At 42.5% G+C, this 71,206-nt stretch overlaps 4 protein-coding genes and 3 long non-coding RNA genes across 18 annotated transcripts in view; 4 read left to right on the top strand and 3 right to left on the bottom strand.

The window, feature by feature from the left end:
* The window catches only part of LOC146375344 (uncharacterized), a 3,843-nt gene extending 2,387 nt beyond the window's left edge, over positions 1-1,456 (top strand). For all 4 annotated transcript variants that reach the window (XM_084948358.1, XM_084948357.1, XM_084948356.1 and 1 more), the window contains exon 2: positions 1-1,456. This exon is cut by the window's left edge. In XM_084948358.1, coding sequence (XP_084804484.1) covers positions 1-893 — 893 coding nt within the window. In that variant the 3' untranslated portion in view covers positions 894-1,456.
* Positions 1,457-10,094: 8,638 nt separating this feature from the next.
* LOC146375343 (uncharacterized) lies at positions 10,095-13,591 on the bottom strand. The gene is made up of 2 exons (XR_014801956.1): positions 12,023-13,591; positions 10,095-11,589 (listed from the first exon to the last, which is right to left on the bottom strand). It is a non-coding gene; the product is annotated as an uncharacterized LOC146375343 (long non-coding RNA).
* A 5,843-nt stretch (positions 13,592-19,434) lies between these two features.
* On the top strand, positions 19,435-24,570 carry LOC146375342 (uncharacterized). 4 transcript variants are annotated; one of them, XR_014801937.1, is made up of 2 exons: positions 19,435-22,165; positions 24,197-24,570. XR_014801937.1 is itself a non-coding variant. In XM_084948376.1 (2 exons), the coding sequence occupies exon 2, from the start codon at positions 22,517-22,519 to the stop codon at positions 24,005-24,007; it is 1,491 nt and encodes a 496-aa protein (XP_084804502.1). In that variant the 5' UTR covers positions 20,740-21,545; positions 22,040-22,516; the 3' UTR covers positions 24,008-24,570. The 4 variants fall into 4 exon arrangements, 3 of the variants coding, with proteins under 3 accessions (XP_084804502.1, XP_084804501.1, XP_084804503.1); XM_084948376.1 differs by having other exon boundaries at positions 20,740-21,545; positions 22,040-24,570; XM_084948375.1 differs by having other exon boundaries at positions 20,740-21,545; positions 22,035-24,570.
* Positions 24,571-33,207: 8,637 nt separating this feature from the next.
* On the bottom strand, positions 33,208-36,659 carry LOC146375341 (uncharacterized). Of its 2 annotated transcripts, XR_014801943.1 has the most exons (3): positions 36,020-36,659; positions 35,136-35,293; positions 33,208-34,702 (listed from the first exon to the last, which is right to left on the bottom strand). It is a non-coding gene; the product is annotated as an uncharacterized LOC146375341 (long non-coding RNA). The 2 variants fall into 2 exon arrangements; XR_014801942.1 differs by lacking the exon at positions 36,020-36,659 and having other exon boundaries at positions 35,136-36,013.
* Positions 36,660-42,928: 6,269 nt separating this feature from the next.
* LOC146375340 (uncharacterized) lies at positions 42,929-47,693 on the top strand. 4 transcript variants are annotated; one of them, XM_084948344.1, is made up of 2 exons: positions 42,929-44,066; positions 44,165-47,693. In XM_084948344.1, exon 2 carries the CDS (start codon positions 45,626-45,628, stop codon positions 47,258-47,260), a length of 1,635 nt encoding a protein of 544 aa, XP_084804470.1. In that variant the 5' UTR covers positions 42,929-44,066; positions 44,165-45,625; the 3' UTR covers positions 47,261-47,693. The 4 variants fall into 4 exon arrangements, with proteins under 4 accessions (XP_084804470.1, XP_084804471.1, XP_084804469.1 ...); XM_084948345.1 differs by lacking the exon at positions 42,929-44,066 and having other exon boundaries at positions 44,073-44,657; positions 45,149-47,693; XM_084948343.1 differs by lacking the exon at positions 42,929-44,066 and having other exon boundaries at positions 44,073-44,657; positions 45,144-47,693.
* Positions 47,694-56,335: 8,642 nt separating this feature from the next.
* Positions 56,336-59,791, bottom strand: LOC146375339 (uncharacterized). Of its 2 annotated transcripts, XR_014801941.1 has the most exons (3): positions 59,148-59,791; positions 58,264-58,421; positions 56,336-57,830 (listed from the first exon to the last, which is right to left on the bottom strand). It is a non-coding gene; the product is annotated as an uncharacterized LOC146375339 (long non-coding RNA). The 2 variants fall into 2 exon arrangements; XR_014801940.1 differs by lacking the exon at positions 59,148-59,791 and having other exon boundaries at positions 58,264-59,141.
* Positions 59,792-66,874: 7,083 nt separating this feature from the next.
* Positions 66,875-70,142, top strand: LOC146375338 (uncharacterized). Its single transcript, XM_084949285.1, has 3 exons — positions 66,875-67,089; positions 67,188-67,680; positions 68,170-70,142. Exon 3 carries the CDS (start codon positions 68,652-68,654, stop codon positions 70,140-70,142), a length of 1,491 nt encoding a protein of 496 aa, XP_084805411.1. The 5' UTR covers positions 66,875-67,089; positions 67,188-67,680; positions 68,170-68,651.
* Positions 70,143-71,206: the final 1,064 nt, after the last annotated feature.

Below are 71,206 nucleotides of genomic sequence, written 5' to 3'. Positions count from 1 at the left end.
AGGCGGCAGACTACAAAGGACGGAAACAAATGATACAGGTAACTGCAGAAGAGGAAGTATCCACTAACATGACGGAGGAAGTCAAACAGGCTCAGGAGGAGGCATCCCCAGAGGAAAAGGGGGTGTGGAAAAACAAAGGAGCCTGGCAGGATGGACACTTGTGGAGGGGGCCAGACGGGCGCCCCGTGTTGACAGCCAAAATGGCAAAACAGAAGGTGGAGGAGGCCCACGGACTTGCCCACGTGGGGGTAGCACAGATGGAGAGAAACTTGTGTCATTGGTGGCATCCTGAGTTGAAAGAAATGATAAGGGAAAAGGCCAGGATGTGTTTAATCTGTGGCGCACACAATCCCAAGCCAGCGGTCAAACCGGAAGTGGGCTTCACACCGTACGAGCTGCAAACTGGGAGACAGTTTCCGGCCCCTTGGACGGTGGGCTCGGTGGGACAGGACACCAGAGGGAACAGGTCTCACGCAGACTATTGGAACGAGTTAAAGGCGCTGGTGTCCAGTTTCACCAAACAGGTGGCTTGTGAAAAGCCCACAGGAGGAGGAGAGGTCCCGGACGCAAAGGCAGTGTGGCTGAAGGTCATCAAACGCAAGTGGAAGGAACCCCGTTGGACTGGTCCATACGAGGTGTCGGCTCGGACAGCTACAGCGGTTCAACTGAGAGGGAAAGGCGACGCCTGGTATCACTGGACGCAGTGCGCAGCGGCGCACGAGGACTTGGTGGGGAGAAATCAATCTCCACCCAACACAGGTGAAACTCAGAGGCAGAATAAACCCTCACACCTGTGCAACGGGCCAACCGGTGGTCTACCCGGGAGGTCGAAGAAAGAAGAGCAGCCTAGGAGGAAGTCGCCGCGCCAGCGAAAGGGAGCGGCACCAAACTGAGCATCTAAAAAGGGCTTTGAACTTTTTGCTACAACATAACTTACACACAACACCATGCCATCACAACAATCAGATACTCGTGACGAGAAAAGAGTTCAAAAGGCTATCACAATGTTCAATAATACCATAGGTTTAATGTCGATGATGTTTTTAATCACAGCTATATGTTTTTTGGTTTATTTTTTGCAGGCCGACAAGGGAAAACTGTCTGAGCACGGAGGTCAGGCCGGCCCGGCGCTGTTTGATACGCCACTTACACCACTCGTGATCCTTAGTGACTTCAGGCCGTGGGCGAGAACGAAGCGCGAGGTCTCTGGTAAAAAGGATGAGTGTCTCAGCACATACGGTAGAGTAGAATTAGATTATGTTAATTCAGTGAATATACTGCGCTGCTTCCTTTTATTGCGTCACACATTGCTTTAAGTTTTTCAGTGTCCAGTTATTTTTTACTGCTGTTTGAATTCTCTGTATGTTTGACCCTGTAGACTGTTTGATGGACTGCTTGTCTTCCTGTTTGTTACCGCCGCCTGTTTTTTAATAAAGATTTGGATTTCTGACTTCAACACAGCCTCTGCGTGTCCTCCCTTTGTGTCCTCTTCCTCTGTGAATGTGTTGCATGTGTCACAGATTCATTTTATTAACAGCTTTCCCACAGTGAGTTGCATCAGCATTCATTCACAGCACATTTCAGAAGGATTCAGATTAATACAGTGATCTTACAGTCAGAATGATCCTGACAGAGTGCCACTGTAAATGATCTTTCATCAGGTAAATTTTAAAGTTCAGTATTTCAAAGCAGGAGTTATGAAGAATCATATTGGCATTAGGACTAATAATATGTACTTACAAAGTCAAAGTTTTTTAGTTATGCTAGAATATTGGAAGACAATCAACTTTTAGTGTTTTCCGCATATTAATTATTCTGAAATAGAGACGGTGACCCTAACTGTACAGAAGCACTAAACAACTGACAATCTAACAGACATCATTGGCCTGAGCCGTCATGCACAGTGAGTCTGATCCTTTGCTGTGAGAGTCTGACAAGCATGTTTCTGGTCAGTTTGGAAGAAATAATATCACAATGTTGATCTTTCTTTCCAATATTCCTTCTCTTTTACAACATAAACTGATTGTTATGAAGGAAAGGAAGGCTCAGGGTTGAGTAATCAGCATCATGGGCTCATCCGATTAGGATAAGAATAAGCAGTCATCTAATCATTCACAGGGTTCTCCTTTTATTCTCAAATCAATAAAGCAAAGAAGGAAGGAAAGAAAGACACACATGGACTGCCAATGCTGAAAGAAAACAGAGAAGTTACTCATTACCTTAAACAATACATAAAATAAGAAAAACCAGAACAGAACAGAACCTCTGCTGCCGCCCCGTGTGGGAGTGAAGAAAGAGTGAGCCTAAAGTGAATGCAGTCCTTATATAATGTGTGACAGGTGAGTGCAATTAAGGACAAGCACCACACCCAATCAAAGGTGAGAGAACTAAACAAGGTGCATCTGGTGAAGTGAGTGGGTGTGCTGGGATGTGCTAAAAGGTGGGTCTCTACAACAGCCGCCCCCATATTTCTAGTGAGAAATATGTTGATATGATCAGGATCAGTCTTCGTCAGGAAGCGGGGGCAGGGGGATAAGACAGGAGACAGGGCGGATATAGGTTTTATCCTGTGCTAAGACTTCCACGGTTCTGATGCGTTCATCTGGGCTTTTCAGGAGGCGTGTTACTCTGCCTATGGGCCAGAGGGCACGTGGAAGGCGTGAATCCATGATCATTACGACAGAGTTCAGTGTGAGATCTGGGTTCTCCTTCTGCCATTTGTGTCTTCTTTGGAGGGATGGTAGATAGTCCTTTATGAAGTGCCGCCAGAAGTGATCTGCCAATATTTGTGCATGTCGCCATCGTCGTCGACCTAGGAGGTCAGAATCAGAATAGGATACTAAGGGAAGTGACGAATCATGTCGGCCCATAATGAGAAGGTTTGGGGTTATGGGATCAATATCCGCAATGTCTGAGGATACATAGCCTAGGGGTTTTGAGTTAAGAATGCCTTCAATCTCAATTAGGACCGTTCTTAAGACCTCTTCAGTGACCATTTGTGCACCAATGGTTCTCTTCAGAGCATTCTTCACAGAACGTATCTCCCTCTCCCAGGCTCCACCGAAATGGGGTGCATGCGGGGGATTGAATTTGAAATGGATTCTTTTAGTCATCAGGACCGGCTGTAGAGTCGGAGCAAGGTTGTCAAAAGCAGCCCGTAGTTCCTTATCTCCTCCTTTGAAGTTAGTTCCTTGATCACATATAATTTCCAGGGGTGTTCCTCGTCGAGAAATGAATCGTTGGAGGGCCATGAGGAAGGAGTCGGTATCCATGCTGTTTAGGAGGTCAAGATGTATACACTGAGTCGTGAGACATTTGAATATTATTCCCCACCTTTTCTCCGATCTGCGGCCGGTCTTGACCATGTATGGTCCAAAGCAGTCTATTCCTGTGGAGTAGAAAGGTGGTTTGAATAACCTAAGACGAGCAGCAGGCAAGTCTGACATTTTTGGAATGATGGGCTGTGCTCTCCATTTCTGACATGCAACGCAGCTATACTGATGCCTGCGTACGGCTTCCCTTCCTCTGAGAATCCAAAATTTCCGACGTAGTTCAGCAAAAAGTCTTTCTGAACCAGCATGATGCAGTTTGTCATCATAATCTTGTATGATCAGTTTGGTCACTGGATGAGCAGGATCAAGTACTATTGGGTGAATGACATTCAATTCCAAGTCTGGGCTTTGCCGTAGTCGGCCTCCTACATGGATAAGTCCAGAATTCCTGCACAACACTGGTGACAAACACAATAGACGGCTGTCGGATGAGAGGGGTTTGTCTGACTGTAAACGGGCTAAATCTTCACCGAAACTGTCCAGTTGTGCCTGACGAAGGATTTCTTGTTCTGCTGTTAGATAATCAGCTGCAGAAGGAATGTTACCCTTTTGGTTGGAGAGTGAACGAGCCGTGAAATCCAATAGCTCTTGATAGATTCTGAAGCTGGGTGTGTATGTATGGGAGGGTATACTGACAATACCAAAAAAGTAGGATTTCTTTAACTCAGTCTGATCATCATCAGGATGGAGATCTGTAACTGTGGGCCAGTTATTCGGAGGTTCATGCAGAAACGAGGGACCCTCGGTCCACCTGTTTGGGCTAAGGAACTCTTTCAGGGATTTACCTCTCGTAACATCATCAGCAGGATTTGTGGCTGAATTGATGTATCTCCAGTCTTGACTGTTTGTGAGGTTTTGAATTTCTGAGACTCTGGCTCCTACGAATACCTTGAAATGGCAGGAATCTGACTGAAGCCAGTGAAGTACAGTTGTTGAGTCAGTCCAAAGGGTGGTAGTTCTGACTGGTAAGGTGAGTTCTGTTTGTATGAGCTCACAGAGGCGTGCGCCTAGTAGGGCTGCGCATAGCTCCAGTCTGGGTATTGTTAAATTCCGTTTAGGAGCAACACGTGAGCGAGCTAACAAGAAACTCAGTTCCACATGACCTTCAAGATCATCTGATCTCAAATATGCGACAGCACCATATGCTCGCTCCGAAGCGTCACAGAAGATATGAATGTCTCGAACCGTGGTAGAAACATTCATTTCCTTAGAAGTATAGCAACGTGGGATGGCAATTTGTGGAAGATAACAAAGTTCTTCTTCCCAGGACTTCCATGCCTCTAAGAGGTTGTATGGAAGGGAAGGGTCATCCCAATCTCTCTCCTTTCTCCATAGCTCTTGCACCAAGGTTTTGGCGCGTTGTGAATGGGAGTAAGTAGCCTAATGGGTCATACAGACGAGCAAGTACTGCATAGATACGACGCATTGTGGTGGGGTGTGAGGCTAGAGTTCTGTATTTATAGGCAAACAAGTCAGTCTCACAATTCCACAATAATCCTAATGTGCGTTCATGTGGGACAGATGGCTTGTCTTCAGTCAGGCAAAGTTCATTACTTGCCATTCTTACCTCAGATGGTAGATGGCTAATCACAACAGGATTATTGCTGGCCCACTGGCGAAGATCGAAGCCTCCTTCTGATAGATGGTTTCTTAATTTGTCTAGGAGTGTTCGAGCTAACTCTGCTGATGGAATACTCTGCAAGCAGTTATCAACATAGAAACACTGCATTACTGAAGACTGCACATCTTTGTCAGATTGATATTCCTTCACATGTTTCTGCAGTGCATAGATTGCACAACAAGGGCTGCAGGTCGTACCGAAGGGGAGTACCTGCCACTCATACACTGAAGGGGGAGCTGCTTTGCTCATGTCACGCCACAGGAATCGGAGGAGTGGTTTATCAGGAGGCAGAAGACGGACTTGGTGAAACATGCCTTTGATGTCGCCACTTATTGCCACTGAATGTTGCCTAAAACGCAACAAAACACCGAGAAGTGTTGGCCCAAGGATTGGTCCTGGCAATAGGTACTTATTGAGACACTGACCTTGAAATGTGAAAGAGCAGTCAAAGACTATGCGATCTTTATTGTTGTGACTTGTCATATGATGAGGAATATACCAGGCTTCTTTGCTATTGTGCATCTCCTCCGGGCTAAGTTTAACTACATAGCCTGCTTGCTCCAATTTCAAAATCTGATCCTTGTAAGACATGGCTTTGTCAGGATCTTTAGCTAACCGAGCCTCAGTGTTGCGGAGTCTAGACATGACTACAGTTGGAGGGACATTCAAAGGAGGAAAGTTTGCCATCCAAAGAAGAGGAGTGGCGTAGCGATTAACACCATTGATCTCAACCCTTTTTGTGGCCTGTTCAAGGAGTTCCAGTGCCAGTTGATCTTGCTTTGATCGCATCACAGATTTCTCACTGTATTCAGGTAAAGTGTCTAGTTGCCATAGCTTCTCAACATGATAACGCAGTACGTCTGCAGATGAACTGAGAGATGTGAACAAACACTGCACATGCTCTGTACTGCTCTGGGGCTGAAAATCTGTGATCGGACCTTGAAGTGTCCATCCTAATTGGGTTTTAACTCCTGCAGGAGACCCATATGGTCCCTGTCTCAATGGAGCAGTAGGCGTGATGAGGTGAGTATGATCTGAGCCTATGAGCAGGAGTGGCGCTGCTTTATTAATAATGGGTAATGGGATACCTTGAAGATGCTTGTATCTCCGTTGGAGAGATGATACAGGGTAGGTGTGGTCTGAAAGTGCTAGGTGACTTGCAGTGAAGGCATTATTAATTGTGTAGGTTTTCTCTGGGTGTGCGATGGGTGAGATTTTGAAACTTACGGAAGAACCTTGAATAGTTTCAACTTCTTGACGGACAGTTCTAAGTGATAATCTCTCTGCTTCCCCAGTTAGGTTGAGATGCTGCGCCGCTGATGGTAGAAGAATGGTACGCTGGGAGCCATCATCAAGTACTGCATATGTTTCAAGAGTTCTTTTGCCATTTCGCAGGAGCACTTTCACAACCTTTAAAAGGACACTAGGACAATCACTAGGTCTATCAAAGTACAGTGTCCTCACTACAGGATTAGATTCAGTTGTAGATCTCTTATTTACATCACATAGGATCTGTAGATGTCGTCCCATACAGGTGGCACATGCTTTCCTCAGGTCACACTTTGCGGCCTGATGAGTCCTAGCACAACGCCAACACCGTTTGTTTGCTTTTATCCAGTTTATTTTCTCATCCTTTGTCTTCTGAATGAACTCGGGACACTTACTAATGTGGTGTTCAGGTGAGCGGCAATATGCACATGTTGCCTTAGTTGTTATGATCGGTTGTGCTGCCTGTACAGGATCATCAGATGTATTTGCCCCATGTAATATTGTTGTAAGTGGAGAGGTGTACTTACGGGCAGGTTGTGGCTGGTTGAAGGATGAAACAGGACTGGCCTTTCTGGGTTGACACTTGCATTCCATTTGCAACCAGGATGAGAACAAAGGCAAGGTATACGTTATTTCTCCCTGTTCCCTGTAAACGTGCCGTTTGAAGCGACTGAAATGCTCTGCAGGCAACTTCGCTAACAAGCGATCAACATGGGAGCCACAATCTAGTTCTGCACGTCCTTGTTCTCCCATAGTGCTAAGCAACCCAACTAAAGCCTGTACACGAAGAGCAAAATTATCAAGACTCTGACCATCACCTGCTCTGATAGGAGGCAGTTCCAGTATATTCTTTAGCTCTTTCAATGCCAGCTGTCTTGGTTGCCCATAACGCTCATCAAGGGCTTTGATGGCTTGAGTGTATGGGTCAGGAGCGTAGGAAAAGGCAAGAGCTAATCGTTTAGCTTGGTCTACTTTGAGGTGATCAAGAAGGACATGATATTTGAAGTGCTCTGTCTCATGAGGATCAAGAAGGTTTGTAAGGGCCATCCATAACATCCTGTATTGCATTTCGTCTTCTCTACTAAGGTCTGGAAACGAAGGACCTTCAAGCTTATATACATGTGTTCTCGTGCTAGAGGAGTGACCCGAGCTAGCAGTAACAGGTATCAAAGGTTTCTGTTCATGTGAGGCATTGGATGTAGCTGGTTGCTGCTCTAGAGGAGGGCAATACTTGTGGTCAGATATGCAAATGAGAGGTTGAACAGGGTCTTCAGCTAAAGGAACAGCAGGTTGAACACATGAAACCTGGTGGGGATCCTGCTGTGATAAGGCCAGGAAATCAAAGGGAGTCTCATCTTCTGTAGCAAGGACTGGTCTAGTTAAACCAGTTGAAGGGACTGCAGCATCTAATATTGTTGAATTAGGTAAAGGAGGGCTGGCAGCTGTAACTAAGCCAGACTGACGGCTAATCTGTGGGGGCTGGAAGGGTGATTGACAGGTTGCTGTATCAATCACTGGGAGCTGCTCATGTTGTTGATGTGTTTGAGGACTGGCTCGTAAACTGCATACAGAAGATCTGATTCCATCAGATGAGACAGTGCGAATTGAAGATCTGGAGCTACGAGAATGGGAAGGACATGATTGAATCATAAATTGCCTAATCTCCCTCATCGTCGTCAGGAGTTCCCTCATGACCTCATCTTGGTTGGTAGGTAAAGGAGCAGGGCGGGTCTCTGGTTGACTTTCTGACTCTCCGACAGGATCCTGCAGCCCATGTGTGTCTTTGTCACTATGCTGGCATTCGATTTGACTCTCTGTCTCACATGTAGCTCTTCTACTTCCATGATACTGAACGTCATACTGCTGCAGGTGGGCAGGAGGTCGACTATCACGACTGGATCTTCTCAAACCTTCAGTCAATGGCTGCTTTGAATCCATGACGCTAACACTGCTCCGGCTCGGAGGACCATGTTATGAAGGAAAGGAAGGCTCAGGGTTGAGTAATCAGCATCATGGGCTCATCCGATTAGGATAAGAATAAGCAGTCATCTAATCATTCACAGGGTTCTCCTTTTATTCTCAAATCAATAAAGCAAAGAAGGAAGGAAAGAAAGACACAGATGGACTGCCAATGCTGAAAGAAAACAGAGAAGTTACTCATTACCTTAAACAATACATAAAATAAGAAAAACCAGAACAGAACCTCACCTCTGCTGCCGCCCCGTGTGGGAGTGAAGAAAGAGTGAGCCTAAAGTGAATGCAGTCCTTATATAATGTGTGACAGGTGAGTGCAATTAAGGACAAGCACCACACCCAATCAAAGGTGAGAGAACTAAACAAGGTGCATCTGGTGAAGTGAGTGGGTGTGCTGGGATGTGCTAAAAGGTGGGTCTCTACAACAGTGATCAAAGGTACTTATGTTCACAGCGTGTAATAATACTGACAGTCCAGGGCATTGTGGTCTGTTGAGCTAGGGTTAGGGTTAGGGTTAGCAATTCAGACATATGTAATCAATATTAAACGTCTCTGACGTGGGCCACTGTCCGCAGTGTTGGGAAATCCATACCAGGCTGGGACGAGTCAAGGTAGGTGAGCATCCACGAGAAGACACAGCAGATGCATCCTACTAATACTGACAGGACCAGGAGACTCCAGAAACCGAGCATCTTCTCTTCAGTGCCATCCTCTCCTGTCACCCTCTCTGCCCGCAGCTCTTTGAGTATGGGGTAGATAAGGGCGCAGAGAAACCCTTATTACTAATTTGTATTATAATTCAATTTTCATGAAATATTCATATTCAGTATTGGTCCTTATATTAATAACCACGTATCCACCCAGGCTCATGGTGGGGCAGGGCTCTGTCCTGGGATGCTTCAGTACAAGGTAATGTACACCCTGACCAGGTATCCAGTCTGTCAGAATTGTTTTCAATATTTGGTTCAAAAACATGAGTGACAACAAAAATCCAACTAGGATTCTTGCATATGATGAATGAAGTCTGTCTTTGACTGTATTGTCCAGCTGATCCATCAAACCCCCAGCAGGTGAACCTTATTTATGACATAACACGGCAACAATGTAAAAAATGAAACAGCAACAGTCTAAATGTAAAGTGCATTCTAAACTCCTCTTCAATAAATCATATGCAAAGAGTCATTCAGGACTGTAAAACGTGAACTACAGAACCCAGAGTCTTCATCATTAAATCTCTGGTTGCTTCATTTTTCTATCCTATATCAGATACTTTAAGGTTAGGTTAGGTAAACTTGCATTCTCATGGTGAGGCAAAGTGCTTTATGTGTGTGTGTGCGTGTCATGAACGGCTATAAAAGGCCTATAATTAAAGAACAAAGCGGGGTTTGAGTTCGAGTTGCGGCAGACTGTCACTACTTGTAAATGGAACGCAGCCTTCCTACGGCGGACAGCTAATAACAGGAATCGGACGCGGTCCACCCAAGTCCACAGCAACCACCATAGCAACCGCCTAGCATGACCTTAAAAACATATTCTGTCTTCATAACTATCAAACACGTGAAATGATTTGCAAAGTGTTTAAGTGTTACAGCTGCAGAGAGCTATGGCGGTATCTTTGGAAGCTGTTTACATAGCTAATAATATACGATGTAACCATGGAGACAGTCAGTCACGTGAGCTAGCGGTGCATGTTTACTACAGTGAATAAGGTGACTGCGTGCACAGCGTCCACACGCTGCAGAGGGTAAAGACATTACTTCAATATTGTTTTATATTGATATATATTTGCCTTCTGTTGACCATCACCTCAGGTTCACCATTACAGTTTCAGCATACAGATGCACACTGTCTAAATATGAACACATTCAAAACTCATGTCTCAGAAATAAGCACAGCTGTTCATGTTTGTCATTAGAGTTTTATTTGTAAGAAAATTATGAACTTCATATTGTGCATCAAATAAAAGAACATTTCACAACTCTGAGTCAACAGAAACAGGTAACAGAAATGTCTCTAATGTAGACATGTACAGTGTAGTGTAAGCATTAAAAGATCATAAAGGAAACACTAACATTTATGTGAAACTAATTGTAATAAAAAAATGAACAGGTGGTTTATAGATGTAAAAGAAAGAATCTGAAAACAACACTTTTTTGGTCTAAGTGATCAAAGTAGAAAACAGAACTGATGTTCAAAAACAAACCGTAGCTGCACTAATATTACACATCTCCATTGTTGTGGTGAACAGACATGTTGCTTTTAAAACCACATGCAGTGTGTGACCGTGACTGTTCACTGAGACCATGAACGCCACTTCGCTGAAGCCTTCGCCTTCTTCTTCTTCTTCTAAATTGGAAGCAGAAGGAGCACGAGCTGCTTTGATCTACTGAAAGGAAAAAGCAGAACATCTGAGCTGAAACCAGTCAGCTGAAATCATTAAGACAGGAACAATCATTCAATGCAGTGTCTCAGGTGGCTTAGCCTGTTACAACTGTTGATACAAGCTAAATACGGTTAACACACAGTGTCAGGGAGCTCCAGTGTGGGAACTAGTGGCTTTAGGTTTGTAGTCATTTAACTTTCATCCATTCATTCATTTAATTCAGGAGGAAGAAATGTCAGGTTGATGCAGGCTGGCTACATGCATTTGGTCCCATGCTGTCTTTAACTAAATGACTTGGTTCATTTTATGGCTGGGCTGTATGTGGGGTTATATCATGTTATTTGGGCAGGAGTACCTGTCCTCTGTTAGACTTAGAAAGTTTCTCCATAAGTAGAGTTTCTAACTCTTATAGCACATCTGTGGCTGACAGCTTTTTGGTGGCTCTTTTTACCCCACACTGGTTGTGAGTGTGTAAATAGCCCCACTAGTTCTTTTGGGTTGCAGTTAACTTGGGAGGAAGAGGTAGGTCTGCCATGACTAGATGAATAACAATGATCTGGGATACATAAATTTCATAATGCATGCATATATCTCTATAAACCTGGCCTGAGGGCTGCCATTTTTTACATTCAGTTATTTCTTTGTTGAATCTAAATAATGAATGTGTTACAGTTAAACTGACACTGATCAGTGTAAATGGCTCATTGGGACACAGAAACCTTTAAATTAAACCCTATCACCTGATATCGAGTGTCAAACAATATCAAAGCTGTAAAAGCTGTTTACAGTCAGAATTTATAAAACTATGATTGTAAATGAATTCAAACAAGTGAGCTTTTCTCTTTGTGCTGAATATCAACACTGTGATTTCTTAGACTGTAAGCTTTACTTTAGCACAACCAGTTGTAGAAGCTGCCACTCCAAATGTCTTTTGATAACAAGAAAAAAATACCTTTTCAGTCCACGGCCTGAAGTTCTTCTCTGACATCTTCTGCCATCAGCTTTGTCTGCTGGTTTGAAGACAATAAACCACAAAAAGATGATTTAGTCACTTTGTCTGCGTCATGCAGCTCGAATGTGTCGTGTAACGATGTTGAATAGCCGTCGTTATCCCTCTGCTGTGTCAGTAGGATTGTACTGTGCAGCATCTCATTGATATGTGAGGAATGCTAATGTAACACGATAACAGACGTCTGGTCTTACATCATTAAAACATAAAGGACAGGAGATATTTAGATATTTTTATATTTATATTACATTTTATAGCTGACGGATATTACTAAATAGATAGAATTTACTAAATAGCTGGATGAACATGAAAAATATGTCTATAATAACAAATGACCATGAGAGCCAGTAGAATTAATTCAACTGGACACTCAAAAGACGTCCTTAAATGCTCTTTAAGTGGCAGAACAAACGAACAAACAGTTAATTGCTTACTTGAGATGAAATCTGCTCAGCTACTTTGAAAACAGCTTCTAAGTGGTTCCTCCTTTAACAGGATGACTGCTCAGGGGTAAGGCCATCATGCAATCCAGCAACCTTTATGGTTCTGCTTTGATTCACCAGGAACTATTAGGGAAACCTTCCAGCGCCTCCTGTGAAAGACACAGGCATAAACACACAAACATTTATTAACATGTTCCACAGTCTTCCAGTTTGATTTTCTCATCCTGTGGACAACAACGTACATGGATGCAGGTTTATTGTTAACTTTTGTAAGGTTTATTTAGTGAACATATCCAGCTGCAGCTCCACTGTGATCCTGAACTGGATAAGCACTTAAGAAAATGTGTCAATAAATGGACATACATCAACTTACTATATTTATCCAAACAGACGGGACCAATAATGCTTCACTGAGTTAGAGACTTTAACAGTCTCTTCTATGTAAGAATGTCTCGTGCTGATATACCTGCAAACTTGACAACAAAGGTTTTTCTGACTGCATGTAGCTGTCCTCTATGTCAGCTCACACATTTACATTCATGTCACACTTATTTCTGCTTTCCCATTTTATAATTATTACTTACATTTTGATTAGATACCTTGAGTTTGTAAATGATCAGATTACATAATTGGAATACAATGTATCCAATTCAGGGTTGCGGGAGGATGAAGCCTATCCCAGCTGATACAGGACAAAGACAGGCTGCCAGTTTATTGCAGGGCTAACACAATATGTGTAACAGAAAATCCACTTAAATGTTTGATATTTCTTATAATAATCATAATTATGACTATTATTTAAAGGTTTCTTTATAAATACATTTAGATTTTTTATAACCTCTAAAATATAAACCTGAGCTGTTTCAGATTCTGACCTCTGACCTCAGTGACCTGGCTGTGTCCTCACTGCAGCTCCCTCTTGGAAGTACGTCTGCTTCTTGTCTACCCCCAGTGTTGACCGCCTGCCCTTGATATCACGTACTGTACCTGAGGAACAAAAAAGGACAAACACTTGCCTTCATTTAAGAAGTACATTCATACAGAGGTAATCTATGGAAACACACTAGTTCAACCTTTGGGAGAAATCAGTTCCTGTGAAACATTTCTGTAAATGAACATCATGTGGAGAATGAATGAAATGAGTTCTTCAGGTGACTCAGCAGTCCCACACTGACAAATGAAATCTAGTTAAACTATTAAGCATATTTGCTCTTCTGAAATCTGTGTTAAACAACAACAAACATAAATTAGTAACAAAAATACAGCTGAGTAGAGGCTTTACAAACCACCAGCAGCCACAATGCTAAATTTTAATCTTCAAATGTTTCTGAGCCGTCTTCAACCTGCTTTTAACACATTAAAGTCCCACAGTCAATGCAGCCTGACTCAATCCTAGATGTTCAGCACACAGAGACACAGAGGTACCGTTTAAACTTTAGTGTTAACCTGAGTCACTGATCATTTGCAGTATTACAGAGTCTGGCAGTCTTTGCATGATGTCCACGTCACTGTACGTTTCTAGCTGACTCTCAGGTGTGACAGGTGTGCCAGCAGGAAAGAGTAATAATAACCTGCATCCTGAGGTTTGTCATGCAGGATTAAAGGAGCCAGGCTTTGTTCACACAGCTAGGATTGTATTTTACACTGACCCTGGGTCAGTATAAGTATCATACAGTTTAAACGAAGCACTGAAACTTGCACATATTTATTACAGATGCACTGAAGCTAATCGACATATTTGCTGTCAGTCTGTGGCTGCGATTAAACACTTTACTAGAAACTTTATTAACTAGTACCTTCATCAGTCATGACAGAAGCTAATATTTCTGTGCTAACATCGTTTAACCAGTAACAGCTTTCCTCCAATATAAGCTAACGTTTACACCGTAACTTTAAGCTAGCACCACAAAGACGGTAAAACACGTAATAATATCTACAAATGCATCTTAAAGCTGTTATATTAGCACTCGGTGTATTACTAAGATAACCACATTAACATTACTGACACTCGCTGACTTTTAATAGTCATTCTATAAATGCTGTCCGTTTAAATGGTCTTACCTGTACACACTGCATATCCACCGGATTCCAGCCAGAGTGGATTCTGGAGTCTTCCCACGCTCCTGTTAGTGATCCTCCATCTGGATGGATGAGAACAACCTTCTGAACAATCTAGCAGGAGATGGCCCATATCTATGGGACTGATTTGTGCTAATAACGCCCATTGTATGGACTGATAACAGCCGAAGCGGGTGAATAAAGTCACCCAGTAGCTAGCTGTGCCATTACCCAGCATACATCACTCCCTCCATAAATGCAATAAACGATAGAAAAGTATCGTTCTACCTGTTTTTCAGGTAGTTGTTTACATTATATAATTTATTGTGTTCCGTATACGTCACTACAATGTGATTTGGAAAATGTCTAAATATACCGACAACAGGCACTTCCGCAGCAATCTCTTCAATCGGAGGAGCCTTCACGTCAATTCCCGACGCGAGGGGGGTACCCTGCGCGTCCATAAGCGAAGCAGAGGGAGCCTGACCATGCGTCACACGTTTGACGAGTTGGGAGTGAGAACGTGTTGAATTAATAGTGAATTTAGACAAAATTAAACATCTGCTACTCTAACAGCCATCTTTCTATACACACACATCCCTCTTTACAATTTAGTCACAACAAAAAGTTACTTTGACGAGGTTTAAGCATTAAAAGCTCGCTGGTCAGTCATCTCCATGTGTTCTGTCCTTGGTCTTTCTCCCATTGCTCATCTTCTTAGCTTGGCCTGGATTTACTGAAGGGCTCCTAAATGTGGATTCCATTTATGTAAAATCATACTAACTCTTCACCACAATTACATATTTTAACTGTAGGCAACACTAACTAACTGTCAGAGAGCCTGACAGATGCTTACGGCACATCAGTTGACCAATCTAGTATTTGCCAAAGCTTCACAATGACATGTTTTTGTTTTTTTTGGTTTGTTTGCATAAAAGTCAACCCGACACACTGTTATGTTGATCACTCTGGACGAGTGTTTGTTTAAGCACCACACATATGGCTTTCATGGTTTGCCAACCTGTTCGCCAACTCTCCGGTTTGTCTTCTGCACATGCTCCTGCTCACTCTGGTCTCCGGCTTGACTATATAAAAAGGAAAACCTCGTTAGGAAGATCATCACCACCTGTCCCTGCAGCCTCCCTGGCACCGCCCCCTTGAGCTCACTGCATCACTCCTCCCCTGCGGCTGAGCCAGGGACCACACCTCCACCACAGTTTGGATTTCTAAATAATATTTATTGGGTGTTTATAATTCATGTAACCATTATCAGTTACAATTACCATCAATCTGCATTTTGTTATTATTCAATTCAGAACTGCCCAGACCAGACACAGTGACATTCCACCAGAATCCCTTTGATCTCTGATCTTCTTTATGACATCAGCACACTAAAACCCTTAAAGAGGGGAAAGGTTCTCATTCTTGTCAGTCTTTCAAAGATAGTGGAAGAATTCACTAGGCAGTTAAACTACTCGAAACTTCAGTTTCTGACACAGTTGACCGTATTTTTAAAAAAATCTTTTAGTTAGTACAGAGATTTAACATCAACTTCAATTTGAAATATGAGTCTGTCAAATCCTGTTGTGTGCAACCTGAGAGCCGAGAACGAAAAACTTAACCAGCAAATCAAAGAGCTGAAAAATGAGAATAAAACTCTCAAACAACAAAGCTCTACCATACGTGACCTTAAAGTCGAGAACGCCGACCTTAAGGAGCAAAAAAGAGAGCTCATAAATGAGAACAAAATTCTCCAAAAAAACATTGAAGTTCTCTTCAAACGAAGTGGGTTCTCTAAAAACAAGAGGAAAAGAGACCTGCAACTAGAGAATGAAAAAATTCACTTCAAAATTCAAGACCTGGAATATTGGAACCAAATTCTAACGGATTTAAACAGCTCCAAAACCAAAGAGATCCAGCAACAGAAAGAGGTGATGCAGGAAATGGAGGCAGAAATCAGAGAGTTGCAAAGCAGCAAGACAGGCTTGGTTATAAAAGTGGGAGACATGGAAAAGGACAACCAGTCTTTAAGAAAGGAAAATGATGTGACGATAAAACGCATGTGTGAGCTGAAAAGGGACTTTGAAAAGGAAAAAGATGACATGCAACAGGAAATACAGGCTGTTAAAGATAAACTCCATCAGGCAAACACAGCCTTTAAAGAGTTACAAGAGAGTGAAGAAAGAAAAAGGATCATGAATGAGGAAAACAAAACAACGGACAGTGAACAGCTCAGACAGACCCTGGAACTCCAATGCGTTTCACGTGAAATTGACATATCGAGGCATAACGAACTTCTTGAACAGGACCTCCAGGAGCTTTCCAAAAGGAGTGGTGATTCTCAAAAAGAACTGAAACCACACGATGAGGGTGTGAAAGGAGAATCACGGATCTTCAAAGCCACTGAGAAAGACTCCGAACATGATTTTAATGTGACCAACAGAGAAAAGGAGTTGTTGTGCCATGAATTTGAGGCACTGAAAAGAGAGCTTGAAGAGGTCAAGAAAAATCTGTGTGATGTACAGGAAGCCTTGAAAACAGAAGACATGGCGTTGCAAACCCAAGCTCAGACTCTCAAAGTTTCACAGGAAGAACATAACAATCTGATAAACAACTACGATGTCCAAGTTGACATACTCAAACAAGAAAATAAGGCCTTAGAAAATAAGGTTAGTGACCTTACCAAAAAGATGTGGAATGGACGGGAAGCGATGAGACAAATGGAAAAGAACTTTCAAGAACAAAGGAAGCTACTCGAAAATCTCCGAGGAGAATTCGAGGAAATTTAGCACAACTACGACTTTGGCCCTCCCTATTAAACCTGGTTAACGCAGGTTCAATTCATTTGATTTAATTGGCCCAAAATGAGTGACTGCACCCAGACACTCAGTAGCAAAAAAATTACAGAGATTCAAGAGAGAAAACTGTTTCTGCATAGACTCCTATAGTACTGAAAGTCGTGTCATCACTTGGTGTCCTGCATAGAGTGCAGGTTTAAGGTATTTACCTATCTTTCAGAATTAGAAGCTATGCTGCGTCAGGGGTTATAACAGCTGTGCCCCCCCCCAACCGGTCGAGGCAGATGGCCGCCCCTCACTGAGCCTGGTTCTGCCGAAAGTTTCTTCCTGTTAAAAGGGAGTTTTTCTTTCCCACCGTCACCAAGTCTAAGGAGCTTGGAGAAAAGCGCCTGGACTTCTTTAACTTAAAGAAGTCCAGGCGCTTTTCTTTCCAAGCTCCTTAGACTACTATGGCCTTGATGACTGATAACCTTCACAGACACTGTCATCAAGGGTTTGCTCACAGGGGATCATCTGATTGTTGGGGGGTTTTCTCTCTTATATTGTATGGTCTTTACCTTACAATATAAACAGCCGAGAAGCGGCTATTTTTGCGATCCGGTGCTTTAGAAATACATCTTAGCTGAACTGAACTCCATAACATCTGGACTGAAATGCCTACACACAACGGTAGGCATTTCAATCAAGAGCTCTGTCCAAAACGTTCAATGACAAGCATCAGCACCAGGATTGTTTTTTAGCTCACCAACAGTTCATGTTCCATACCCAGTTTTTATTGTAACTGCAACTTTGTAAGACTGGGTTGGGAGATGTTCTTGTGGTGAGCTTTTATTCACATAATTGGTTTCTTTAATAGTGAAATAAAATAAATTTGTATAACTGGAAACAGCGTTCTCATGTCTGATTATCACATTGTATTCTTTAAACCATGTAACAGAATATATAATATATATAATTTACTCATAGTAATATTAATATCTAATGTGATTGAGTTTCCTCATCTCTACTTATGTGCTGATGTGTTCACTGAGGCCATTGTATGGTCCATTTTGGCTGCATTTCCATGTTTTAAACATGAAATTTGCTTATTTAAAGGGTGTCTCATGTATCTCTTATGCAGAAATATGTGTTGCCTAGCTGGACAAATGTAGCACAGGTCTACTATTATTGGCCTAATGTATTTTAACAATCATTTCAGCATCCAGATAATCTCTTTCATCATCTCTTTCGATGAATTTAGCCTGGTTGTCATGAAATAGGCATTTGAAACAATAACTACCAGTATCTTTGAATGTGTGTGATTTCACTAATCCTACACATTCTTTGCAAGACAACTGGGTGCTTTTATGTAAAGAATGATCTGAGAACACTGAGGCTAATGAAGTAACAAGAGAAACATAGTAAGTAGTCTTTCAGTTTGCATGATCAATTTTGATTATTGTTCATTTTCATTTACCATGTCAACATGTTTTAGAGCAACGTTTTCTGATTTTGAGCTCTTTTAGGTGTACGTCATCGTCCAACACGTTCTCACTCCCAACTCGTCAAACGTGTGACGCATGGTCAGGCTCCCTCTGCTTCGCTTATGGACGCGCAGGGTACCCCCCTCGCGTCGGGAATTGACGTGAAGGCTCCTCCGATTGAAGAGATTGCTGCGGAAGTGCCTGTTGTCGGTATATTTAGACATTTTCCAAATCACATTGTAGTGACGTATACGGAACACAATAAATTATATAATGTAAACAACTACCTGAAAAACAGGTAGAACGATACTTTTCTATCGTTTATTGCATTTATGGAGGGAGTGATGTATGCTGGGTAATGGCACAGCTAGCTACTGGGTGACTTTATTCACCCGCTTCGGCTGTTATCAGTCCATACAATGGGCGTTATTAGCACAAATCAGTCCCATAGATATGGGCCATCTCCTGCTAGATTGTGCAGAAGGTTGTTCTCATCCATCCAGATGGAGGATCACTAACAGGAGCGTGGGAAGACTCCAGAATCCACTCTGGCTGGAATCCGGTGGATATGCAGTGTGTACAGGTAAGACCATTTAAACGGACAGCATTTATAGAATGACTATTAAAAGTCAGCGAGTGTCAGTAATGTTAATGTGGTTATCTTAGTAATACACCGAGTGCTAATATAACAGCTTTAAGATGCATTTGTAGATATTATTACGTGTTTTACCGTCTTTGTGGTGCTAGCTTAAAGTTACGGTGTAAACGTTAGCTTATATTGGAGGAAAGCTGTTACTGGTTAAACGATGTTAGCACAGAAATATTAGCTTCTGTCATGACTGATGAAGGTACTAGTTAATAAAGTTTCCAGTAAAGTGTTTAATCGCAGCCACAGACTGACAGCAAATATCTCGATTAGCTTCAGTGCATCTGTAATAAATATGTGCAAGTTTCAGTGCTTCGTTTAAACTGTATGATACTTATACTGACCCAGGGTCAGTGTAAAATACAATCCTAGCTGTGTGAACAAAGCCTGGCTCCTTTAATCCTGCATGACAAACCTCAGGATGCAGGTTATTATTACTCTTTCCTGCTGGCACACCTGTCACACCTGAGAGTCAGCTAGAAACGTACAGTGACGTGGACATCATGCAAAGACTGCCAGACTCTGTAATACTGCAAATGATCAGTGACTCAGGTTAACACTAAACTTTAAACGGCACCTCTGTGTCTCTGTGTGCTGAACATCTAGGATTGAGTCAGGCTGCATCAGCTGAAGCTGTTATTTGTATATATCAGTATTTTTTATTCAGGTGTGGGGAAAATACGTAAGACTGCAGTGAAGCGATGCACCAGATTAATCCCTGGCCAAAGCTATCGTACTTAAATCAGACTACTGATCCAGCCACATCAGCCTTTTGTGAGGTCTGTTTAAAGTAGACTAAAAGTGAACTGCAGGTTCCTGAGAGGTGGACTGTGAGCACAGAAACACATGTTCATACATACAGCTGCAGCAAACTTACATTAATTTTAAATAGATTTGTTACTCTGATGTCTGTCTCTGTGTTAGTCCTCTGACAGACTGGTGACCTGTCCAGGTGTGCTCTACCTATGACTACTGGGACAGGCTCTAGCCTTTTTAATAGAAATTTTCTGTTATTCTCATTTAAAGTATTTAAGTGCTTATGCATATGCTTAGTTGTGACACTGTTATAGACTGTTCAGTGAAAGTTTCTAAAACTAGATGAACTTACTTCAGCGTCAGCAGTTTGAGAAAACAACTCCCTTTACAGGTGCTGATAAGGCCAAGGGCACAAAACAGCTTAACCATTGATCGGTTAGGTTTCATAGCGAGGCACGTGAAGTGTGGTAGGATCAGTTTGTAACTTCCTCCCTCTTCCTTGGAATGCATAAAGGAGTAGGAGCACCACTTCTGCGGCAGCGCTGACATGACTGAACTGTGATGTTTGATGTGTGTTGGCGCAGTAATAAATAGCTTGATCACAGCTCTTTCTGTGTTGCAGACTTTATTTAAAAAATTCCACGACACCTCCCACCCTCCCACTGTGAACCTGAATTGAATATTCAGAAGACATTTGTTTAAATAGTTCTACAAATCTGAGCTGTTGGTGTGTCCTTGGATTGTGTGGTAATACTATTAGAGCCTGCAATCTTTCTTACTGAATCTCTACTATGAGTCATGTTACCTGAGATTAATTCTATGTTTACCTGTCAGCCTGGACGAATGTGCTGTGTGAAGGAAATTAAATTAAATCAGATCTGAACTGCTTACATTTGAGGAACCTGTTCATATTTAATTGAAATATGAACCAGTGATTTTTTTGATTGCTGATTCCAAGAGAGTCTTTGTGGAAATCCTGTTTGGCTTTTTGTTATTTTAATTCTCTTCTCTGTTTTCCAGAACAGTTCTCCACAGTCGCTGTCCACATGGGTCAGTGGGACCAAGAAGCACTCTGCTAATGTGTGGACTCTGACCAGCAACATCCAGCAAGACCCAGACAGCGTTTTCTATCTCCCAGCTGGAGGTTTTTGTTTGTCTGTGACTGGAGAGTCAGATTTTTGTTGAGCTTCACACTTGCAGAGGTAAGTCAGTTTGCAGAGATCCCTCCCACCCGGGCTTTTATGTGCTAGATTTCTTATCTGAAAGAGTAATATTTCAGTGACTGCTGCTTATACCACAGGTTAATACACGCTACTGATCCCTGATAGGAGAATCATCAATTTTGCCAACAAAGAAGCCTGGTGGATGTTTGTTTACAGTCTGATGATGGGACATCATGCTCTGCATCTTCAAAGTTTGCCTCCTCATTATTATTCATACCCAGTAATGTGAAGTATGCTTATATCTACTATAACTGAACCAACCTGGTGCTCTTCATTTATGGAGGCTGTTGAGTCTGAATGTTGGATGTTGTGTATCTCGTGTTCTCTGGGCTTTGTTGTCCTCAGTCTTTTCGCAGGATCAGAAAACAAAACCAGGAGGCGCGTAAATGTTTCTTCTCCATGATGTTTCTTCAAATGTTTCTTCTGGATGATGATAAGACTGTGACACGGGATGCCACCTTTGGTCTTGTGATGAAGCAAAGCTCAGGAAGAAGTGTGATTAAATGGTACCCACATGTGTGCTGCTGAGAAGGATGTACAGGGGCACCTGCAGCCAAATCCAAGCTTCAGGTTAGTTGTAGTTGCAGAACGCTATAGGACTGAGACAGCTGAGGCATCAAATGTTTGATTAAACGGATGAAAAAGAGAAGTTTCTTCCCTATAATTATCACTTCTTAAAATCTGTAGCAACTTCAAGTCTGTCAGCGTGCTGAGCATGCTCAGAATGTGACAATATATTTTTGTTCAATATTTAATTTCTTTCAGTTGCAATTGTTAAATGAAAAAAAAATAAAAATATATATTCTTATAATTTAGCAAACTAATTTATCAAAAAAAAATATACATATATCTGTATTAGTTTTAATAAATTAATTTGACACCTGTATTGAAAATACCATATTGTATTCATACAGAATCAGTATGGTATCATTGTTTGTCTGCTCACTGATTGCTGAAACTAAGAGCTACTTTGATCTGTTAAGATCTAAAGTATCCAAAGTTGAGCTCTGATGTTTCTTCACCCCTGTGTGTGATATGTGATTTCCTACATGCTGGCAGAGCAGAGCGGCAGTTTGTGCTCACAGATGGTGACGGTGTGGAGAGACGGTGGTGTTTCCTCAGAAGAACCAGCAGAGTCACTTGCTGACTGATGTTCGTCTGCACTGCACAGAGGAAATCAACTGACCAAGGTTTGTCCAGTGACGTGTTATGAAATGTATATTTGTTTTATGCTTACAGTTATGTTTTTCTTGACAGAGGCTCTGCAGAGGTTAGACAAAGCAGAGAAAATATGTGCTTTACATTTTACTGTGATTTATTGAGATATTTGTTGCCTGATGTTCAGCAGGAATGGAGAAATAGAATCAAAGGGAGATGTTTTTGCTGTTTTTGTAATGATGTAAGTAAATCTTCAATATTATTTATTTGCTTGGTTATATTAGGAGTGTTTCTGAGTGAGGGGGAGAGGAGTCATCATCCAGGTAAAGTGACGTAGAGCTACACACAGCATAGTGGCATACGTGAACTCACAAGCATTTAGTATGTCACCACGGGCACAACAGAGATTGAGCAAAGTCTTAGAGGCCCCAAATCTAACATTCACACATGAAGGAGCAAACATGGCAGATTTATTGGGAGCAGGGGAACCCCATGACTGCGTCAGAAGAGCACAGGTTGAAGAAAAAATTAGAGAGGACCTGAAGGCAGAACCTATACCTGGAGCTGAGGACTGGTTCACTGATGGATGTTGCCACAGAGACGAAGAAGGACTGAAAGCAGGATATGCGGTAGTCTGCAGAGTAGGAGAGGAGTATCAGGTCAAAGAAGCAGGAAGAATTGGGGGACAGCAGTCGGCACAGAGAGCTGAAGTGATAGCCCTAGCTCGAGCCTTGAGATTAGCTAAGAATAGGAGAGTGAACATCTACACTGACTCAGCGTATGCATTCGGAGCAGCTCATGTGGAGCTGGCTCAATGGAAAAGAGCAGGATTCAGAACAGCAACCAATGCACCTATCTGCCACAAAAGTGAAATGGAGGAACTGGAAAAGGCCTTGGCTGACCCAGATGAAGTGAGTATCATAAAATGCAAAGCGCACTCACAAGGAACCAGCATGGTGGCAAAAGGAAACCAGAAAGCAGATGAAGCCGCAAAAGAGGCGGCAGACTACAAAGGACGGAAACAAATGATACAGGTAACTGCAGAAGAGGAAGTATCCACTAACATGACGGAGGAAGTCAAACAGGCTCAGGAGGAGGCATCCCCAGAGGAAAAGGGGGTGTGGAAAAACAAAGGAGCCTGGCAGGATGGACACTTGTGGAGGGGGCCAGACGGGCGCCCCGTGTTGACAGCCAAAATGGCAAAACAGAAGGTGGAGGAGGCCCACGGACTTGCCCACGTGGGGGTAGCACAGATGGAGAGAAACTTGTGTCATTGGTGGCATCCTGAGTTGAAAGAAATGATAAGGGAAAAGGCCAGGATGTGTTTAATCTGTGGCGCACACAATCCCAAGCCAGCGGTCAAACCGGAAGTGGGCTTCACACCGTACGAGCTGCAAACTGGGAGACAGTTTCCGGCCCCTTGGACGGTGGGCTCGGTGGGACAGGACACCAGAGGGAACAGGTCTCACGCAGACTATTGGAACGAGTTAAAGGCGCTGGTGTCCAGTTTCACCAAACAGGTGGCTTGTGAAAAGCCCACAGGAGGAGGAGAGGTCCCGGACGCAAAGGCAGTGTGGCTGAAGGTCATCAAACGCAAGTGGAAGGAACCCCGTTGGACTGGTCCATACGAGGTGTCGGCTCGGACAGCTACAGCGGTTCAACTGAGAGGGAAAGGCGACGCCTGGTATCACTGGACGCACGAGGACTTGGTGGGGAGAAATCAATCTCCACCCAACACAGGTGAAACTCAGAGGCAGAATAAACCCTCACACCTGTGCAACGGGCCAACCGGTGGTCTACCCGGGAGGTCGAAGAAAGAAGAGCAGCCTAGGAGGAAGTCGCCGCGCCAGCGAAAGGGAGCGGCACCAAACTGAGCATCTAAAAAGGGCTTTGAACTTTTTGCTACAACATAACTTACACACAACACCATGCCATCACAACAATCAGATACTCGTGACGAGAAAAGAGTTCAAAAGGCTATCACAATGTTCAATAATACCATAGGTTTAATGTCGATGATGTTTTTAATCACAGCTATATGTTTTTTGGTTTATTTTTTGCAGGCCGACAAGGGAAAACTGTCTGAGCACGGAGGTCAGGCCGGCCCGGCGCTGTTTGATACGCCACTTACACCACTCGTGATCCTTAGTGACTTCAGGCCGTGGGCGAGAACGAAGCGCGAGGTCTCTGGTAAAAAGGATGAGTGTCTCAGCACATACGGTAGAGTAGAATTAGATTATGTTAATTCAGTGAATATACTGCGCTGCTTCCTTTTATTGCGTCACACATTGCTTTAAGTTTTTCAGTGTCCAGTTATTTTTTACTGCTGTTTGAATTCTCTGTATGTTTGACCCTGTAGACTGTTTGATGGACTTCTTGTCTTCCTGTTTGTTACCGCCGCCTGTTTTTTAATAAAGATTTGGATTTCTGACTTCAACACAGCCTCTGCGTGTCCTCCCTTTGTGTCCTCTTCCTCTGTGAATGTGTTGCATGTGTCACAGATTCATTTTATTAACAGCTTTCCCACAGTGAGTTGCATCAGCATTCATTCACAGCACATTTCAGAAGGATTCAGATTAATACAGTGATCTTACAGTCAGAATGATCCTGACAGAGTGCCACTGTAAATCATCTTTCATCAGGTAAATTTTAAAGTTCAGTATTTCAAAGCAGGAGTTATGAAGAATCATATTGGCATTAGGACTAATAATATGTACTTACAAAGTCAAAGTTTTTTAGTTATGCTAGAATATTGGAAGACAATCAACTTTTAGTGTTTTCCGCATATTAATTATTCTGAAATAGAGACGGTGACCCTAACTGTACAGAAGCACTAAACAACTGACAATCTAACAGACATCATTGGCCTGAGCCGTCATGCACAGTGAGTCTGATCCTTTGCTGTGAGAGTCTGACAAGCATGTTTCTGGTCAGTTTGGAAGAAATAATATCACAATGTTGATCTTTCTTTCCAATATTCCTTCTCTTTTACAACATAAACTGTGATTGTTATGAAGGAAAGGAAGGCTCAGGGTTGAGTAATCAGCATCATGGGCTCATCCGATTAGGATAAGAATAAGCAGTCATCTAATCATTCACAGGGTTCTTTTATTCTCAAATCAATAAAGCAAAGAAGGAAGGAAAGAAAGACACATGGACTGCCAATGCTGAAAGAAAACAGAGAAGTTACTCATTACCTTAAACAATACATAAAATAAGAAAAACCAGAACAGAACAGAACCTCTGCTGCCGCCCCGTGTGGGAGTGAAGAAAGAGTGAGCCTAAAGTGAATGCAGTCCTTATATAATGTGTGACAGGTGAGTGCAATTAAGGACAAGCACCACACCCAATCAAAGGTGAGAGAACTAAACAAGGTGCATCTGGTGAAGTGAGTGGGTGTGCTGGGATGTGCTAAAAGGTGGGTCTCTACAACAGCCGCCCCCATATTTCTAGTGAGAAATATGTTGATATGATCAGGATCAGTCTTCGTCAGGAAGCAGGGGCAGGGGGATAAGACAGGAGACAGGGCGGATATAGGTTTTATCCTGTGCTAAGACTTCCACGGTTCTGATGCGTTCATCTGGGCTTTTCAGGAGGCGTGTCACTCTGCCTATGGGCCAGAGGGCACGTGGAAGGCGTGAATCCATGATCATTACGACAGAGTTCAGTGTGAGATCTGGGTTCTCCTTCTGCCATTTGTGTCTTCTTTGGAGGGATGGTAGATAGTCCTTTATGAAGTGCCGCCAGAAGTGATCTGCCAATATTTGTGCATGTCGCCATCGTCGTCGACCTAGGAGGTCAGAATCAGAATAGGATACTAAGGGAAGTGACGAATCATGTCGGCCCATAATGAGAAGGTTTGGGGTTATGGGATCAATATCCGCAATGTCTGAGGATACATAGCCTAGGGGTTTTGAGTTAAGAATGCCTTCAATCTCAATTAGGACCGTTCTTAAGACCTCTTCAGTGACCATTTGTGCACCAATGGTTCTCTTCAGAGCATTCTTCACAGAACGTATCTCCCTCTCCCAGGCTCCACCGAAATGGGGTGCATGCGGGGGATTGAATTTGAAATGGATTCTTTTAGTCATCAGGACCGGCTGTAGAGTCGGAGCAAGGTTGTCAAAAGCAGCCCGTAGTTCCTTATCTCCTCCTTTGAAGTTAGTTCCTTGATCACATATAATTTCCAGGGGTGTTCCTCGTCGAGAAATGAATCGTTGGAGGGCCATGAGGAAGGAGTCGGTATCCATGCTGTTTAGGAGGTCAAGATGTATACACTGAGTCGTGAGACATTTGAATATTATTCCCCACCTTTTCTCCGATCTGCAGCCGGTCTTGACCATGTATGGTCCAAAGCAGTCTATTCCTGTGGAGTAGAAAGGTGGTTTGAATAACCTAAGACGAGCAGCAGGCAAGTCTGACATTTTTGGAATGATGGGCTGTGCTCTCCATTTCTGACATGCAACGCAGCTATACTGATGCCTGCGTACGGCTTCCCTTCCTCTGAGAATCCAAAATTTCCGACGTAGTTCAGCAAACAGTCTTTCTGAACCAGCATGATGCAGTTTGTCATCATAATCTTGTATGATCAGTTTGGTCACTGGATGAGCAGGATCAAGTACTATTGGGTGAATGACATTCAATTCCAAGTCTGGGCTTTGCCGTAGTCGGCCTCCTACATGGATAAGTCCAGAATTCCTGCACAACACTGGTGACAAACACAATAGACGGCTGTCGGATGAGAGGGGTTTGTCTGACTGTAAACGGGCTAAATCTTCACCGAAACTGTCCAGTTGTGCCTGACGAAGGATTTCTTGTTCTGCTGTTAGATAATCAGCTGCAGAAGGAAATTTACCCTTTTGGTTGGAGAGTGAACGAGCCGTGAAATCCAATAGCTCTTGATAGATTCTGAAGCTGGGTGTGTATGTATGGGAGGGTATACTGACAATACCAAAAAAGTAGGATTTCTTTAACTCAGTCTGATCATCATCAGGATGGAGATCTGTAACTGTGGGCCAGTTATTCGGAGGTTCATGCAGAAACGAGGGACCCTCGGTCCACCTGTTTGGGCTAAGGAACTCTTTCAGGGATTTACCTCTCGTAACATCATCAGCAGGATTTGTGGCTGAATTGATGTATCTCCAGTCTTGACTCTTTGTGAGGTTTTGAATTTCTGAGACTCTGGCTCCTACGAATACCTTGAAATGGCAGGAATCTGACTGAAGCCAGTGAAGTACAGTTGTTGAGTCAGTCCAAAGGGTGGTAGTTCTGACTGGTAAGGTGAGTTCTGTTTGTATGAGCTCACAGAGGCGTGCGCCTAGTAGGGCTGCGCATAGCTCCAGTCTGGGTATTGTTAAATTCCGTTTAGGAGCAACACGTGAGCGAGCTAACAAGAAACTCAGTTCCACATGACCTTCAAGATCATCTGATCTCAAATATGCGACAGCACCATATGCTCGCTCCGAAGCGTCACAGAAGATATGAATGTCTCGAACTGTGGTAGAAACATTCATTTCCTTAGAAGTATAGCAACGTGGGATGGCAATTTGTGGAAGATAACAAAGTTCTTCTTCCCAGGACTTCCATGCCTCTAAGAGGTTGTATGGAAGGGAAGGGTCATCCCAATCTCTCTCCTTTCTCCATAGCTCTTGCACCAAGGTTTTGGCGCGTGTTGTGAATGGGAGTAAGTAGCCTAATGGGTCATACAGACGAGCAAGTACTGCATAGATACGACGCATTGTGGTGGGGTGTGAGGCTAGAGTTCTGTATTTATAGGCAAACAAGTCAGTCTCACAATTCCACAATAATCCTAATGTGCGTTCATGTGGGCCAGATGGCTTGTCTTCAGTCAGGCAAAGTTCATTACTTGCCATTCTTACCTCAGATGGTAGATGGCTAATCACAACAGGATTATTGCTGGCCCACTGGCGAAGATCGAAGCCTCCTTCTGATAGATGGTTTCTTAATTTGTCTAGGAGTGTTCGAGCTAACTCTGCTGATGGAATACTCTGCAAGCAGTTATCAACATAGAAACACTGCATTACTGAAGACTGCACATCTTTGTCAGATTGATATTCCTTCACATGTTTCTGCAGTGCATAGATTGCACAACAAGGGCTGCAGGTCGTACCGAAGGGGAGTACCTGCCACTCATACACTGAAGGGGGAGCTGCTTTGCTCATGTCACGCCACAGGAATCGGAGGAGTGGTTTATCAGGAGGCAGAAGACGGACTTGGTGAAACATGCCTTTGATGTCGCCACTTATTGCCACTGAATGTTGCCTAAAACGCAACAAAACACCGAGAAGTGTTGGCCCAAGGATTGGTCCTGGCAATAGGTACTTATTGAGACACTGACCTTGAAATGTGAAAGAGCAGTCAAAGACTATGCGATCTTTATTGTTGTGACTTGTCATATGATGAGGAATATACCAGGCTTCTTTGCTATTGTGCATCTCCTCCGGGCTAAGTTTAACTACATAGCCTGCTTGCTCCAATTTCAAAATCTGATCCTTGTAAGACATGGCTTTGTCAGGATCTTTAGCTAACCGAGCCTCAGTGTTGCGGAGTCTAGACATGACTACAGTTGGAGGGACATTCAAAGGAGGAAAGTTTGCCATCCAAAGAAGAGGAGTGGCGTAGCGATTAACACCATTGATCTCAACCCTTTTTGTGGCCTGTTCAAGGAGTTCCAGTGCCAGTTGATCTTGCTTTGATCGCATCACAGATTTCTCACTGTATTCAGGTAAAGTGTCTAGTTGCCATAGCTTCTCAACATGATAACGCAGTACGTCTGCAGATGAACTGAGAGATGTGAACAAACACTGCACATGCTCTGTACTGCTCTGGGGCTGAAAATCTGTGATCGGACCTTGAAGTGTCCATCCTAATTGGGTTTTAACTCCTGCAGGAGACCCATATGGTCCCTGTCTCAATGGAGCAGTAGACGTGATGAGGTGAGTATGATCTGAGCCTATGAGCAGGAGTGGCGCTGCTTTATTAATAATGGGTAATGGGATACCTTGAAGATGCTTGTATCTCCGTTGGAGAGATGATACAGGGTAGGTGTGGTCTGAAAGTGCTAGGTGACTTGCAGTGAAGGCATTATTAATTGTGTAGGTTTTCTCTGGGTGTGCGATGGGTGAGATTTTGAAACTTACGGAAGAACCTTGAATAGTTTCAACTTCTTGACGGACAGTTCTAAGTGATAATCTCTCTGCTTCCCCAGTTAGGTTGAGATGCTGCGCCGCTGATGGTAGAAGAATGGTACGCTGGGAGCCATCATCAAGTACTGCATATGTTTCAAGAGTTCTTTTGCCATTTCGCAGGAGCACTTTCACAACCTTTAAAAGGACACTAGGACAATCACTAGGTCTATCAAAGTACAGTGTCCTCACTACAGGATTAGATTCAGTTGTAGATCTCTTATTTACATCACATAGGATCTGTAGATGTCGTCCCATACAAGTGGCACATGCTTTCCTCAGGTCACACTTTGCGGCCTGATGAGTCCTAGCACAACGCCAACACCGTTTGTTTGCTTTTATCCAGTTTATTTTCTCATCCTTTGTCTTCTGAATGAACTCGGGACACTTACTAATGTGGTGTTCAGGTGAGCGGCAATATGCACATGTTGCCTTAGTTGTTATGATCGGTTGTGCTGCCTGTACAGGATCATCAGATGTATTTGCCCCATGTAATATTGTTGTAAGTGGAGAGGTGTACTTACGGGCAGGTTGTGGCTGGTTGAAGGATGAAACAGGACTGGCCTTTCTGGGTTGACACTTGCATTCCATTTGCAACCAGGATGAGAACAAAGGCAAGGTATACGTTATTTCTCCCTGTTCCCTGTAAACGTGCCGTTTGAAGCGACTGAAATGCTCTGCAGGCAACTTCGCTAACAAGCGATCAACATGGGAGCCACAATCTAGTTCTGCACGTCCTTGTTCTCCCATAGTGCTAAGCAACCCAACTAAAGCCTGTACACGAAGAGCAAAATTATCAAGACTCTGACCATCACCTGCTCTGATAGGAGGCAGTTCCAGTATATTCTTTAGCTCTTTCAATGCCAGCTGTCTTGGTTGCCCATAACGCTCATCAAGGGCTTTGATGGCTTGAGTGTATGGGTCAGGAGCGTAGGAAAAGGCAAGAGCTAATCGTTTAGCTTGGTCTACTTTGAGGTGATCAAGAAGGACATGATATTTGAAGTGCTCTGTCTCATGAGGATCAAGAAGGTTTGTAAGGGCCATCCATAACATCCTGTATTGCATTTCGTCTTCTCTACTAAGGTCTGGAAACGAAGGACCTTCAAGCTTATATACATGTGTTCTCGTGCTAGAGGAGTGACCCGAGCTAGCAGTAACAGGTATCAAAGGTTTCTGTTCATGTGAGGCATTGGATGTAGCTGGTTGCTGCTCTAGAGGAGGGCAATACTTGTGGTCAGATATGCAAATGAGAGGTTGAACAGGGTCTTCAGCTAAAGGAACAGCAGGTTGAACACATGAAACCTGGTGGGGATCCTGCTGTGATAAGGCCAGGAAATCAAAGGGAGTCTCATCTTCTGTAGCAAGGACTGGTCTAGTTAAACCAGTTGAAGGGACTGCAGCATCTAATATTGTTGAATTAGGTAAAGGAGGGCTGGCAGCTGTAACTAAGCCAGACTGACGGCTAATCTGTGGGGGCTGGAAGGGTGATTGACAGGTTGCTGTATCAATCACTGGGAGCTGCTCATGTTGTTGATGTGTTTGAGGACTGGCTCGTAAACTGCATACAGAAGATCTGATTCCATCAGATGAGACAGTGCGAATTGAAGATCTGGAGCTACGAGAATGGGAAGGACATGATTGAATCATAAATTGCCTAATCTCCCTCATCGTCGTCAGGAGTTCCCTCATGACCTCATCTTGGTTGGTAGGTAAAGGAGCAGGGCGGGTCTCTGGTTGACTTTCTGACTCTCCGACAGGATCCTGCAGCCCATGTGTGTCTTTGTCACTATGCTGGCATTCGATTTGACTCTCTGTCTCACATGTAGCTCTTCTACTTCCATGATACTGAACGTCATACTGCTGCAGGTGGGCAGGAGGTCGACTATCACGACTGGATCTTCTCAAACCTTCAGTCAATGGCTGCTTTGAATCCATGACGCTAACACTGCTCCGGCTCGGAGGACCATGTTATGAAGGAAAGGAAGGCTCAGGGTTGAGTAATCAGCATCATGGGCTCATCCGATTAGGATAAGAATAAGCAGTCATCTAATCATTCACAGGGTTCTCCTTTTATTCTCAAATCAATAAAGCAAAGAAGGAAGGAAAGAAAGACACAGATGGACTGCCAATGCTGAAAGAAAACAGAGAAGTTACTCATTACCTTAAACAATACATAAAATAAGAAAAACCAGAACAGAACCTCACCTCTGCTGCCGCCCCGTGTGGGAGTGAAGAAAGAGTGAGCCTAAAGTGAATGCAGTCCTTATATAATGTGTGACAGGTGAGTGCAATTAAGGACAAGCACCACACCCAATCAAAGGTGAGAGAACTAAACAAGGTGCATCTGGTGAAGTGAGTGGGTGTGCTGGGATGTGCTAAAAGGTGGGTCTCTACAACAGTGATCAAAGGTACTTATGTTCACAGCGTGTAATAATACTGACAGTCCAGGGCATTGTGGTCTGTTGAGCTAGGGTTAGGGTTAGGGTTAGCAATTCAGACATATGTAATCAATATTAAACGTCTCTGACGTGGGCCACTGTCCGCAGTGTTGGGAAATCCATACCAGGCTGGGACGAGTCAAGGTAGGTGAGCATCCACGAGAAGACACAGCAGATGCATCCTACTAATACTGACAGGACCAGGAGACTCCAGAAACCGAGCATCTTCTCTTCAGTGCCATCCTCTCCTGTCACCCTCTCTGCCCGCAGCTCTTTGAGTATGGGGTAGATAAGGGCGCAGAGAAACCCTTATTACTAATTTGTATTATAATTCAATTTTCATGAAATATTCATATTCAGTATTGGTCCTTATATTAATAACCACGTATCCACCCAGGCTCATGGTGGGGCAGGGCTCTGTCCTGGGATGCTTCAGTACAAGGTAATGTACACCCTGACCAGGTATCCAGTCTGTCAGAATTGTTTTCAATATTTGGTTCAAAAACATGAGTGACAACAAAAATCCAACTAGGATTCTTGCATATGATGAATGAAGTCTGTCTTTGACTGTATTGTCCAGCTGATCCATCAAACCCCCAGCAGGTGAACCTTATTTATGACATAACACGGCAACAATGTAAAAAATGAAACAGCAACAGTCTAAATGCAAAGTGCATTCTAAACTCCTCTTCAATAAATCATATGCAAAGAGTCATTCAGGACTGTAAAACGTGAACTACAGAACCCAGAGTCTTCATCATTAAATCTCTGGTTGCTTCATTTTTCTATCCTATATCAGATACTTTAAGGTTAGGTTAGGTAAACTTGCATTCTCATGGTGAGGCAAAGTGCTTTATGTGTGTGTGTGCGTGTCATGAACGGCTATAAAAGGCCTATAATTAAAGAACAAAGCGGGGTTTGAGTTCGAGTTGCGGCAGACTGTCACTACTTGTAAATGGAACGCAGACTTCCTACGGCGGACAGCTAATAACAGGAATCGGACGCGGTCCACCCAAGTCCACAGCAACCACCATAGCAACCGCCTAGCATGACCTTAAAAACATATTCTGTCTTCATAACTATCAAACACGTGAAATGATTTGCAAAGTGTTTAAGTGTTACAGCTGCAGAGAGCTATGGCGGTATCTTTGGAAGCTGTTTACATAGCTAATAATATACGATGTAACCATGGAGACAGTCAGTCACGTGAGCTAGCGGTGCATGTTTACTACAGTGAATAAGGTGACTGCGTGCACAGCGTCCACACGCTGCAGAGGGTAAAGACATTACTTCAATATTGTTTTATATTGATATATATTTGCCTTCTGTTGACCATCACCTCAGGTTCACCATAACAGTTTCAGCATACAGATGCACACTGTCTAAATATGAACACATTCAAAACTCATGTCTCAGAAATAAGCACAGCTGTTCATGTTTGTCATTAGAGTTTTATTTGTAAGAAAATTATGAACTTCATATTGTGCATCAAATAAAAGAACATTTCACAACTCTGAGTCAACAGAAACAGGTAACAGAAATGTCTCTAATGTAGACATGTACAGTGTAGTGTAAGCATTAAAAGATCATAAAGGAAACACTAACATTTATGTGAAACTAATTGTAATAAAAAAATGAACAGGTGGTTTATAGATGTAAAAGAAAGAATCTGAAAACAACACTTTTTTGGTCTAAGTGATCAAAGTAGAAAACAGAACTGATGTTCAAAAACAAACCGTAGCTGCACTAATATTACACATCTCCATTGTTGTGGTGAACAGACATGTTGCTTTTAAAACCACATGCAGTGTGTGACCGTGACTGTTCACTGAGACCATGAACGCCACTTCGCTGAAGCCTTCGCCTTCTTCTTCTTCTTCTAAATTGGAAGCAGAAGGAGCACGAGCTGCTTTGATCTACTGAAAGGAAAAAGCAGAACATCTGAGCTGAAACCAGTCAGCTGAAATCATTAAGACAGGAACAATCATTCAATGCAGTGTCTCAGGTGGCTTAGCCTGTTACAACTGTTGATACAAGCTAAATACGGTTAACACACAGTGTCAGGGAGCTCCAGTGTGGGAACTAGTGGCTTTAGGTTTGTAGTCATTTAACTTTCATCCATTCATTCATTTAATTCAGGAGGAAGAAATGTCAGGTTGATGCAGGCTGGCTACATGCATTTGGTCCCATGCTGTCTTTAACTAAATGACTTGGTTCATTTTATGGCTGGGCTGTATGTGGGGTTATATCATGTTATTTGGGCAGGAGTACCTGTCCTCTGTTAGACTTAGAAAGTTTCTCCATAAGTAGAGTTTCTAACTCTTATAGCACATCTGTGGCTGACAGCTTTTTGGTGGCTCTTTTTACCCCACACTGGTTGTGAGTGTGTAAATAGCCCCACTAGTTCTTTTGGGTTGCAGTTAACTTGGGAGGAAGAGGTAGGTCTGCCATGACTAGATGAATAACAATGATCTGGGATACATAAATTTCATAATGCATGCATATATCTCTATAAACCTGGCCTGAGGGCTGCCATTTTTTACATTCAGTTATTTCTTTGTTGAATCTAAATAATGAATGTGTTACAGTTAAACTGACACTGATCAGTGTAAATGGCTCATTGGGACACAGAAACCTTTAAATTAAACCCTATCACCTGATATCGAGTGTCAAACAATATCAAAGCTGTAAAAGCTGTTTACAGTCAGAATTTATAAAACTATGATTGTAAATGAATTCAAACAAGTGAGCTTTTCTCTTTGTGCTGAATATCAACACTGTGATTTCTTAGACTGTAAGCTTTACTTTAGCACAACCAGTTGTAGAAGCTGCCACTCCAAATGTCTTTTGATAACAAGAAAAAAATACCTTTTCAGTCCACGGCCTGAAGTTCTTCTCTGACATCTTCTGCCATCAGCTTTGTCTGCTGGTTTGAAGACAATAAACCACAAAAAGATGATTTAGTCACTTTGTCTGCGTCATGCAGCTCGAATGTGTCGTGTAACGATGTTGAATAGCCGTCGTTATCCCTCTGCTGTGTCAGTAGGATTGTACTGTGCAGCATGTCATTGATATGTGAGGAATGCTAATGTAACACGATAACAGACGTCTGGTCTTACATCATTAAAACATAAAGGACAGGAGATATTTAGATATTTTTATATTTATATTACATTTTATAGCTGACGGATATTACTAAATAGATAGAATTTACTAAATAGCTGGATGAACATGAAAAATATGTCTATAATAACAAATGACCATGAGAGCCAGTAGAATTAATTCAACTGGACACTCAAAAGATGTCCTTAAATGCTCTTTAAGTGGCAGAACAAACGAACAAACAGTTAATTGCTTACTTGAGATGAAATCTGCTCAGCTACTTTGAAAACAGCTTCTAAGTGGTTCCTCCTTTAACAGGATGACTGCTCAGGGGTAAGGCCATCATGCAGTCCAGCAACCTTTATGGTTCTGCTTTGATTCACCAGGAACTATTAGGGAAACCTTCCAGCGCCTCCTGTGAAAGACACAGGCATAAACACACAAACATTTATTAACATGTTCCACAGTCTTCCAGTTTGATTTTCTCATCCTGTGGACAACAACGTACATGGATGCAGGTTTATTGTTAACTTTTGTAAGGTTTATTTAGTGAACATATCCAGCTGCAGCTCCACTGTGATCCTGAACTGGATAAGCACTTAAGAAAATGTGTCAATAAATGGACATACATCAACTTACTATATTTATCCAAACAGACGGGACCAATAATGCTTCACTGAGTTAGAGACTTTAACAGTCTCTTCTATGTAAGAATGTCTCGTGCTGATATACCTGCAAACTTGACAACAAAGGTTTTTCTGACTGCATGTAGCTGTCCTCTATGTCAGCTCACACATTTACATTCATGTCACACTTATTTCTGCTTTCCCATTTTATAATTATTACTTACATTTTGATTAGATACCTTGAGTTTGTAAATGATCAGATTACATAATTGGAATACAATGTATCCAATTCAGGGTTGCGGGAGGATGAAGCCTATCCCAGCTGATACAGGACAAAGACAGGCTGCCAGTTTATTGCAGGGCTAACACAATATGTGTAACAGAAAATCCACTTAAATGTTTGATATTTCTTATAATAATCATAATTATGACTATTATTTAAAGGTTTCTTTATAAATACATTTTGATTTTTTATAACCTCTAAAATATAAACCTGAGCTGTTTCAGATTCTGACCTCTGACCTCAGTGACCTGGCTGTGTCCTCACTGCAGCTCCCTCCTGGAAGTACGTCTGCTTCTTGTCTACCCCCAGTGTTGACCGCCTGCCCTTGATATCACGTACTGTACCTGAGGAACAAAAAAGGACAAACACTTGCCTTCATTTAAGAAGTACATTCATACAGAGGTAATCTATGGAAACACACTAGTTCAACCTTTGGGAGAAATCAGTTCCTGTGAAACATTTCTGTAAATGAACATCATGTGGAGAATGAATGAAATGAGTTCTTCAGGTGACTCAGCAGTCCCACACTAACAAATGAAATCTAGTTAAACTATTAAGCATATTTGCTCTTCTGAAATCTGTGTTAAACAACAACAAACATAAATTAGTAACAAAAATACAGCTGAGTAGAGGCTTTACAAGCCACCAGCAGCCACAATGCTAAATTTTAATCTTCAAATGTTTCTGAGCCGTCTTCAACCTGCTTTTAACACATTAAAGTCCCACAGTCAATGCAGCCTGACTCAATCCTAGATGTTCAGCACACAGAGACACAGAGGTGCCGTTTAAAGTTTAGTGATAACCTGAGTCACTGATCATTTGCAGTATTACAGAGTCTGGCAGTCTTTGCATGATGTCCACGTCACTGTACGTTTCTAGCTGACTCTCAGGTGTGACAGGTGTGCCAGCAGGAAAGAGTAATAATAACCTGCATCCTGAGGTTTGTCATGCAGGATTAAAGGAGCCAGGCTTTGTTCACACAGCTAGGATTGTATTTTACACTGACCCTGGGTCAGTATAAGTATCATACAGTTTAAACGAAGCACTGAAACTTGCACATATTTATTACAGATGCACTGAAGCTAATCGAGATATTTGCTGTCAGTCTGTGGCTGCGATTAAACACTTTACTGGAAACTTTATTAACTAGTACCTTCATCAGTCATGACAGAAGCTAATATTTCTGTGCTAACATCGTTTAACCAGTAACAGCTTTCCTCCAATATAAGCTAACGTTTACACCGTAACTTTAAGCTAGCACCACAAAGACGGTAAAACACGTAATAATATCTACAAATGCATCTTAAAGCTGTTATATTAGCACTCGGTGTATTACTAAGATAACCACATTAACATTACTGACACTCGCTGACTTTTAATAGTCATTCTATAAATGCTGTCCGTTTAAATGGTCTTACCTGTACACACTGCATATCCACCGGATTCCAGCCAGAGTGGATTCTGGAGTCTTCCCACGCTCCTGTTAGTGATCCTCCATCTGGATGGATGAGAACAACCTTCTGAACAATCTAGCAGGAGATGGCCCATATCTATGGGACTGATTTGTGCTAATAACGCCCATTGTATGGACTGATAACAGCCGAAGCGGGTGAATAAAGTCACCCAGTAGCTAGCTGTGCCATTACCCAGCATACATCACTCCCTCCATAAATGCAATAAACGATAGAAAAGTATCGTTCTACCTGTTTTTCAGGTAGTTGTTTACATTATATAATTTATTGTGTTCCGTATACGTCACTACAATGTGATTTGGAAAATGTCTAAATATACCGACAACAGGCACTTCCGCAGCAATCTCTTCAATCGGAGGAGCCTTCACGTCAATTCCCGACGCGAGGGGGGTACCCTGCGCGTCCATAAGCGAAGCAGAGGGAGCCTGACCATGCGTCACACGTTTGACGAGTTGGGAGTGAGAACGTGTTGAATTAATAGTGAATTTAGACAAAATTAAACATCTGCTACTCTAACAGCCATCTTTCTATACACACACATCCCTCTTTACAATTTAGTCACAACAAAAAGTTACTTTGACGAGGTTTAAGCATTAAAAGCTCGCTGGTCAGTCATCTCCATGTGTTCTGTCCTTGGTCTTTCTCCCATTGCTCATCTTCTTAGCTTGGCCTGGATTTACTGAAGGGCTCCTAAATGTGGATTCCATTTATGTAAAATCATACTAACTCTTCACCACAATTACATATTTTAACTGTAGGCAACACTAACTAACTGTCAGAGAGCCTGACAGATGCTTACGGCACATCAGTTGACCAATCTAGTATTTGCCAAAGCTTCACAATGACATGTTTTTGTTCTTTTTGGTTTGTTTGTATAAAAGTCAACCCGACACACTGTTATGTTGATCACTCTGGACGAGTGTTTGTTTAAGCACCACACATATGGCTTTCATGGTTTGCCAACCTGTTCCCCAACTCTCCGGTTGGTCTTCTGCACATGCTCCTGCTCACTCTGGTCTCCGGCTTGACTATATAAAAAGGAAAACCTCGTTAGGAAGATCATCACCACCTGTCCCTGCAGCCTCCCTGGCACCGCCCCCTTGAGCTCACTGCATCACTCCTCCCCTGCGGCTGAGCCAGGGACCACACCTCCACCACAGTTTGGATTTCTAAATAATATTTATTGGGTGTTTATAATTCATGTAACCATTATCAGTTACAATTACCATCAATCTGCATTTTGTTATTATTCAATTCAGAACTGCCCAGACCAGACACAGTGACATTCCACCAGAATCCCTTTGATCTCTGATCTTCTTTATGACATCAGCACACTAAAACCCTTAAAGAGGGGAAAGGTTCTCATTCTTGTCAGTCTTTCAAAGATAGTGGAAGAATTCACTAGGCAGTTAAACTACTCGAAACTTCAGTTTCTGACACAGTTGACCGTATTTTTAAAAAATCTTTTAGTTAGTACAGAGATTTAACATCAACTTCAATTTGAAATATGAGTCTGTCAAATCCTGTTGTGTGCAACCTGAGAGCCGAGAACGAAAAACTTAACCAGCAAATCAAAGAGCTGAAAAATGAGAATAAAACTCTCAAACAACAAAGCTCTACCATACGTGACCTTAAAGTCGAGAACGCCGACCTTAAGGAGCAAAAAAGAGAGCTCATAAATGAGAACAAAATTCTCCAAAAAAACATTGAAGTTCTCTTCAAACGAAGTGGGTTCTCTAAAAACAAGAGGAAAAGAGACCTGCAACTAGAGAATGAAAAAATTCACTTCAAAATTCAAGACCTGGAATATTGGAACCAAATTCTAAAGGATTTAAACAGCTCCAAAACCAAAGAGATCCAGCAACAGAAAGAGGTGATGCAGGAAATGGAGGCAGAAATCAGAGAGTTGCAAAGCAGCAAGACAGGCTTGGTTATAAAAGTGGGAGACATGGAAAAGGACAACCAGTCTTTAAGAAAGGAAAATGATGTGACGATAAAACGCATGTGTGAGCTGAAAAGGGACTTTGAAAAGGAAAAAGATGACATGCAACAGGAAATACGGGCTGTTAAAGATAAACTCCATCAGGCAAACACAGCCTTTAAAGAGTTACAAGAGAGTGAAGAAAGAAAAAGGATCATGAATGAGGAAAACAAAACAACGGACAGTGAACAGCTCAGACAGACCCTGGAACTCCAATGCGTTTCACGTGAAATTGACATATCGAGGCATAACGAACTTCTTGAACAGGACCTCCAGGAGCTTTCCAAAAGGAGTGGTGATTCTCAAAAAGAACTGAAACCACACGATGAGGGTGTGAAAGGAGAATCACGGATCTTCAAAGCCACTGAGAAAGACTCCGAACATGATTTTAATGTGACCAACAGAGAAAAGGAGTTGTTGTGCCATGAATTTGAGGCACTGAAAAGAGAGCTTGAAGAGGTCAAGAAAAATCTGTGTGATGTACAGGAAGCCTTGAAAACAGAAGACATGGCGTTGCAAACCCAAGCTCAGACTCTCAAAGTTTCACAGGAAGAACATAACAATCTGATAAACAACTACGATGTCCAAGTTGACATACTCAAACAAGAAAATAAGGCCTTAGAAAATAAGGTTAGTGACCTTACCAAAAAGATGTGGAATGGACGGGAAGCGATGAGACAAATGGAAAAGAACTTTCAAGAACAAAGGAAGCTACTCGAAAATCTCCGAGGAGAATTCGAGGAAATTTAGCACAACTACGACTTTGGCCCTCCCTATTAAACCTGGTTAACGCAGGTTCAATTCATTTGATTTAATTGGCCCAAAATGAGTGACTGCACCCAGACACTCAGTAGCAAAAAAATTACAGAGATTCAAGAGAGAAAACTGTTTCTGCATAGACTCCTATAGTACTGCAAGTCGTGTCATCACTTGGTGTCCTGCATAGAGTGCAGGTTTAAGGTATTTACCTATCTTTCAGAATTAGAAGCTATGCTGCGTCAGGGGTTATAACAGCTGTGCCCCCCCCCAACCGGTCGAGGCAGATGGCCGCCCCTCACTGAGCCTGGTTCTGCCGAAAGTTTCTTCCTGTTAAAAGGGAGTTTTTCTTTCCCACCGTCACCAAGTCTAAGGAGCTTGGAGAAAAGCGCCTGGACTTCTTTAACTTAAAGAAGTCCAGGCGCTTTTCTTTCCAAGCTCCTTAGACTACTATGGCCTTGATGACTGATAACCGTCACAGACACTGTCATCAAGGGTTTGCTCACAGGGGATCATCTGATTGTTGGGGGTTTTTCTCTCTTATATTGTATGGTCTTTACCTTACAATATAAACAGCCGAGAAGCGGCTATTTTTGCGATCCGGTGCTTTAGAAATACATCTTAGCTGAACTGAACTCCATAACATCTGGACTGAAATGCCTACACACAACGGTAGGCATTTCAATCAAGAGCTCTGTCCAAAACGTTCAATGACAAGCATCAGCACCAGGATTGTTTTTTAGCTCAGCAACAGTTCATGTTCCATACCCAGTTTTTATTGTAACTGCAACTTTGTAAGACTGGGTTGGGAGATGTTCTTGTGGTGAGCTTTTATTCACATAATTGGTTTCTTTAATAGTGAAATAAAATAAATTTGTATAACTGGAAACAGCGTTCTCATGTCTGATTATCACATTGTATTCTTTAAACCATGTAACAGAATATATAATATATATAATTTACTCATAGTAATATTAATATCTAATGTGATTGAGTTTCCTCATCTCTACTTATGTGCTGATGTGTTCACTGAGGCCATTGTATGGTCCATTTTGGCTGCATTTCCATGTTTTAAACATGAAATTTGCTTATTTAAAGGGTGTCTCATGTATCTCTTATGCAGAAATATGTGTTGCCTAGCTGGACAAATGTAGCACAGGTCTACTATTATTGGCCTAATGTATTTTAACAATCATTTCAGCATCCAGATAATCTCTTTCATCATCTCTTTCGATGAATTTAGCCTGGTTGTCATGAAATAGGCATTTGAAACAATAACTACCAGTATCTTTGAATGTGTGTGATTTCACTAATCCTACACATTCTTTGCAAGACAACTGGGTGCTTTTATGTAAAGAATGATCTGAGAACACTGAGGCTAATGAAGTAACAAGAGAAACATAGTAAGTAGTCTTTCAGTTTGCATGATCAATTTTGATTATTGTTCATTTTCATTTACCATGTCAACATGTTTTAGAGCAACGTTTTCTGATTTTGAGCTCTTTTAGGTGTACGTCATCGTCCAACACGTTCTCACTCCCAACTCGTCAAACGTGTGACGCATGGTCAGGCTCCCTCTGCTTCGCTTATGGACGCGCAGGGTACCCCCCTCGCGTCGGGAATTGACGTGAAGGCTCCTCCGATTGAAGAGATTGCCGCGGAAGTGCCTGTTGTCGGTATATTTAGACATTTTCCAAATCACATTGTAGTGACGTATACGGAACACAATAAATTATATAATGTAAACAACTACCTGAAAAACAGGTAGAACGATACTTTTCTATCGTTTATTGCATTTATGGAGGGAGTGATGTATGCTGGGTAATGGCACAGCTAGCTACTGGGTGACTTTATTCACCCGCTTCGGCTGTTATCAGTCCATACAATGGGCGTTATTAGCACAAATCAGTCCCATAGATATGGGCCATCTCCTGCTAGATTGTTCAGAAGGTTGTTCTCATCCATCCAGATGGAGGATCACTAACAGGAGCGTGGGAAGACTCCAGAATCCACTCTGGCTGGAATCCGGTGGATATGCAGTGTGTACAGGTAAGACCATTTAAACGGACAGCATTTATAGAATGACTATTAAAAGTCAGCGAGTGTCAGTAATGTTAATGTGGTTATCTTAGTAATACACCGAGTGCTAATATAACAGCTTTAAGATGCATTTGTAGATATTATTACGTGTTTTACCGTCTTTGTGGTGCTAGCTTAAAGTTACGGTGTAAACGTTAGCTTATATTGGAGGAAAGCTGTTACTGGTTAAACGATGTTAGCACAGAAATATTAGCTTCTGTCATGACTGATGAAGGTACTAGTTAATAAAGTTTCCAGTAAAGTGTTTAATCGCAGCCACAGACTGACAGCAAATATCTCGATTAGCTTCAGTGCATCTGTAATAAATATGTGCAAGTTTCAGTGCTTCGTTTAAACTGTATGATACTTATACTGACCCAGGGTCAGTGTAAAATACAATCCTAGCTGTGTGAACAAAGCCTGGCTCCTTTAATCCTGCATGACAAACCTCAGGATGCAGGTTATTATTACTCTTTCCTGCTGGCACACCTGTCACACCTGAGAGTCAGCTAGAAACGTACAGTGACGTGGACATCATGCAAAGACTGCCAGACTCTGTAATACTGCAAATGATCAGTGACTCAGGTTAACACTAAACTTTAAACGGCACCTCTGTGTCTCTGTGTGCTGAACATCTAGGATTGAGTCAGGCTGCATCAGCTGAAGCTGTTATTTGTATATATCAGTATTTTTCATTCAGGTGTGGGGAAAATACGTAAGACTGCAGTGAAGCGATGCACCAGATTAATCCCTGGCCAAAGCTATCGTACTTAAATCAGACTACTGATCCAGCTACATCAGCCTTTTGTGAGGTCTGTTTAAAGTAGACTAAAAGTGAACTGCAGCTTCCTGAGAGGTGGACTGTGAGCACAGAAACACATGTTCATACATACAGCTGCAGCAAACTTACATTAATTTTAAATAGATTTGTTACTCTGATGTCTGTCTCTGTGTTAGTCCTCTGACAGACTGGTGACCTGTCCAGGTGTGCTCTACCTATGACTACTGGGACAGGCTCTAGCCTTTTTAATAGAAATTTTCTGTTATTCTCATTTAAAGTATTTAAGTGCTTATGCATATGCTTAGTTGTGACACTGTTATAGACTGTTCAGTGAAAGTTTCTAAAACTAGATGAACTTACTTCAGCGTCAGCAGTTTGAGAAAACAACTCCCTTTACAGGTGCTGATAAGGCCAAGGGCACAAAACAGCTTAACCATTGATCGGTTAGGTTTCATAGCGAGGCACGTGAAGTGTGGTAGGATCAGTTTGTAACTTCCTCCCTCTTCCTTGGAATGCATAAAGGAGTAGGAGCACCACTTCTGCGGCAGCGCTGACATGACTGAACTGTGATGTTTGATGTGTGTTGGCGCAGTAATAAATAGCTTGATCACAGCTCTTTCTGTGTTGCAGACTTTATTTAAAAAATTCCACGACACCTCCCACCCTCCCACTGTGAACCTGAATTGAATATTCAGAAGACATTTGTTTAAATAGTTCTACAAATCTGAGCTGTTGGTGTGTCCTTGGATTGTGTGGTAATAATATTTGAGCCTGCAATCTTTCTTACTGAATCTCTACTATGAGTCATGTTACCTGAGATTAATTCTATGTTTACCTGTCAGCCTGGACGAATGTGCTGTGTGAAGGAAATTAAATTAAATCAGATCTGAACTGCTTACATTTGAGGAACCTGTTCATATTTAATTGAAATATGAACCAGTGGTTTTTTTGATTGCTGATTCCAAGAGAGTCTTTGTGGAAATCCTGTTTGGCTTTTTGTTATTTTAATTCTCTTCTCTGTTTTCCAGAACAGTTCTCCACAGTCGCTGTCCACATGGGTCAGTGGGACCAAGAAGCACTCTGCTAATGTGTGGACTCTGACCAGCAACATCCAGCAAGACCCAGACAGCGTTTTCTATCTCCCAACTGGAGGTTTTTGTTTGTCTGTGACTGGAGAGTCAGATTTTTGTTGAGCTTCACACTTGCAGAGGTAAGTCAGTTTGCAGAGATCCCTCCCACCCGGGCTTTTATGTGCTAGATTTCTTATCTGAAAGAGTAATATTTCAGTGACTGCTGCTTATACCACAGGTTAATACACGCTACTGATCCCTGATAGGAGAATCATCAATTTTGCCAACAAAGAAGCCTGGTGGATGTTTGTTTACAGTCTGATGATGGGACATCATGCTCTGCATCTTCAAAGTTTGCCTCCTCATTATTATTCATACCCAGTAATGTGAAGTATGCTTATATCTACTATAACTGAACCAACCTGGTGCTCTTCATTTATGGAGGCTGTTGAGTCTGAATGTTGGATGTTGTGTATCTCGTGTTCTCTGGGCTTTGTTGTCCTCAGTCTTTTCGCAGGATCAGAAAACAAAACCAGGAGGCGCGTAAATGTTTCTTCTCCATGATGTTTCTTCAAATGTTTCTTCTGGATGATGATAAGACTGTGACACGGGATGCCACCTTTGGTCTTGTGATGAAGCAAAGCTCAGGAAGAAGTGTGATTAAATGGTACCCACATGTGTGCTGCTGAGAAGGATGTACAGGGGCACCTGCAGCCAAATCCAAGCTTCAGGTTAGTTGTAGTTGCAGAACGCTATAGGACTGAGACAGCTGAGGCATCAAATGTTTGATTAAACGGATGAAAAAGAGAAGTTTCTTCCCTATAATTATCACTTCTTAAAATCTGTAGCAACTTCAAGTCTGTCAGCATGCTGAGCATGCTCAGAATGTGACAATATATTTTTGTTCAATATTTAATTTCTTTCAGTTGCAATTGTTAAATGAAAAAAAAATAAAAATATATTCTTATAATTTAGCAAACTAATTTATCAAAAAAAATATACATATATCTGTATTAGTTTTAATAAATTAATTTGACACCTGTATTGAAAATACCATATTGTATTCATACAGAATCAGTATGGTATCATTGTTTGTCTGCTCACTGATTGCTGAAACTAAGAGCTACGTTGATCTGTTAAGATCTAAAGTATCCAAAGTTGAGCTCTGATGTTTCTTCACCCCTGTGTGTGATATGTGATTTCCTACATGCTGGCAGAGCAGAGCGGCAGTTTGTGCTCACAGATGGTGACGGTGTGGAGAGACGGTGGTGTTTCCTCAGAAGAACCAGCAGAGTCACTTGCTGACTGATGTTCGTCTGCACTGCACAGAGGAAATCAACTGACCAAGGTTTGTCCAGTGACGTGTTATGAAATGTATATTTGTTTTATGCTTACAGTTATGTTTTTCTTGACAGAGGCTCTGCAGAGGTTAGACAAAGCAGAGAAAATATGTGCTTTACATTTTACTGTGATTTATTGAGATATTTGTTGCCTGATGTTCAGCAGGAATGGAGAAATAGAATCAAAGGGAGATGTTTTTGCTGTTTTTGTAATGATGTAAGTAAATCTTCAATATTATTTATTTGCTTGGTTATATTAGGAGTGTTTCTGAGTGAGGGGGAGAGGAGTCATCATCCAGGTAAAGTGACGTAGAGCTACACACAGCATAGTGGCATACGTGAACTCACAAGCATTTAGTATGTCACCACGGGCACAACAGAGATTGAGCAAAGTCTTAGAGGCCCCAAATCTAACATTCACACATGAAGGAGCAAACATGGCAGATTTAATGGGAGCAGGGGAACCCCATGACTGCGTCAGAAGAGCACAGGTTGAAGAAAAAATTAGAGAGGACCTGAAGGCAGAACCTATACCTGGAGCTGAGGACTGGTTCACTGATGGATGTTGCCACAGAGACGAAGAAGGACTGAAAGCAGGATATGCGGTAGTCTGCAGAGTAGGAGAGGAGTATCAGGTCAAAGAAGCAGGAAGAATTGGGGGACAGCAGTCGGCACAGAGAGCTGAAGTGATAGCCCTAGCTCGAGCCTTGAGATTAGCTAAGAATAGGAGAGTGAACATCTACACTGACTCAGCGTATGCATTCGGAGCAGCTCATGTGGAGCTGGCTCAATGGAAAAGAGCAGGATTCAGAACAGCAACCAATGCACCTATCTGCCACAAAAGTGAAATGGAGGAACTGGAAAAGGCCTTGGCTGACCCAGATGAAGTGAGTATCATAAAATGCAAAGCGCACTCACAAGGAACCAGCATGGTGGCAAAAGGAAACCAGAAAGCAGATGAAGCCGCAAAAGAGGCGGCAGACTACAAAGGACGGAAACAAATGATACAGGTAACTGCAGAAGAGGAAGTATCCACTAACATGACGGAGGAAGTCAAACAGGCTCAGGAGGAGGCATCCCCAGAGGAAAAGGGGGTGTGGAAAAACAAAGGAGCCTGGCAGGATGGACACTTGTGGAGGGGGCCAGACGGGCGCCCCGTGTTGACAGCCAAAATGGCAAAACAGAAGGTGGAGGAGGCCCACGGACTTGCCCACGTGGGGGTAGCACAGATGGAGAGAAACTTGTGTCATTGGTGGCATCCTGAGTTGAAAGAAATGATAAGGGAAAAGGCCAGGATGTGTTTAATCTGTGGCGCACACAATCCCAAGCCAGCGGTCAAACCGGAAGTGGACTTCACACCGTACGAGCTGCAAACTGGGAGACAGTTTCCGGCCCCTTGGACGGTGGGCTCGGTGGGACAGGACACCAGAGGGAACAGGTCTCACGCAGACTATTGGAACGAGTTAAAGGCGCTGGTGTCCAGTTTCACCAAACAGGTGGCTTGTGAAAAGCCCACAGGAGGAGGAGAGGTCCCGGACGCAAAGGCAGTGTGGCTGAAGGTCATCAAACGCAAGTGGAAGGAACCCCGTTGGACTGGTCCATACGAGGTGTCGGCTCGGACAGCTACAGCGGTTCAACTGAGAGGGAAAGGCGACGCCTGGTATCACTGGACGCAGTGCGCAGCGGCGCACGAGGACTTGGTGGGGAGAAATCAATCTCCACCCAACACAGGTGAAACTCAGAGGCAGAATAAACCCTCACACCTGTGCAACGGGCCAACCGGTGGTCTACCCGGGAGGTCGAAGAAAGAAGAGCAGCCTAGGAGGAAGTCGCCGCGCCAGCGAAAGGGAGCGGCACCAAACGAGCATCTAAAAAGGGCTTTGAACTTTTTGCTACAACATAACTTACACACAACACCATGCCATCACAACAATCAGATACTCGTGACGAGAAAAGAGTTCAAAAGGCTATCACAATGTTCAATAATACCATAGGTTTAATGTCGATGATGTTTTTAATCACAGCTATATGTTTTTTGGTTTATTTTTTGCAGGCCGACAAGGGAAAACTGTCTGAGCACGGAGGTCAGGCCGGCCCGGCGCTGTTTGATACGCCACTTACACCACTCGTGATCCTTAGTGACTTCAGGCCGTGGGCGAGAACGAAGCGCGAGGTCTCTGGTAAAAAGGATGAGTGTCTCAGCACATACGGTAGAGTAGAATTAGATTATTTTAATTCAGTGAATATACTGCGCTGCTTCCTTTTATTGCGTCACACATTGCTTTAAGTTTTTCAGTGTCCAGTTATTTTTTACTGCTGTTTGAATTCTCTGTATGTTTGACCCTGTAGACTGTTTGATGGACTTCTTGTCTTCCTGTTTGTTACCGCCGCCTGTTTTTTAATAAAGATTTGGATTTCTGACTTCAACACAGCCTCTGCGTGTCCTCCCTTTGTGTCCTCTTCCTCTGTGAATGTGTTGCATGTGTCACAGATTCATTTTATTAACAGTTTTCCCACAGTGAGTTGCATCAGCATTCATTCACAGCACATTTCAGAAGGATTCAGATTAATACAGTGATCTTACAGTCAGAATGATCCTGACAGAGTGCCACTGTAAATCATCTTTCATCAGGTAAATTTTAAAGTTCAGTATTTCAAAGCAGGAGTTATGAAGAATCATATTGGCATTAGGACTAATAATATGTACTTACAAAGTCAAAGTTTTTTAGTTATGCTAGAATATTGGAAGACAATCAACTTTTAGTGTTTTCCGCATATTAATTATTCTGAAATAGGGTCACCGTCTCTAACTGTACAGAAGCACTAAACAACTGACAATCTAACAGACATCATTGGCCTGAGCCGTCATGCACAGTGAGTCTGATCCTTTGCTGTGAGAGTCTGACAAGCATGTTTCTGGTCAGTTTGGAAGAAATAATATCACAATGTTGATCTTTCTTTCCAATATTCTTTCTCTTTTACAACATAAACTGTGATTGTTGAGAAGGAAAGGAAGGCTCAGGGTTGAGTAATCAGCATCATGGGCTCATCCGATTAGGATAAGAATAAGCAGTCATCTAATCATTCACAGGGTTCTCCTTTTATTCTCAAATCAATAAAGCAAAGAAGGAAGGAAAGAAAGACACACATGGACTGCCAATGCTGAAAGAAAACAGAGAAGTTACTCATTACCTTAAACAATACATAAAATAAGAAAAACCAGAACAGAACAGAACCTCTGCTGCCGCCCCGTGTGGGAGTGAAGAAAGAGTGAGCCTAAAGTGAATGCAGTCCTTATATAATGTGTGACAGGTGAGTGCAATTAAGGACAAGCACCACACCCAATCAAAGGTGAGAGAACTAAACAAGGTGCATCTGGTGAAGTGAGTGGGTGTGCTGGGATGTGCTAAAAGGTGGGTCTCTACAACAGCCGCCCCCATATTTCTAGTGAGAAATATGTTGATATGATCAGGATCAGTCTTCGTCAGGAAGCGGGGGCAGGAGGATAAGACAGGAGACAGGGCGGATATAGGTTTTATCCTGTGCTAAGACTTCCACGGTTCTGATGCGTTCATCTGGGCTTTTCAGGAGGCGTGTCACTCTGCCTATGGGCCAGAGGGCACGTGGAAGGCGTGAATCCATGATCATTACGACAGAGTTCAGTGTGAGATCTGGGTTCTCCTTCTGCCATTTGTGTCTTCTTTGGAGGGATGGTAGATAGTCCTTTATGAAGTGCCGCCAGAAGTGATCTGCCAATATTTGTGCATGTCGCCATCGTCGTCGACCTAGGAGGTCAGAATCAGAATAGGATACTAAGGGAAGTGACGAATCATGTCGGCCCATAATGAGAAGGTTTGGGGTTATGGGATCAATATCCGCAATGTCTGAGGATACATAGCCTAGGGGTTTTGAGTTAAGAATGCCTTCAATCTCAATTAGGACCGTTCTTAAGACCTCTTCAGTGACCATTTGTGCACCAATGGTTCTCTTCAGAGCATTCTTCACAGAACGTATCTCCCTCTCCCAGGCTCCACCGAAATGGGGTGCATGCGGGGGATTGAATTTGAAATGGATTCTTTTAGTCATCAGGACCGGCTGTAGAGTCGGAGCAAGGTTGTCAAAAGCAGCCCGTAGTTCCTTATCTCCTCCTTTGAAGTTAGTTCCTTGATCACATATAATTTCCAGGGGTGTTCCTCGTCGAGAAATGAATCGTTGGAGGGCCATGAGGAAGGGGTCGGTATCCATGCTGTTTAGGAGGTCAAGATGTATACACTGAGTCGTGAGACATTTGAATATTATTCCCCACCTTTTCTCCGATCTGCGGCCGGTCTTGACCATGTATGGTCCAAAGCAGTCTATTCCTGTGGAGTAGAAAGGTGGTTTGAATAACCTAAGACGAGCAGCAGGCAAGTCTGACATTTTTGGAATGATGGGCTGTGCTCTCCATTTCTGACATGCAACGCAGCTATACTGATGCCTGCGTACGGCTTCCCTTCCTCTGAGAATCCAAAATTTCCGACGTAGTTCAGCAAAAAGTCTTTCTGAACCAGCATGATGCAGTTTGTCATCATAATCTTGTATGATCAGTTTGGTCACTGGATGAGCAGGATCAAGTACTATTGGGTGAATGACATTCAATTCCAAGTCTGGGCTTTGCCGTAGTCGGCCTCCTACATGGATAAGTCCAGAATTCCTGCACAACACTGGTGACAAACACAATAGACGGCTGTCGGATGAGAGGGGTTTGTCTGACTGTAAACGGGCTAAATCTTCACCGAAACTGTCCAGTTGCGCCTGACGAAGGATTTCTTGTTCTGCTGTTAGATAATCAGCTGCAGAAGGAAATTTACCCTTTTGGTTGGAGAGTGAACGAGCCGTGAAATCCAATAGCTCTTGATAGATTCTGAAGCTGGGTGTGTATGTATGGGAGGGTATACTGACAATACCAAAAAAGTAGGATTTCTTTAACTCAGTCTGATCATCATCAGGATGGAGATCTGTAACTGTGGGCCAGTTATTCGGAGGTTCATGCAGAAACGAGGGACCCTCGGTCCACCTGTTTGGGCTAAGGAACTCTTTCAGGGATTTACCTCTCGTAACATCATCAGCAGGATTTGTGGCTGAATTGATGTATCTCCAGTCTTGACTGTTTGTGAGGTTTTGAATTTCTGAGACTCTGGCTCCTACGAATACCTTGAAATGGCAGGAATCTGACTGAAGCCAGTGAAGTACAGTTGTTGAGTCAGTCCAAAGGGTGGTAGTTCTGACTGGTAAGGTGAGTTCTGTTTGTATGAGCTCACAGAGGCGTGCGCCTAGTAGGGCTGCGCATAGCTCCAGTCTGGGTATTGTTAAATTCCGTTTAGGAGCAACACGTGAGCGAGCTAACAAGAAACTCAGTTCCACATGACCTTCAAGATCATCTGATCTCAAATATGCGACAGCACCATATGCTCGCTCCGAAGCGTCACAGAAGATATGAATGTCTCGAACTGTGGTAGAAACATTCATTTCCTTAGAAGTATAGCAACGTGGGATGGCAATTTGTGGAAGATAACAAAGTTCTTCTTCCCAGGACTTCCATGCCTCTAAGAGGTTGTATGGAAGGGAAGGGTCATCCCAATCTCTCTCCTTTCTCCATAGCTCTTGCACCAAGGTTTTGGCGCGTGTTGTGAATGGGAGTAAGTAGCCTAATGGGTCATACAGACGAGCAAGTACTGCATAGATACGACGCATTGTGGTGGGGTGTGAGGCTAGAGTTCTGTATTTATAGGCAAACAAGTCAGTCTCACAATTCCACAATAATCCTAATGTGCGTTCATGTGGGCCAGATGGCTTGTCTTCAGTCAGGCAAAGTTCATTACTTGCCATTCTTACCTCAGATGGTAGATGGCTAATCACAACAGGATTATTGCTGGCCCACTGGCGAAGATCGAAGCCTCCTTCTGATAGATGGTTTCTTAATTTGTCTAGGAGTGTTCGAGCTAACTCTGCTGATGGAATACTCTGCAAGCAGTTATCAACATAGAAACACTGCATTACTGAAGACTGCACATCTTTGTCAGATTGATATTCCTTCACATGTTTCTGCAGTGCATAGATTGCACAACAAGGGCTGCAGGTCGTACCGAAGGGGAGTACCTGCCACTCATACACTGAAGGGGGAGCTGCTTTGCTCATGTCACGCCACAGGAATCGGAGGAGTGGTTTATCAGGAGGCAGAAGACGGACTTGGTGAAACATGCCTTTGATGTCGCCACTTATTGCCACTGAATGTTGCCTAAAACGCAACAAAACACCGAGAAGTGTTGGCCCAAGGATTGGTCCTGGCAATAGGTACTTATTGAGACACTGACCTTGAAATGTGAAAGAGCAGTCAAAGACTATGCGATCTTTATTGTTGTGACTTGTCATATGATGAGGAATATACCAGGCTTCTTTGCTATTGTGCATCTCCTCCGGGCTAAGTTTAACTACATAGCCTGCTTGCTCCAATTTCAAAATCTGATCCTTGTAAGACATGGCTTTGTCAGGATCTTTAGCTAACCGAGCCTCAGTGTTGCGGAGTCTAGACATGACTACAGTTGGAGGGACATTCAAAGGAGGAAAGTTTGCCATCCAAAGAAGAGGAGTGGCGTAGCGATTAACACCATTGATCTCAACCCTTTTTGTGGCCTGTTCAAGGAGTTCCAGTGCCAGTTGATCTTGCTTTGATCGCATCACAGATTTCTCACTGTATTCAGGTAAAGTGTCTAGTTGCCATAGCTTCTCAACATGATAACGCAGTACGTCTGCAGATGAACTGAGAGATGTGAACAAACACTGCACATGCTCTGTACTGCTCTGGGGCTGAAAATCTGTGATCGGACCTTGAAGTGTCCATCCTAATTGGGTTTTAACTCCTGCAGGAGACCCATATGGTCCCTGTCTCAATGGAGCAGTAGGCGTGATGAGGTGAGTATGATCTGAGCCTATGAGCAGGAGTGGCGCTGCTTTATTAATAATGGGTAATGGGATACCTTGAAGATGCTTGTATCTCCGTTGGAGAGATGATACAGGGTAGGTGTGGTCTGAAAGTGCTAGGTGACTTGCAGTGAAGGCATTATTAATTGTGTAGGTTTTCTCTGGGTGTGCGATGGGTGAGATTTTGAAACTTACGGAAGAACCTTGAATAGTTTCAACTTCTTGACGGACAGTTCTAAGTGATAATCTCTCTGCTTCCCCAGTTAGGTTGAGATGCTGCGCCGCTGATGGTAGAAGAATGGTACGCTGGGAGCCATCATCAAGTACTGCATATGTTTCAAGAGTTCTTTTGCCATTTCGCAGGAGCACTTTCACAACCTTTAAAAGGACACTAGGACAATCACTAGGTCTATCAAAGTACAGTGTCCTCACTACAGGATTAGATTCAGTTGTAGATCTCTTATTTACATCACATAGGATCTGTAGATGTCGTCCCATACAGGTGGCACATGCTTTCCTCAGGTCACACTTTGCGGCCTGATGAGTCCTAGCACAACGCCAACACCGTTTGTTTGCTTTTATCCAGTTTATTTTCTCATCCTTTGTCTTCTGAATGAACTCGGGACACTTACTAATGTGGTGTTCAGGTGAGCGGCAATATGCACATGTTGCCTTAGTTGTTATGATCGGTTGTGCTGCCTGTACAGGATCATCAGATGTATTTGCCCCATGTAATATTGTTGTAAGTGGAGAGGTGTACTTACGGGCAGGTTGTGGCTGGTTGAAGGATGAAACAGGACTGGCCTTTCTGGGTTGACACTTGCATTCCATTTGCAACCAGGATGAGAACAAAGGCAAGGTATACGTTATTTCTCCCTGTTCCCTGTAAACGTGCCGTTTGAAGCGACTGAAATGCTCTGCAGGCAACTTCGCTAACAAGCGATCAACATGGGAGCCACAATCTAGTTCTGCACGTCCTTGTTCTCCCATAGTGCTAAGCAACCCAACTAAAGCCTGTACACGAAGAGCAAAATTATCAAGACTCTGACCATCACCTGCTCTGATAGGAGGCAGTTCCAGTATATTCTTTAGCTCTTTCAATGCCAGCTGTCTTGGTTGCCCATAACGCTCATCAAGGGCTTTGATGGCTTGAGTGTATGGGTCAGGAGCGTAGGAAAAGGCAAGAGCTAATCGTTTAGCTTGGTCTACTTTGAGGTGATCAAGAAGGACATGATATTTGAAGTGCTCTGTCTCATGAGGATCAAGAAGGTTTGTAAGGGCCATCCGTAACATCCTGTATTGCATTTCGTCTTCTCTACTAAGGTCTGGAAACGAAGGACCTTCAAGCTTATATACATGTGTTCTCGTGCTAGAGGAGTGACCCGAGCTAGCAGTAACAGGTATCAAAGGTTTCTGTTCATGTGAGGCATTGGATGTAGCTGGTTGCTGCTCTAGAGGAGGGCAATACTTGTGGTCAGATATGCAAATGAGAGGTTGAACAGGGTCTTCAGCTAAAGGAACAGCAGGTTGAACACATGAAACCTGGTGGGGATCCTGCTGTGATAAGGCCAGGAAATCAAAGGGAGTCTCATCTTCTGTAGCAAGGACTGGTCTAGGTAAACCAGTTGAAGGGATTGCAGCATCTAATATTGTTGAATTAGGTAAAGGAGGGCTGGCAGCTGTAACTAAGCCAGACTGACGGCTAATCTGTGGGGGCTGGAAGGGTGATTGACAGGTTGCTGTATCAATCACTGGGAGCTGCTCATGTTGTTGATGTGTTTGAGGACTGGCTCGTAAACTGCATACTGAAGATCTGATTCCATCAGATGAGACAGTGCGAATTGAAGATCTGGAGCTACGAGAATGGGAAGGACATGATTGAATCATAAATTGCCTAATCTCCCTCATCGTCGTCAGGAGTTCCCTCATGACCTCATCTTGGTTGGTAGGTAAAGGAGCAGGGCGGGTCTCTGGTTGACTTTCTGACTCTCCGACAGGATCCTGCAGCCCATGTGTGTCTTTGTCACTATGCTGGCATTCGGTTTGACTCTCTGTCTCACATGTAGCTCTTCTACTTCCATGATACTGAACGTCATACTGCTGCAGGTGGGCAGGAGGTCGACTATCACGACTGGATCTTCTCAAACCTTCAGTCAATGGCTGCTTTGAATCCATGACGCTAACACTGCTCCGGCTCGGAAGACCATGTTATGAAGGAAAGGAAGGCTCAGGGTTGAGTAATCAGCATCATGGGCTCATCCGATTAGGATAAGAATAAGCAGTCATCTAATCATTCACAGGGTTCTCCTTTTATTCTCAAATCAATAAAGCAAAGAAGGAAGGAAAGAAAGACACACATGGACTGCCAATGCTGAAAGAAAACAGAGAAGTTACTCATTACCTTAAACAATACATAAAATAAGAAAAACCAGAACAGAACCTCACCTCTGCTGCCGCCCCGTGTGGGAGTGAAGAAAGAGTGAGCCTAAAGTGAATGCAGTCCTTATATAATGTGTGACAGGTGAGTGCAATTAAGGACAAGCACCACACCCAATCAAAGGTGAGAGAACTAAACAAGGTGCATCTGGTGAAGTGAGTGGGTGTGCTGGGATGTGCTAAAAGGTGGGTCTCTACAACAGTGATCAAAGGTACTTATGTTCACAGCGTGTAATAATACTGACAGTCCAGGGCATTGTGGTCTGTTGAGCTAGGGTTAGGGTTAGGGTTAGCAATTCAGACATATGTAATCAATATTAAACGTCTCTGACGTGGGCCACTGTCCGCAGTGTTGGGAAATCCATACCAGGCTGGGACGAGTCAAGGTAGGTGAGCATCCACGAGAAGACACAGCAGATGCATCCTACTAATACTGACAGGACCAGGAGACTCCAGAAACCGAGCATCTTCTCTTCAGTGCCATCCTCTCCTGTCACCCTCTCTGCCCGCAGCTCTTTGAGTATGGGGTAGATAAGGGCGCAGAGAAACCCTTATTACTAATTTGTATTATAATTCAATTTTCATGAAATATTCATATTCAGTATTGGTCCTTATATTAATAACCACGTATCCACCCAGACTCATGGTGGGGCAGGGCTCTGTCCTGGGATGCTTCAGTACAAGGTAATGTACACCCTGACCAGGTATCCAGTCTGTCAGAATTGTTTTCAATATTTGGTTCAAAAACATGAGTGACAACAAAAATCCAACTAGGATTCTTGCATATGATGAATGAAGTCTGTCTTTGACTGTATTGTCCAGCTGATCCATCAAACCCCCAGCAGGTGAACCTTATTTATGACATAACACGGCAACAATGTAAAAAATGAAACAGCAACAGTCTAAATGCAAAGTGCATTCTAAACTCCTCTTCAATAAATCATATGCAAAGAGTCATTCAGGACTGTAAAACGTGAACTACAGAACCCAGAGTCTTCATCATTAAATCTCTGGTTGCTTCATTTTTCTATCCTATATCAGATACTTTAAGGTTAGGTTAGGTAAACTTGCATTCTCATGGTGAGGCAAAGTGCTTTATGTGTGTGTGTGCGTGTCATGAACGGCTATAAAAGGCCTATAATTAAAGAACAAAGCGGGGTTTGAGTTCGAGTTGCGGCAGACTGTCACTACTTGTAAATGGAACGCAGCCTTCCTACGGCGGACAGCTAATAACAGGAATCGGACGCGGTCCACCCAAGTCCACAGCAACCACCATAGCAACCGCCTAGCATGACCTTAAAAACATATTCTGTCTTCATAACTATCAAACACGTGAAATGATTTGCAAAGTGTTTAAGTGTTACAGCTGCAGAGAGCTATGGCGGTATCTTTGGAAGCTGTTTACATAGCTAATAATATACGATGTAACCATGGAGACAGTCAGTCACGTGAGCTAGCGGTGCATGTTTACTACAGTGAATAAGGTGACTGCGTGCACAGCGTCCACACGCTGCAGAGGGTAAAGACATTACTTCAATATTGTTTTATATTGATATATATTTGCCTTCTGTTGACCATCACCTCAGGTTCACCATTACAGTTTCAGCATACAGATGCACACTGTCTAAATATGAACACATTCAAAACTCATGTCTCAGAAATAAGCACAGCTGTTCATGTTTGTCATTAGAGTTTTATTTGCAAGAAAATTATGAACTTCATATTGTGCATCAAATAAAAGAACATTTCACAACTCTGAGTCAACAGAAACAGGTAACAGAAATGTCTCTAATGTAGACATGTACAGTGTAGTGTAAGCATTAAAAGATCATAAAGGAAACACTAACATTTATGTGAAACTAATTGTAATAAAAAAATGAACAGGTGGTTTATAGATGTAAAAGAAAGAATCTGAAAACAACACTTTTTTGGTCTAAGTGATCAAAGTAGAAAACAGAACTGATGTTCAAAAACAAACCGTAGCTGCACTAATATTACACATCTCCATTGTTGTGGTGAACAGACATGTTGCTTTTAAAACCACATGCAGTGTGTGACCGTGACTGTTCACTGAGACCATGAACGCCACTTCGCTGAAGCCTTCGCCTTCTTCTTCTTCTTCTAAATTGGAAGCAGAAGGAGCACGAGCTGCTTTGATCTACTGAAAGGAAAAAGCAGAACATCTGAGCTGAAACCAGTCAGCTGAAATCATTAAGACAGGAACAATCATTCAATGCAGTGTCTCAGGTGGCTTAGCCTGTTACAACTGTTGATACAAGCTAAATACGGTTAACACACAGTGTCAGGGAGCTCCAGTGTGGGAACTAGTGGCTTTAGGTTTGTAGTCATTTAACTTTCATCCATTCATTCATTTAATTCAGGAGGAAGAAATGTCAGGTTGATGCAGGCTGGCTACATGCATTTGGTCCCATGCTGTCTTTAACTAAATGACTTGGTTCATTTTATGGCTGGGCTGTATGTGGGGTTATATCATGTTATTTGGGCAGGAGTACCTGTCCTCTGTTAGACTTAGAAAGTTTCTCCATAAGTAGAGTTTCTAACTCTTATAGCACATCTGTGGCTGACAGCTTTTTGGTGGCTCTTTTTACCCCACACTGGTTGTGAGTGTGTAAATAGCCCCACTAGTTCTTTTGGGTTGCAGTTAACTTGGGAGGAAGAGGTAGGTCTGCCATGACTAGATGAATAACAATGATCTGGGATACATAAATTTCATAATGCATGCATATATCTCTATAAACCTGGCCTGAGGGCTGCCATTTTTTACATTCAGTTATTTCTTTGTTGAATCTAAATAATGAATGTGTTACAGTTAAACTGACACTGATCAGTGTAAATGGCTCATTGGGACACAGAAACCTTTAAATTAAACCCTATCACCTGATATCGAGTGTCAAACAATATCAAAGCTGTAAAAGCTGTTTACAGTCAGAATTTATAAAACTATGATTGTAAATGAATTCAAACAAGTGAGCTTTTCTCTTTGTGCTGAATATCAACACTGTGATTTCTTAGACTGTAAGCTTTACTTTAGCACAACCAGTTGTAGAAGCTGCCACTCCAAATGTCTTTTGATAACAAGAAAAAAATACCTTTTCAGTCCACGGCCTGAAGTTCTTCTCTGACATCTTCTGCCATCAGCTTTGTCTGCTGGTTTGAAGACAATAAACCACAAAAAGATGATTTAGTCACTTTGTCTGCGTCATGCAGCTCGAATGTGTCGTGTAACGATGTTGAATAGCCGTCGTTATCCCTCTGCTGTGTCAGTAGGATTGTACTGTGCAGCATCTCATTGATATGTGAGGAATGCTAATGTAACACGATAACAGACGTCTGGTCTTACATCATTAAAACATAAAGGACAGGAGATATTTAGATATTTTTATATTTATATTACATTTTATAGCTGACGGATATTACTAAATAGATAGAATTTACTAAATAGCTGGATGAACATGAAAAATATGTCTATAATAACAAATGACCATGAGAGCCAGTAGAATTAATTCAACTGGACACTCAAAAGATGTCCTTAAATGCTCTTTAAGTGGCAGAACAAACGAACAAACAGTTAATTGCTTACTTGAGATGAAATCTGCTCAGCTACTTTGAAAACAGCTTCTAAGTGGTTCCTCCTTTAACAGGATGACTGCTCAGGGGTAAGGCCATCATGCAGTCCAGCAACCTTTATGGTTCTGCTTTGATTCACCAGGAACTATTAGGGAAACCTTCCAGCGCCTCCTGTGAAAGACACAGGCATAAACACACAAACATTTATTAACATGTTCCACAGTCTTCCAGTTTGATTTTCTCATCCTGTGGACAACAACGTACATGGATGCAGGTTTATTGTTAACTTTTGTAAGGTTTATTTAGTGAACATATCCAGCTGCAGCTCCACTGTGATCCTGAACTGGATAAGCACTTAAGAAAATGTGTCAATAAATGGACATACATCAACTTACTATATTTATCCAAACAGACGGGACCAATAATGCTTCACTGAGTTAGAGACTTTAACAGTCTCTTCTATGTAAGAATGTCTCGTGCTGATATACCTGCAAACTTGACAACAAAGGTTTTTCTGACTGCATGTAGCTGTCCTCTATGTCAGCTCACACATTTACATTCATGTCACACTTATTTCTGCTTTCCCATTTTATAATTATTACTTACATTTTGATTAGATACCTTGAGTTTGTAAATGATCAGATTACATAATTGGAATACAATGTATCCAATTCAGGGTTGCGGGAGGATGAAGCCTATCCCAGCTGATACAGGACAAAGACAGGCTGCCAGTTTATTGCAGGGCTAACACAATATGTGTAACAGAAAATCCACTTAAATGTTTGATATTTCTTATAATAATCATAATTATGACTATTATTTAAAGGTTTCTTTATAAATACATTTTGATTTTTTATAACCTCTAAAATATAAACCTGAGCTGTTTCAGATTCTGACCTCTGACCTCAGTGACCTGGCTGTGTCCTCACTGCAGCTCCCTCCTGGAAGTACGTCTGCTTCTTGTCTACCCCCAGTGTTGACCGCCTGCCCTTGATATCACGTACTGTACCTGAGGAACAAAAAAGGACAAACACTTGCCTTCATTTAAGAAGTACATTCATACAGAGGTAATCTATGGAAACACACTAGTTCAACCTTTGGGAGAAATCAGTTCCTGTGAAACATTTCTGTAAATGAACATCATGTGGAGAATGAATGAAATGAGTTCTTCAGGTGACTCAGCAGTCCCACACTAACAAATGAAATCTAGTTAAACTATTAAGCATATTTGCTCTTCTGAAATCTGTGTTAAACAACAACAAACATAAATTAGTAACAAAAATACAGCTGAGTAGAGGCTTTACAAGCCACCAGCAGCCACAATGCTAAATTTTAATCTTCAAATGTTTCTGAGCCGTCTTCAACCTGCTTTTAACACATTAAAGTCCCACAGTCAATGCAGCCTGACTCAATCCTAGATGTTCAGCACACAGAGACACAGAGGTGCCGTTTAAAGTTTAGTGATAACCTGAGTCACTGATCATTTGCAGTATTACAGAGTCTGGCAGTCTTTGCATGATGTCCACGTCACTGTACGTTTCTAGCTGACTCTCAGGTGTGACAGGTGTGCCAGCAGGAAAGAGTAATAATAACCTGCATCCTGAGGTTTGTCATGCAGGATTAAAGGAGCCAGGCTTTGTTCACACAGCTAGGATTGTATTTTACACTGACCCTGGGTCAGTATAAGTATCATACAGTTTAAACGAAGCACTGAAACTTGCACATATTTATTACAGATGCACTGAAGCTAATCGAGATATTTGCTGTCAGTCTGTGGCTGCGATTAAACACTTTACTGGAAACTTTATTAACTAGTACCTTCATCAGTCATGACAGAAGCTAATATTTCTGTGCTAACATCGTTTAACCAGTAACAGCTTTCCTCCAATATAAGCTAACGTTTACACCGTAACTTTAAGCTAGCACCACAAAGACGGTAAAACACGTAATAATATCTACAAATGCATCTTAAAGCTGTTATATTAGCACTCTGTGTATTACTAAGATAACCACATTAACATTACTGACACTCGCTGACTTTTAATAGTCATTCTATAAATGCTGTCCGTTTAAATGGTCTTACCTGTACACACTGCATATCCACCGGATTCCAGCCAGAGTGGATTCTGGAGTCTTCCCACGCTCCTGTTAGTGATCCTCCATCTGGATGGATGAGAACAACCTTCTGAACAATCTAGCAGGAGATGGCCCATATCTATGGGACTGATTTGTGCTAATAACGCCCATTGTATGGACTGATAACAGCCGAAGCGGGTGAATAAAGTCACCCAGTAGCTAGCTGTGCCATTACCCAGCATACATCACTCCCTCCATAAATGCAATAAACGATAGAAAAGTATCGTTCTACCTGTTTTTCAGGTAGTTGTTTACATTATATAATTTATTGTGTTCCGTATACGTCACTACAATGTGATTTGGAAAATGTCTAAATATACCGACAACAGGCACTTCCGCAGCAATCTCTTCAATCGGAGGAGCCTTCACGTCAATTCCCGACGCGAGGGGGGTACCCTGCGCGTCCATAAGCGAAGCAGAGGGAGCCTGACCATGCGTCACACGTTTGACGAGTTGGGAGTGAGAACGTGTTGAATTAATAGTGAATTTAGACAAAATTAAACATCTGCTACTCTAACAGCCATCTTTCTATACACACACATCCCTCTTTACAATTTAGTCACAACAAAAAGTTACTTTGACGAGGTTTAAGCATTAAAAGCTCGCTGGTCAGTCATCTCCATGTGTTCTGTCCTTGGTCTTTCTCCCATTGCTCATCTTCTTAGCTTGGCCTGGATTTACTGAAGGGCTCCTAAATGTGGATTCCATTTATGTAAAATCATACTAACTCTTCACCACAATTACATATTTTAACTGTAGGCAACACTAACTAACTGTCAGAGAGCCTGACAGATGCTTACGGCACATCAGTTGACCAATCTAGTATTTGCCAAAGCTTCACAATGACATGTTTTTGTTCTTTTTGGTTTGTTTGTATAAAAGTCAACCCGACACACTGTTATGTTGATCACTCTGGACGAGTGTTTGTTTAAGCACCACACATATGGCTTTCATGGTTTGCCAACCTGTTCACCAACTCTCCGGTTGCTCTTCTGCACATGCTCCTGCTCACTCTGGTCTCCGGCTTGACTATATAAAAAGGAAAACCTCGTTAGGAAGATCATCACCACCTGTCCCTGCAGCCTCCCTGGCACCGCCCCCTTGAGCTCACTGCATCACTCCTCCCCTGCGGCTGAGCCAGGGACCACACCTCCACCACAGTTTGGATTTCTAAATAATATTTATTGGGTGTTTATAATTCATGTAACCATTATCAGTTACAATTACCATCAATCTGCATTTTGTTATTATTCAATTCAGAACTGCCCAGACCAGACACAGTGACATTCCACCAGAATCCCTTTGATCTCTGATCTTCTTTATGACATCAGCACACTAAAACCCTTAAAGAGGGGAAAGGTTCTCATTCTTGTCAGTCTTTCAAAGATAGTGGAAGAATTCACTAGGCAGTTAAACTACTCGAAACTTCAGTTTCTGACACAGTTGACCGTATTTTTAAAAAATCTTTTAGTTAGTACAGAGATTTAACATCAACTTCAATTTGAAATATGAGTCTGTCAAATCCTGTTGTGTGCAACCTGAGAGCCGAGAACGAAAAACTTAACCAGCAAATCAAAGAGCTGAAAAATGAGAATAAAACTCTCAAACAACAAAGCTCTACCATACGTGACCTTAAAGTCGAGAACGCCGACCTTAAGGAGCAAAAAAGAGAGCTCATAAATGAGAACAAAATTCTCCAAAAAAACATTGAAGTTCTCTTCAAACGAAGTGGGTTCTCTAAAAACAAGAGGAAAAGAGACCTGCAACTAGAGAATGAAAAAATTCACTTCAAAATTCAAGACCTGGAATATTGGAACCAAATTCTAACGGATTTAAACAGCTCCAAAACCAAAGAGATCCAGCAACAGAAAGAGGTGATGCAGGAAATGGAGGCAGAAATCAGAGAGCTTAAAAGGGACTTTGAAAAGGAAAAAGATGACATGCATCAGGAAATACGGGCTGTTAAAGATAAACTCCATCAGGCAAACACAGCCTTTAAAGAGTTACAAGAGAGTGGAGAAAGAAAAAGGATCATGAATGAGGACAACAAAACAACGGACAGTGAACAGCTCAGACAGACCCTGGAACTCCAATGCTTTGCACGTGAAATTGACATATCGAGGCATAACGAACTTCTTGAACAGGACCTCCAGGAGCTTTCCAAAAGGAGTGGTGATTCTCAAAAAGAACTGAAACCACACGATGAGGGTGTGAAAGGAGAATCACGGATCTTCAAAGCCACTGAGAAAGACTCCGAACATGATTTTAACGTGACCAACAGAGAAAAGGAGTTGTTGTGCCATGAATTTGAGGCACTGAAAAGAGAGCTTGAAGAGGTCAAGAAAAATCTGTGTGATGTACAGGAAGCCTTGAAAACAGAAGACATGGCGTTGCAAACCCAAGCTCAGACTCCCAAAGTTTCACAGGAAGAACATAACAATCTGATAAACAACTACGATGTCCAAGTTGACATACTCAAACAAGAAAATAAGGCCTTAGAAAATAAGGTTAGTGACCTTACCAAAAAGATGTGGAATGGACGGGAAGCGATGAGACAAATGGAAAAGAACTTTCAAGAACAAAGGAAGCTACTCGAAAATCTCCGAGGAGAATTCGAGGAAATTTAGCACAACTACGACTTTGGCCCTCCCTATTAAACCTGGTTAACGCAGGTTCAATTCATTTGATTTAATTGGCCCAAAATGAGTGACTGCACCCAGACACTCAGTAGCAAAAAAATTACAGAGATTCAAGAGAGAAAACTGTTTCTGCATAGACTCCTATAGTACTGCAAGTCGTGTCATCACTTGGTGTCCTGCATAGAGTGCAGGTTTAAGGTATTTACGTATCTTTCAGAATTAGAAGCTATGCTGCGTCAGGGGTTATAACAGCTGTGCCCCCCCCCAACCGGTCGAGGCAGATGGCCGCCCCTCACTGAGCCTGGTTCTGCCGAAAGTTTCTTCCTGTTAAAAGGGAGTTTTTCTTTCCCACCGTCACCAAGTCTAAGGAGCTTGGAGAAAAGCGCCTGGACTTCTTTAACTTAAAGAAGTCCAGGCGCTTTTCTTTCCAAGCTCCTTAGACTACTATGGCCTTGATGACTGATAACCTTCACAGACACTGTCATCAAGGGTTTGCTCACAGGGGATCATCTGATTGTTGGGGGGTTTTCTCTCTTATATTGTATGGTCTTTACCTTACAATATAAACAGCCGAGAAGCGGCTATTTTTGCGATCCGGTGCTTTAGAAATACATCTTAGCTGAACTGAACTCCATAACATCTGGACTGAAATGCCTACACACAACGGTAGGCATTTCAATCAAGAGCTCTGTCCAAAACGTTCAATGACAAGCATCAGCACCAGGATTGTTTTTTAGCTCACCAACAGTTCATGTTCCATACCCAGTTTTTATTGTAACTGCAACTTTGTAAGACTGGGTTGGGAGATGTTCTTGTGGTGAGCTTTTATTCACATAATTGGTTTCTTTAATAGTGAAATAAAATAAATTTGTATAACTGGAAACAGCGTTCTCATGTCTGATTATCACATTGTATTCTTTAAACCATGTAACAGAATATATAATATATATAATTTACTCATAGTAATATTAATATCTAATGTGATTGAGTTTCCTCATCTCTACTTATGTGCTGATGTGTTCACTGAGGCCATTGTATGGTCCATTTTGGCTGCATTTCCATGTTTTAAACATGAAATTTGCTTATTTAAAGGGTGTCTCATGTATCTCTTATGCAGAAATATGTGTTGCCTAGCTGGACAAATGTAGCACAGGTCTACTATTATTGGCCTAATGTATTTTAACAATCATTTCAGCATCCAGATAATCTCTTTCATCATCTCTTTCGATGAATTTAGCCTGGTTGTCATGAAATAGGCATTTGAAACAATAACTACCAGTATCTTTGAATGTGTGTGATTTCACTAATCCCAAACATTCTTTGCAAGACAACTGGGTGCTTTTATGTAAAGAATGATCTGAGAACACTGAGGCTAATGAAGTAACAAGAGAAACATAGTAAGTAGTCTTTCAGTTTGCATGATCAATTTTGATTATTGTTCATTTTCATTTACCATGTCAACATGTTTTAGAGCAACGTTTTCTGATTTTGAGCTCTTTTAGGTGTACGTCATCGTCCAACACGTTCTCACTCCCAACTCGTCAAACGTGTGACGCATGGTCAGGCTCCCTCTGCTTCGCTTATGGACGCGCAGGGTACCCCCCTCGCGTCGGGAATTGACGTGAAGGCTCCTCCGATTGAAGAGATTGCTGCGGAAGTGCCTGTTGTCGGTATATTTAGACATTTTCCAAATCACATTGTAGTGACGTATACAGAACACAATAAATTATATAATGTAAACAACTACCTGAAAAACAGGTAGAACGATACTTTTCTATCGTTTATTGCATTTATGGAGGGAGTGATGTATGCTGGGTAATGGCACAGCTAGCTACTGGGTGACTTTATTCACCCGCTTCGGCTGTTATCAGTCCATACAATGGGCGTTATTAGCACAAATCAGTCCCATAGATATGGACCATCTCCTGCTAGATTGTTCAGAAGGTTGTTCTCATCCATCCAGATGGAGGATCACTAACAGGAGCGTGGGAAGACTCCAGAATCCACTCTGGCTGGAATCCGGTGGATATGCAGTGTGTACAGGTAAGACCATTTAAACGGACAGCATTTATAGAATGACTATTAAAAGTCAGCGAGTGTCAGTAATGTTAATGTGGTTATGTTAGTAATACACCGAGTGCTAATATAACAGCTTTAAGATGCATTTGTAGATATTATTACGTGTTTTACTGTCTTTGTGGTGCTAGCTTAAAGTTACGGTGTAAACGTTAGCTTATATTGGAGGAAAGCTGTTACTGGTTAAACGATGTTAGCACAGAAATATTAGCTTCTGTCATGACTGATGAAGGTACTAGTTAATAAAGTTTCCAGTAAAGTGTTTAATCGCAGCCACAGACTGACAGCAAATATGTCGATTAGCTTCAGTGCATCTGTAATAAATATGTGCAAGTTTCAGTGCTTCGTTTAAACTGTATGATACTTATACTGACCCAGGGTCAGTGTAAAATACAATCCTAGCTGTGTGAACAAAGCCTGGCTCCTTTAATCCTGCATGACAAACCTCAGGATGCAGGTTATTATTACTCTTTCCTGCTGGCACACCTGTCACACCTGAGAGTCAGCTAGAAACGTACAGTGACGTGGACATCATGCAAAGACTGCCAGACTCTGTAATACTGTAAATGATCAGTGACTCAGGTTAACACTAAACTTTAAACGGCACCTCTGTGTCTCTGTGTGCTGAACATCTAGGATTGAGTCAGGCTGCATCAGCTGAAGCTGTTATTTGTATATATCAGTATTTTTTATTCAGGTGTGGGGAAAATACGTAAGACTGCAGTGAAGCGATGCACCAGATTAATCCCTGGCCAAAGCTATCGTACTTAAATCAGACTACTGATCCAGCCACATCAGCCTTTTGTGAGGTCTGTTTAAAGTTGACTAAAAGTGAACTGCAGGTTCCTGAGAGGTGGACTGTGAGCACAGAAACACATGTTCATACATACAGCTGCAGCAAACTTACATTAATTTTAAATAGATTTGTTACTCTGATGTCTGTCTCTGTGTTAGTCCTCTGACAGACTGGTGACCTGTCCAGGTGTGCTCTACCTATGACTACTGGGACAGGCTCTAGCCTTTTTAATAGAAATTTTCTGTTATTCTCATTTAAAGTATTTAAGTGCTTATGCATATGCTTAGTTGTGACACTGTTATAGACTGTTCAGTGAAAGTTTCTAAAACTAGATGAACTTACTTCAGCGTCAGCAGTTTGAGAAAACAACTCCCTTTACAGGTGCTGATAAGGCCAAGGGCACAAAACAGCTTAACCATTGATCGGTTAGGTTTCATAGCGAGGCACGTGAAGTGTGGTAGGATCAGTTTGTAACTTCCTCCCTCTTCCTTGGAATGCATAAAGGAGTAGGAGCACCACTTCTGCGGCAGCGCTGACATGACTGAACTGTGATGTTTGATGTGTGTTGGCGCAGTAATAAATAGCTTGATCACAGCTCTTTCTGTGTTGCAGACTTTATTTAAAAAATTCCACGACACCTCCCACCCTCCCACTGTGAACCTGAATTGAATATTCAGAAGACATTTGTTTAAATAGTTCTACAAATCTGAGCTGTTGGTGTGTCCTTGGATTGTGTGGTAATACTATTAGAGCCTGCAATCTTTCTTACTGAATCTCTACTATGAGTCATGTTACCTGAGATTAATTCTATGTTTACCTGTCAGCCTGGACGAATGTGCTGTGTGAAGGAAATTAAATTAAATCAGATCTGAACTGCTTACATTTGAGGAACCTGTTCATATTTAATTGAAATATGAACCAGTGGTTTTTTTGATTGCTGATTCCAAGAGAGTCTTTGTGGAAATCCTGTTTGGCTTTTTGTTATTTTAATTCTCTTCTCTGTTTTCCAGAACAGTTCTCCACAGTCGCTGTCCACATGGGTCAGTGGGACCAAGAAGCACTCTGCTAATGTGTGGACTCTGACCAGCAACATCCAGCAAGACCCAGACAGCGTTTTCTATCTCCCAGCTGGAGGTTTTTGTTTGTCTGTGACTGGAGAGTCAGATTTTTGTTGAGCTTCACACTTGCAGAGGTAAGTCAGTTTGCAGAGATCCCTCCCACCCTGGCTTTTATGTGCTAGATTTCTTATCTGAAAGAGTAATATTTCAGTGACTGCTGCTTATACCACAGGTTAATACACGCTACTGATCCCTGATAGGAGAATCATCAATTTTGCCAACAAAGAAGCCTGGTGGATGTTTGTTTACAGTCTGATGATGGGACATCATGCTCTGCATCTTCAAAGTTTGCCTCCTCATTATTATTCATACCCAGTAATGTGAAGTATGCTTATATCTACTATAACTGAACCAACCTGGTGCTCTTCATTTATGGAGGCTGTTGAGTCTGAATGTTGGATGTTGTGTATCTCGTGTTCTCTGGGCTTTGTTGTCCTCAGTCTTTTCGCAGGATCAGAAAACAAAACCAGGAGGCGCGTAAATGTTTCTTCTCCATGATGTTTCTTCAAATGTTTCTTCTGGATGATGATAAGACTGTGACACGGGATGCCACCTTTGGTCTTGTGATGAAGCAAAGCTCAGGAAGAAGTGTGATTAAATGGTACCCACATGTGTGCTGCTGAGAAGGATGTACAGGGGCACCTGCAGCCAAATCCAAGCTTCAGGTTAGTTGTAGTTGCAGAACGCTATAGGACTGAGACAGCTGAGGCATCAAATGTTTGATTAAACGGATGAAAAAGAGAAGTTTCTTCCCTATAATTATCACTTCTTAAAATCTGTAGCAACTTCAAGTCTGTCAGCATGCTGAGCATGCTCAGAATGTGACAATATATTTTTGTTCAATATTTAATTTCTTTCAGTTGCAATTGTTAAATGAAAAAAAAATAAAAATATATATTCTTATAATTTAGCAAACTAATTTATCAAAAAAAAATATACATATATCTGTATTAGTTTTAATAAATTAATTTGACACCTGTATTGAAAATACCATATTGTATTCATACAGAATCAGTATGGTATCATTGTTTGTCTGCTCACTGATTGCTGAAACTAAGAGCTACGTTGATCTGTTAAGATCTAAAGTATCCAAAGTTGAGCTCTGATGTTTCTTCACCCCTGTGTGTGATATGTTATTTCCTACATGCTGGCAGAGCAGAGCGGCAGTTTGTGCTCACAGATGGTGACGGTGTGGAGAGACGGTGGTGTTTCCTCAGAAGAACCAGCAGAGTCACTTGCTGACTGATGTTCGTCTGCACTGCACAGAGGAAATCAACTGACCAAGGTTTGTCCAGTGACGTGTTATGAAATGTATATTTGTTTTATGCTTACAGTTATGTTTTTCTTGACAGAGGCTCTGCAGAGGTTAGACAAAGCAGAGAAAATATGTGCTTTACATTTTACTGTGATTTATTGAGATATTTGTTGCCTGATGTTCAGCAGGAATGGAGAAATAGAATCAAAGGGAGATGTTTTTGCTGTTTTTGTAATGATGTAAGTAAATCTTCAATATTATTTATTTGCTTGGTTATATTAGGAGTGTTTCTGAGTGAGGGGGAGAGGAGTCATCATCCAGGTAAAGTGACGTAGAGCTACACACAGCATAGTGGCATACGTGAACTCACAAGCATTTAGTATGTCACCACGGGCACAACAGAGATTGAGCAAAGTCTTAGAGGCCCCAAATCTAACATTCACACATGAAGGAGCAAACATGGCAGATTTATTGGGAGCAGGGGAACCCCATGACTGCGTCAGAAGAGCACAGGTTGAAGAAAAAATTAGAGAGGACCTGAAGGCAGAACCTATACCTGGAGCTGAGGACTGGTTCACTGATGGATGTTGCCACAGAGACGAAGAAGGACTGAAAGCAGGATATGCGGTAGTCTGCAGAGTAGGAGAGGAGTATCAGGTCAAAGAAGCAGGAAGAATTGGGGGACAGCAGTCGGCACAGAGAGCTGAAGTGATAGCCCTAGCTCGAGCCTTGAGATTAGCTAAGAATAGGAGAGTGAACATCTACACTGACTCAGCGTATGCATTCGGAGCAGCTCATGTGGAGCTGGCTCAATGGAAAAGAGCAGGATTCAGAACAGCAACCAATGCACCTATCTGCCACAAAAGTGAAATGGAGGAACTGGAAAAGGCCTTGGCTGACCCAGATGAAGTGAGTATCATAAAATGCAAAGCGCACTCACAAGGAACCAGCATGGTGGCAAAAGGAAACCAGAAAGCAGATGAAGCCGCAAAAGAGGCGGCAGACTACAAAGGACGGAAACAAATGATACAGGTAACTGCAGAAGAGGAAGTATCCACTAACATGACGGAGGAAGTCAAACAGGCTCAGGAGGAGGCATCCCCAGAGGAAAAGGGGGTGTGGAAAAACAAAGGAGCCTGGCAGGATGGACACTTGTGGAGGGGGCCAGACGGGCGCCCCGTGTTGACAGCCAAAATGGCAAAACAGAAGGTGGAGGAGGCCCATGGACTTGCCCACGTGGGGGTAGCACAGATGGAGAGAAACTTGTGTCATTGGTGGCATCCTGAGTTGAAAGAAATGATAAGGGAAAAGGCCAGGATGTGTTTAATCTGTGGCGCACACAATCCCAAGCCAGCGGTCAAACCGGAAGTGGGCTTCACACCGTACGAGCTGCAAACTGGGAGACAGTTTCCGGCCCCTTGGACGGTGGGCTCGGTGGGACAGGACACCAGAGGGAACAGGTCTCACGCAGACTATTGGAACGAGTTAAAGGCGCTGGTGTCCAGTTTCACCAAACAGGTGGCTTGTGAAAAGCCCACAGGAGGAGGAGAGGTCCCGGACGCAAAGGCAGTGTGGCTGAAGGTCATCAAACGCAAGTGGAAGGAACCCCGTTGGACTGGTCCATACGAGGTGTCGGCTCGGACAGCTACAGCGGTTCAACTGAGAGGGAAAGGCGACGCCTGGTATCACTGGACGCACGAGGACTTGGTGGGGAGAAATCAATCTCCACCCAACACAGGTGAAACTCAGAGGCAGAATAAACCCTCACACCTGTGCAACGGGCCAACCAGTGGTCTACCCGGGAGGTCGAAGAAAGAAGAGCAGCCTAGGAGGAAGTCGCCGCGCCAGCGAAAGGGAGCGGCACCAAACTGAGCATCTAAAAAGGGCTTTGAACTTTTTGCTACAACATAACTTACACACAACACCATGCCATCACAACAATCAGATACTCGTGACGAGAAAAGAGTTCAAAAGGCTATCACAATGTTCAATAATACCATAGGTTTAATGTCGATGATGTTTTTAATCACAGCTATATGTTTTTTGGTTTATTTTTTGCAGGCCGACAAGGGAAAACTGTCTGAGCACGGAGGTCAGGCCGGCCCGGCGCTGTTTGATACGCCACTTACACCACTCGTGATCCTTAGTGACTTCAGGCCGTGGGCGAGAACGAAGCGCGAGGTCTCTGGTAAAAAGGATGAGTGTCTCAGCACATACGGTAGAGTAGAATTAGATTATGTTAATTCAGTGAATATACTGCGCTGCTTCCTTTTATTGCGTCACACATTGCTTTAAGTTTTTCAGTGTCCAGTTATTTTTTACTGCTGTTTGAATTCTCTGTATGTTTGACCCTGTAGACTGTTTGATGGACTGCTTGTCTTCCTGTTTGTTACCGCCGCCTGTTTTTTAATAAAGATTTGGATTTCTGACTTCAACACAGCCTCTGCGTGTCCTCCCTTTGTGTCCTCTTCCTCTGTGAATGTGTTGCATGTGTCACAGATTCATTTTATTAACAGCTTTCCCACAGTGAGTTGCATCAGCATTCATTCACAGCACATTTCAGAAGGATTCAGATTAATACAGTGATCTTACAGTCAGAATGATCCTGACAGAGTGCCACTGTAAATCATCTTTCATCAGGTAAATTTTAAAGTTCAGTATTTCAAAGCAGGAGTTATGAAGAATCATATTGGCATTAGGACTAATAATATGTACTTACAAAGTCAAAGTTTTTTAGTTATGCTAGAATATTGGAAGACAATCAACTTTTAGTGTTTTCCGCATATTAATTATTCTGAAATAGAGACGGTGACCCTAACTGTACAGAAGCACTAAACAACTGACAATCTAACAGACATCATTGGCCTGAGCCGTCATGCACAGTGAGTCTGATCCTTTGCTGTGAGAGTCTGACAAGCATGTTTCTGGTCAGTTTG

The sequence above is a fragment of the Perissodus microlepis genome, chromosome 13 (assembly GCF_051167445.1).
Source record: "Perissodus microlepis isolate ML-2025 ecotype Zambia chromosome 13, ASM5116744v1, whole genome shotgun sequence".
NCBI classification, from domain to species: Eukaryota; Metazoa; Chordata; class Actinopteri; order Cichliformes; family Cichlidae; genus Perissodus; species Perissodus microlepis.
Note: the sequence above shows the minus strand (reverse complement) of the source record. Positions and strands in the feature narration are given on the sequence as shown.

Bases quoted from the DNA above. Each gene is read 5' to 3' on its own strand.
- LOC146375338 (XM_084949285.1), top strand. From the start codon at position 68,652: ATGTCACCACGGGCACAACAGAGATTGAGCAAAGTCTTAGAGGCCCCA.
- LOC146375342 (XM_084948376.1), top strand. From the start codon at position 22,517: ATGTCACCACGGGCACAACAGAGATTGAGCAAAGTCTTAGAGGCCCCA.
- LOC146375340 (XM_084948344.1), top strand. From the start codon at position 45,626: ATGTCACCACGGGCACAACAGAGATTGAGCAAAGTCTTAGAGGCCCCA.